Below are 72089 nucleotides of genomic sequence, written 5' to 3' on the forward strand. Positions count from 1 at the left end.
AATAATTAGAACTGAATCTATTTTTGAGCGAAGAGAAAGCCAAAATGCATTATCTTCTAACTATAAATTTATGTAAAAAATGTTCAATTTTTTATGGATAAAAAAGTGTCAAGAATTTATCATAAAAAAAAATTCTTTTAGATGATATAAGCTTGATCATGTTTTACGATTGGCTTACATATAAAATAAATATTTTAGCTTAAAAAAAGATTGTTTGCGATTAGTTCATTAGTTTGTGTTATTATGGTTATTTGAAGCCACAATGGTAGTGATTTTATTTAGTATTTAGAGCAATTTATAATTATATGGAAAGATAGTATATTTTACATTTGAAACAAAATTGATCGGAAATTGCCGATAAATTTTTATAAGATTTCAAAAACCCAACAAGCGATCATTTCAAATTTTAGATACTCTTATGTGTGAATTGCATACATTTTATCATAATCATCTGTTTAAAAAATCTTTTATCCGTGAACTGGTATTAATCACGCAATAAAAAGTATAATTCCAAGGCAGTATTTTACTAATCGCAATTCATATCCGCCTACTGCCAGATCATCTGTGAAGTATATTTATCGCAGCAAAAAATAAAAAATGTTTTTTTAGCCTTTTAAATTTGTTTTTACGGTCAAAAATTATCCTAAAATATGTGTTTTGCATTTTTATACATATTAATCCTGCTCTGGGTTATTTACGAATAGTTGTTATATTTTTTGAATATTTTTTTCTATTAATAAATCGTTTTTATTGAAAATATTTGAACCTAACAGTATATTTGTACTTTTTGAATTATTTTACAATAGATATTTATTTTATTTGTGTATATTTTTTTGTTATAAAATATTTGATAGACAAATATTGAAATCCTTCGTGCATATCTTTTCTTGTATTTTTTAGTCAATTCATTTTGTAATTAAAGTATATTCTTGCGCTTATAAATTATTCGAAAATAATTGTTTGAGGTTCTAGCAAAGTTTTTGGGATTATCTATGCTTGGATTCTGAAAAAACATATTATTCATATTCTATTTTCAAATATCATCATCTTTTTAATCTATTTTCATTATTTCTAACAAAAAAAAATTTCGAAAATAATAAGATCATAAATTGTCATCTTATCAAACACCCTTATGTTTAATATTGAGTAAATACCTTCAATAAATCCCATGTAATTGTATTTCTTCAACTAAAACCAATTTTATCTTGTATTTACTAATATTAGAGGTAGTTATATCTGGATAAATTACCTTTCCAATATTTTTATGATCATAAATTTTTTTCAGTGATCCGAAATATTTTAAAAATTTTAATATTGCATATTTATTAATAAGCATTAAAACATGTTTATACTTCATATTATTATTTTCTATAAAAGTTGATTATAATTGTTTTTTCGATTTTTATATTCTAACAACCAAGAAATGCAGCATCAGACGATCATAAGGTACCATAATGCATAAAACTACTAGCTGTGTGGTAAATTGTAAAAAAAATTACGAGATAAGTGTTCATAAAGATAAACTTGAGCTAAAGCATTGTTTTTAATGATACAAATGTCACTTTTATTTTATTCTGATGTATATAGTATAAAGTATGCATATAAACGCCAAATAATATAATTTAACCTTGGAAAAATTCAATATTGAACAATTAAAAGATATAAATGTAATAAACTGTAATTTTGTATTAAATCTTAACAATTTTGTAATTTTTTTAATTAAGACATATATTTGACTCAAAATCATTAATAAATAAAACCTAGTTAAATAAAGATGATCTTTTTCTTAATAAATTTTTTTATTTTTTAGTACCGAATATTAAAAAGCCAGTATGACTATAATCATTTCGAGAACCCACAAGACCCTTTGAGTCTCTACCCAATTTATGATATTCTCTTTTTATATGCTCAAACATTTTAATCTCAAAAAATATCAAATTCATTTCGTTTCTAACCGCAATTGCTTGCTCTACATTTGGAATAAAAACACACAATTTTCTATTACTATTTAATTTATCATAACATTTTCTAATAACTGATTCTGGCCCGGGTATATCAAGAAAAATAGCATCAAACAGAGTTTCATCAGTTTTACAGAGAAAATTAGAAATACAATCATTTATTAGTACTGTATTTTTAGATATCCACGCTGCTTTTTGCGAAGATTCATATCTTTGAATATTTTTTTCAACGCTGAAAACTTTACCGGTTTTGCCAGCGAATTTCTCAAAAAAATAAGTAAGCGTGCCACTTCCTGTTCCACTTTCGAGAACTTTGAATCCATTTTGGATGTTTAATCGAAATATAATGTCTGAAATATCAGATTCAAAAAGAATTTGCGTCTTCCTTGTTAGTGTTTCTATAAATAATGACGGGTGTAGTTTTAACATAACTACTGTTTTGTATTTCGTATTAAACGTCTTGCCAATAATTTCTCTGTGTGATATGTTGAATTGTTTGTTGAATTCACCAGGACACAACATTATTTTTTTATTTATTGCCACGTATAGTATTACTATATCATTTTCTTTTATGGTTGATTTGCAACTCATCATTTATATGGCCACTAAAAATAATTTTCGTTGGTCTAATTTCTCTTTAATAGAACAATAAATATAGTTCATTTTAATTAAACAAGGAATATTATGAAAACCAAAAAATGCGGCCATTAATTAAAAAAATTAGATTATATTTGGCATAAATTATCGAATCCGAACCAAGACATTAAAACATTAAAAACGTGCTTATTTCAGCGATAAAATACCAGTTCTATTATCCTTATATATAATTAAATAAATATTTTTATGTAATTAATTGCACAGAGTTGATATTTGATTTCATTTGGGGATAATATATGAAATTTTCGAGCTCTTAAAACTATGTTCATGAATTTTTGTTAAAAAATTCCAATAAGAATTTAATTAAATAATATTAAAGAAAATATTCTCTTTTTAAAATACAATAAATTTACTATTTATAGGTATGAAATCCGGTGAAATAAGTTTGTTTAAAAATTTTGATTCGATTTCCATTAAAGGCACAAATTTAAATACCTGCATCATATGTATAATATAAAATTCAATGAAAATAAAATAACTTTTACTGTTAAAAACAAAAATAATCATAATTTAGACTTTAGAAACCAATGTAAAATTATACAATAAAAATGAATTAAAACAAAGATGCAACTCTTGAATTAAACATACAGACAAAATTCAAATATTTATTTTATTTAGGTTTAAAAACCAAAATAGTTAAAATAAAATACATTATATTTTAATATCATATAAAAATATACACAGGATTATTTATTTTATTTTATTTATGATTACAAACTGAACCAACTGAAATGCTATAAAATTATGTGACATGGGATGATCGGAAAACCAATTAATATAAAAGCTACCTGAAATAACACAGATTCTAAATCAAATCGAAGCATATATTTATTTCATAGGATTAAGAAAACCCCTTGAACTAATATGTCTTGAAAATAGGTGATGTAATAAAGAGATGTAAGATAAGAAGGTATAACCAGTATTATATATATGATTTTCTGACTGTAAATAATTTCTTTTATGCTTAGTGAGATAATATAAATTTATTATCAAAATGAACCCATAAATAATAAGATCAGTTGCATATAAACAAAAATTTAGCCTTTATAAGCTTTAGTTTATTAAAATAAAAAAAACATATGCTTTTATTTATTTGAATTAATTTTACCCAGCATATACTTAATTTTCTCTCTATACTCTTTCTTATCTTGAATAACTTTGCCAATTTTTGCCTTGGCACCAATCTTGCCTTCTCGCCTAATTGTTTTCTTCTCCAAATTATCCTTTCGCTTTCTAGGCTTTGGCGCAATGAATACAGGATCAAGTATTTTTATTTCTTTGACCTCTTCAAGCTTTTTATATGGTTTTCTATTAGTGCTCTTTATTTCACCATTAAAAGCTTCATTCACACCAGGATTTGCTTGAAATAAACTTCTATATTTTAAATACAGATCAACATCATTTTCTTTCAAAAATGATTTTATTTCATATAAGTAAATTGGTTGGTGCCCGCTAGAAATCAATATTCTAATTATTGGAACAAAACGTGGATCTTCAAGTTTCTGTAATGATAAAAGATTGTTTATATGTTGATATTCACGGTTTCTGAATGCTTCTTTTCGTTTTGATAATATTTCAATCATATCCTCTGTTATTTTTTTTGAATTTAATATTCTATCCATTTTGAAAGAAGGCTATAGTAAATCCATTTCGTATTGAAACCAAATAAATCTTAACAAATATTCTATTGAAAAGAAATAAATTTTGTTTTAACTACGGATATATGATTTTTTTGGTTTTTTTTTATAAAAATATTTGGAATTGAATGGTTCTATTTCTTAAAAATAGATTCCCATATCTTCATTTCTAAATGTATTGGTGTTTTTAGTTATCTATAAAATTTATGATGTTCGAATACGACGCATGTTCTAATCATAATGTGTTTTTTTAAATCAATTTTAGAACAACACGATGTTGATCGAATTTTTTACAATTAGATCATAAAAGAAAAAATTTCGTAGTGATCCGAGTGAATTATTAAGATATCATTGTCTGAAAAATAATATAAGAAATACAAAATGCTTCTCATAACTTCTTTTTTTGAATTTTCAAACGATTCACAATTTATTTAAGATTTGAAATCGGCAAATTTATTGGTTTTCCAAATTTGATTGCAAAACCATGCGAAAATCGACCGATTCTAGATCTATTTCGATTATAATTGGAAAAATATATTTTTTCAAAATTTAGGGTAAAACAACACAGAATTTAAATTAATAATGTGGTCGGAGTAATTCATTAATTCATCCCCCTGATCGAAAGTAATAAATTTGTATTTTTTTAAACCCTTATAAAATTGTGGCTGCTTAAGAAACCAAATTTAAGAAAACAACAATTTTAATATAAATTCAACCCCTTCGTGCGTTTTATGATGCATCACAACAAAAATAGGTCAATTCTTTCCTTTGTTCTGTTTTCGATATGTTTGTATAACTTGATTTATTCCGGCCTGTTTCCATTTAATCGTATTTGTATGAACTTCTATTATGTAATCAAATAGAGAAAGTATGTGATTTATGGTAGTATGATCTGTAAAGTCATTTTCAGTCAAACTAAATCCTTTCCAACAGTTGAAAAGATTACGAAGTCACAGTGTACATATTTCTCCGAAATCTCGATTAAATACTAGAATTTCTATCTAGAATGACAATAGCGATCATTTTTCTTGCCATCGATCTTTCAACCATACCAAGAATCCAAAACCATATACACGATGTCCCCTATGATATTTGCGTTTTCCGAAATTTGTCACATCCTCTTTTATTGTAATTCGAGCTCCTCCTATTTTCTCTAACATATTAAAATATCTACTCTTTTATGCTATAATAATACCATATGTAGTGACTTGGGATGGAGTGGTTACAAAATTTCATAAACATATGTTAAGAAATTATATATCTCGGACGAAGTAGAAGCATATATGCAAGCTCTCACACTCCGCAAGACACTTGAACACATCTCATTTGAGAGAAGAAGAGCAGTTAAGAAGACAGTTCAGGGGAAGGTTTCAAAAGATGCTTCAAAGATTTGTACAATATTCCCAATATGCCGACCACGTCTAAATAGATAAAATATATTAAAAAAAAATTAATCCATAAATAAAAAACCTTTATGCTATCACATTTATTATTAAGAATATTGGCAATATAATTTTAAGAAACACCTTAATACTCACCATCGAAGAGTTTCTGACAGATTACAATTCATGTATATATTTTTGAAACACACTTGTGATATAACTGAATCGATTAGCAATTGTACTCTTAAACGGATTTTTTACGTGCTTGTATTGTGACCATTTGCATTTATATAATATCTACAAAGTTTTAATTGGATAGAAAGATTTTTCTACAACGATTACCTAGTCCATTTCATTCATTGTTTATATTTATAAGACTTATTATTTCTTCTTCATCTTTCAGCATCTTGCACACACGTATTTTTAAGCGTTAACAAATATAAATTTGCTAATATTGATTACGGGCACGTATTAGTTGATTTAGTCAGTGTGGTCTTCCGTTTAGATTCAAAATATTTTCTTTCTTGATGAATAATTATATTTTAATCTGCTAACATGCTAGAGAATATTATAATCTGAGTAGAATTTGATACACACCGCGGGAAATGTGAAATTTAGAATTTTAATGTGCATACTACCACACATTTGAATAAACCTTCTAATTTAGTTTGTTTTTTTCCAAAACAAATAAATTATAAATAAATACAACTTTAATTGGTATAGAGAGACCGTTTGATTTGTTTCAGAAAAAAAAAGAAAGCGAAACAAATATACTTATATTAAAAGACAAGAAGGAATATTTACGATAATTTTATCCCGCAATTCACAAATATGAAGTGCTTACTTATTTGATTATTTCTTATAATAACACCCAAAAGGTCTATATTTGACATTTATACGTAATTTTTTAGTTTAAATTCATAACATCCCTTACTAATTTTTGCTCTTTTTTTTCAACTCTAAAATAAATCTGTGTTTTTAAAATCTTCTTTATTTCATAAAACATCCATATAGAAAAATTAGGACCTTGATTGTGTGAGAGTCAGACCCGATTATATAGAAAAAAATCACAAATCCCAAGTACTAAAGCAGCTTTATTTACATAATTAAGACATTTTATATCGAGTTTTATATATAAATTTTTATTTATTGTGTTTTTAAAATATAAACATCGCATAAAAGAACTATTTTTGTTTGTATTTTTATATTCCACTAAAGATTTTATTACTATTATACCCATATATTTAGGTTTTAACATGTAAATAAAGCTTCAGTTAGCATTATTTTTATAAATTTTTACTTCTAAAAAGCTACAATGTCTACAGATTTATAAATTACAATATAGATTGAATGATGCATTTTCAAAACATTATAAAATAATTTAATGACAATGTGGGAATCTTATAGATTATAATAAAATGTTGTAAATTTTTAAATTGTGTACTAATATAATTTAACAAATTTTGTATATAAATTTAGAACATAAATTTGTCTTATTAAAACGAGCTAAGATAACGTTTTCAAAGAATTTATGCTAAATAATACAAAATACGGCTATATAATACACGATTTTTCGTTATTTCTAATTTCAGAATTATTGAATGAAATATAAATATATATTCAGAGGTTTTTGGATAAATATTTGCAGTCAGAATCAACAGATTCAAAATATAATTATAAGTTTATTATATAAATGTCTTCTGAATTATTTTTGATTCTGAATCAAAGTTAGTCAGAAATCGCATAGGAAATTATAGCGGAAAATAATTAGAATACCAATTTGTTCTATTTATAAACATCAAATCTATTTTAATAGTCTTTTATGAATTTATTAATGATGATCAATTGATTTTTGCGACTTGGAATATTTCTGTAGCAAAGAAGATATGCATCTCAGATAAAGGAAGTAATTATAAAAAAAAACTATTCTGGAAAAATTTAGATGTTATTCTCAATAAAAACATAATAATTGATGCTTTACTAGCTTGAAAACGATTTTATGCAACTAAGTCAAAGGATGTCTTTAAATGTATCTAATACTCGTTCAAAATTATATTTTTCTAAAAAAAGTGATTAAATATCGAGAAACAAATATTTTAAGCATGTATAACACAATTTTTTCTTCTTTTATAATTCTTAAATAATACATGTTTATGTTACCTCAGCAATAAACAAAATGATTTTATTTTATTTTTTATTTTTTTTTGAAAAAAATATATAGCCGAGAAATGGAAAAAGTAGATATTGTAATTTTATATCTAAAATAACATTTTTAAATCTAATTATTGCCTAAACATATATAAGTCTCATATTCCTTCCCCATGAAAGTCTTTTTACAATAGTAATTTTAATTATCCTTTGTTTTATACATTACAAACATTGAAATTTTGTAACAAGTAAAGATAATGTGCACATAGTTAGGAATGAGAAACAAAGAAAATATGTGTTTCTAGTATATTAGATATCATTAAACACAAGTTAAGAAATTATACCTTATTTCGTAGAAAAGAACATTGCACAACATCGCAAAGATATTTAAAAGAACATGATGTTTCAAAGAAAATAGAGGCATATATTCAAACTATGGAACAAATGAAACTCTTTAATATATTATTTTTAAAAAGAGGTGAGGTACAGAAGCGACTATAAAAATACAGCCAAAAAATAGATATGAATGTGTTCATGAAAACTTATAAAATCAAGCTTGAAGAAAAAAAATATAAAGTTTAAACACAAAAATCAATTCATTAATTAAATTTAGTGATTTTAATAAATAAAATCACTTAAATTAAGAATCAATAGCTTTAAACATAATTTTATGCGTTTTACGTGTATCTATGGTTTCTAGAAATAAATGGAAAGTGAAAAGATCCACTGCTATCATCAATTTATTACCGACCGAAACCTGGGCTATACTTACAGTCTATCTTTTTGCTTCGTGTACTATCATATATTAAAAAATAATTTACAGTCACGATGGTTGTCTGTTCCAATATTCAGCTCAATCGAAGCTTAAATGACTGCAGGTTCGAATCTTATAAACAGGATTTTCGAAATCACAAGAAAATTCTGCCGATTGGTTGCGGGGCATGCAACAAAGAATTTTTGTTCCGAAGAATTAAAGATATTTTTTGAATTTTTACTTGTTTTTTTGTGATGTCAATGCAAGTTGAATCGATTATCGTGCCCATGTGCTTATATTTCAAGGATTAACTGGATATAGTAAGATGCTTGCTAAGAACGGTGACACAGAATGTGCTATCATTAAGTTCGATGTCTTTTTTATATATATCTTTGTATACATACTTTTTATAGCCCGATTCATTCGTTTCACAAAACATTTGTTTTGGTTAATTGCTTTTAAATATACCATTATACCTTACGGCTTTTTACATTGCTTCATAGATATATAATTGTACATGTGTCAAATAAAATATCATTTCATTAATTTATTTACTGGATATAATATTTTAAGCTGTGATAAATCTTAATGCTTTATTTTATGACATCCTTTTAGAATTAAAAAATAAATTTTAGTTATCATATAAATACTATGTGGTTAATTTCTATGGATTTTATTTATACGTAAATTTTGGTATTGTAATTTCAAATTTTTCTTCAAGCTTAACTTGATCGGTTTTCGTTCACTCATCATGTCTAGACTCTTGGCTATATCCTCTTCTCTTACATATTTTTCAGCACATATACTCGCTTCAAACCTATTGGTTGTTAATTTATAACTACAAACTTAATATAGGTAAGTTTAAATTAAAATTATAATAATCCGTGCAGTGAAAATGTCGATATAAGCCATAAATTAAAAAGGCAAATCGCTGTTTAAACATATGTTTTTGTGTAGCTAAGTTATTCTGGCATTAAATAGAATAAAATTAAATAAAATAAAATAAATAATATAATATTGACATTTGCAATTCGGACTTTAATAGGCAGATATATATTTTATATCGATATACTTTTAACAACTTCATTCTAATAAACCAATGCCTTTACTCTACACTATCTATAGGTAAACCATGTGTTTCTGTTATATTAATAATTACATCATTACTAGGATCATTTTCTAGGGCGCTATAGGATGGAATATCTATATCCTCATTTACTACTACTTGATTATGGTTTACAAACAGATCAAATACCTCCTTATTATTTTGAAAAAATCCGATAGGATTGTTGGCAAACATAAACAAGCAAGTATTGCAGCACGAATAAATAAATTCGAAGAAAACTAAGTACAAAGAGACAAATGTATACAGTGAAACGTTTCCACATGCAATGACAGCAGGATTTCCATTGGTAATAGACCATCCAACATAGTTGAGAACACAATACATTGGTAAAAATGATATCAAAAATACATTCATATGCCCTAAATCCTGCATCTTTTTGCTGTTCATTAGTTGATCAGACTTTCTTGCCCCCTTCATATAAGAAACATTATCTGCATAGGAACTGTGAATTGCAAATTTGCTGTTCAATTTTCCGAATCCGTGAGTCAAAACGTCATATATCCTAAAAATAAAATTCATCACATTTGCAAAATACCTTGAAAAAATACCACTTTCTGGTTTAATTTCAATGTGAACAAACAGCCCTGATAAGAAACGTATAGGTAGTAACAATCCAGCAAAATATATTGTGCCTGAATATAGCAATACATCATCTAATGATTTTTCATAGGAAGCATTTCGACCCAACTTTCCGTGCATAAGGGATATGGCATATAGCTTTACTGTGTATAGGAGGGCGGAAATAGACCACCATTTGATGATAAAACTCAAAATCTTTCCCGTGTTTGTAGCTGTTAAACACATTAAAGACATTTCATTCGTAAATAAAATCACTGTAAATATCATAATAGAAAAGATTACACCCACTAAAATTAATTTTCTGGTATCTTGTTTAAATAGATTTAAAACCAAACACATCCATCTTTTAAAATATCGCATCCTTTTTCTAATATAAAATATGTACACCACAATCAAGCTTATAGCCATAAAACATGTAGTTGCAGGTAGCACATAATAATCATAGGTATTTTTTTTAAATGTCGTCTGAGTCGATCGTGCAGCATTTAGAATTATGTAAGTGGTAAAAACTGGAAATGCAACAAAACACATAAATGTCGTACATCGAACTGAAGTGGTGTAAAGTATCAATATTACCGCCACAGAAGTAAAGGCAATCGAAAATGTAATCCAAAAGGTCTTTAAGTAATCTACAATCTTCGTAAACTCAATTCGTGTTTCTCCTATACTTTTAAAATATTCCATGTATACCAATACGAAAAGAATTAGAAACCCAATGAGCCCCCATATGTCGTGTACTCTTTTTGCTCTGTTAGTTTGTCGCTCTTTATTCATCATCTATATAACCCTGTAAAATTAAATTATATTTATACAATTCTTGGAATATTAATCATGATCTACTTTAAAAAGATTTTTGATGAAAAGGAGGAATAATCAATGCGAAAATTATTTGTATTATATCACAATTTCAAATTATTTTTATCAAAGGCGACATTTATAAATAAATTGATGGAATTTGAATTTTTAATAATTTATCGTTTTAGATCATTTACAATAATCTACGTATTATTAAATTCATCGTAGTTTTATAATTTGGATATAATACATCAATAAAATCACATAATTTTTATTTATGATTTGCCCCAATAGATATGAGATGGTTTATAAAAAAATTGATTCATCAATCAAGAACATAAATCACACTTATTTTCATTAGAAAATTAATTTTTTTTTGGAAGCGCAAGTTATATTTATAATTACTATAATTAGAAATGATGAATTTATTGGTTGTTCTTTTATCTCATTAAAGGGGACAACCAAACTTAAAGAAGATAAATTATAAAATTAAAATTTATTGCTATATTATGTTAATAATTTCTTTGATTACCATCATTAAAATTATTGATACAGGCAATAAAAGCTCGAAGGGTGCATATGAAATTATAATTTAAATATTTCATCTAAAAAATGCTATAAATTACCCTTTCGGACATATTTTAAGTTTTTACGGGTATATTTATAGTTCAGAATTTCATTTTTTTACTTCATCTTTGTCGAATTACTTATTTTATTGATTATATAATTAGATAATCATCATTATAAAAGAATTTTTAGGGCTTGAATATAATATTTGCTTTTATAACTATGAATATAAAAAAATATATAAAATGTTGTTTTTGTTAATATTTGAGATAATAATTAATAGGGTAATTACTTTTTGTTGTGAGTTCTTTGTATACGAGTCGTTATTTTAATATTATCCCTATACACATCCCCACAATCAAAAATAATGCAGTTGATATATAAATATTAGGCAAAATAGCATTCTTTTCAATTAAATAGATAAAACTATATAAATTTACATGAATCCTTGGAATTTTGATAATGATCATCTTTTGTCTCAAAAATCAATGATAATTATTTCAAAAAAATAATGGATCGGATTAAATATAAGTAAAATATAGTAAATTAAAATATATTACCTAGTTTTTTGTTATTGTATTCTTAATTTTGTTTATACGTGAAATAATGTAGTGTGTTAAAATCGAGAAAACCATTAAAGTATTACTATTTCCAATAAAACATCAGATTTTGTTTTTATATTACACATTCAAATTTTTTAATGAATAGATGTGACAATGTGCATTAAAAAAGAAATTTCACAAATAATGAAGGTGTGACTATATATAATTCATTATTTTCATGCATTTTAAATTTACAAATGCAAAACAAGAATAATGCCATATGTGATTACTTGGGATGGTGTGGTCACAAAATATCATAAAAAATATGTTGAGGAGTTAAAAATACCGGACGAAGTAGAAGCATACATGCAAGCTTTCACACTCCGCAAGACACTTGAACTCATCTCATTTTAGAGAAGAAGAGCAATTGATGAAGATAGATCAGAGGAAGGTGTCTAAAGATGCATCAAGAAGCTGTTCAATATTCCCAACACGCTGAACACGTCTAAATAGATAAAAAGAAAATTAACCCATAAATAAATAAATTCATGGATTTTAAATAATCCCAGCCCCAATTTACAGTGTAAATTTATAATTTATAGATGCATTATAAAGCAATATATTTCAAATTATCACCATTACTAATTTAAAAAGAGGATTTTCATTATTAGAGACCACAATAAATGGTAATATGTATTGTTAGCCGAGTATTTTATAAACACCGGCCCTATTTTACGATAAGAAGATATCATTTTAAATTAATAAAATCCAACATAGTAAATTTTAATAAAATATAATTTAAATATACTATTTACAAATATTATTAGGTTCTATATTTTAAAATATTTTGATGTTTGCGCTAAGTAATAAATTGGGACAATGGGGTTAAAACATCAAAAGTCATATTTTAAGGTGTTAAGAATACCGAACTAAGCAGAAGCATGCGCACAAACAATATAATTGAGGACAAAAATCGAAATAATAAGCTTTTAAGAAGAAAGAAATATTTAGTAAATTGTGATGATGACTATGTGGGGAAAAGAAATACCCGAATCGTTTTGAAAGAACATTCTAAGGTTTCGATTGAACAAGATTAAATAGCTAAGAATTCAACCAAAATAAACCACAAATAACACTAGTCTAAATGTTTTTTGATTGAAATAAAAGTCAAAAATTTTGTTTTATTAATTAATTTAACTAAATAATGGTTTTAAATAATAAAGATAACAAAAGAAGGTGATATAAATATTATTTTTCCATAAATTTTTAAATTATTCTTAAGCTTAAAGCTGGGAGCAGGTGGTTATTTTTGCAAGCCTGTTTTTCCTTATGGAAGACAAAGTCAAAGGTAAAAGATAAAGTTTTTAATAAAAAAACAATATTTATTTTATTTCATATTCTATACAAATAAAGAGCTTTGATTCATGGAAAATGTAAGCATAAATTCCCAAGTTTAATTTAAATACTATCTAACTGAATTTTTCAGTAAAATAAATAAGTATACCTTATTTATACTTGTATTTTCTATGTTTAATACCCTTCAATCTCCTATAGATACAAATTTCACGCCAAATGTTATTTAACACAAGAGTTCGTCTAAAATCTTTATATATACTTCGCGAAAAAATACAATGATGTGTAAAATTAATGTTTTCCCCTTTGCGTATTCATACAAGATTTGTTTAAAGCTTTTATAATATAAAAGAACGTATGTATTCAATTTTATTTAGAGCCTTAAAAAGCATTTCTTCTTTCTATTTATCATCCATCATAAAGCAAAAATGTGTATTTACTTCTGCTAGACTAATTAGAATAAAGCAGTAAATTTGTAAACTATATATTAAGTTTTAATATACTTAAAGGATTGCAATTATTGTTTTTCATTTCCTTTAATTATAATTTTATTATGTAAATATGTAAAATAATCGTTTTTCCAATATTGAAAAGGGTACCATTTGAACAAGGAAAAAATTCCCTCTAAATATACTATTGCCTCAAGAGAAAAAAAGTAAAAATAAATCACTTTAGTTTGTATGAAATAGCCACGAAAGACAAGAAATACATGTTACATTAGGTCCAATATTTACCACCACAATTTTATTAATTTACATTTGAATATTTACAAATATATATCTCTTATAAAATTTAATAAAGGTTTGGCTTGTTCTTATACTTTAGGCTCCGCATCATGAAAAGTATTTTTGAATTAGACTTAGGGATAAAAGGCATTAGTTTAATATATCGATATTATTTAGAGCCTAAAAACTTACTTCATTCGATCTTATCAGTTCGTAAAGAGATTTTATACGAAATTTCATATTAAGGCTCTTTAATTTTAAAATTAAATAAATAAAGTGAAATAGTTAAGCGAAAAATCATTAGCGATGACGATTTGATTTTTCTTTCTTTATTCTGAAGTCTCAGTTATTTTAAAAATATCAGTTTAGAACCTTAAAGGGTTTAAATTTTTGTTTTTAAGAAAGCATTATTTTAAGTTTGTGGTCCCAATTAATCTGTGAGATAAAAAAATTGTTTTAGGTTACTAAATGTGATCTATCATAAATTAATAAAACATAGAATGTTAATATATTTATTCGAGGGGTAAAGATATAATGTTTGATCTGGTTTTATTTATAGGTGCTGTAAAAGGAGGACAGACATGCGACTTTATTCGTTTAAAAAATATGCCTGGTAAAAATCAACACAATTATTTTAATTAAAATGCTAAAAGATCATCTATATCTGTTTTTTTCTTGCATTATAACTTGTCAAAAACAAAAATGATTTTAAATACATTTTATAATCAATGAAACAAAGTCTATAAAACCAATAAGTAAACCATATAAAATAAAAGTTAATTTTATCACATTAACAACAAAATTGTTTAAGTTGCATCATTGATTATATATTGTACATTATATTATCTTTTGAATGTATAAAATCAACATAATGTATAGCTAGTCTTGTAATAAATAATGATAAACCATTTTGTTCTCTTTATATTCTTAAATTATTTCAAAAGATTTCAAAAGAGAATCCTCATGCTAGATTCAACAATTTTTTTAAAGAATGAAAATATTTACAATTACTAAAAGAATTTCGATCGATTAGTAAATATTTATTTGATTAATTTCAGTTATTATTTTTTCTAGTATTACTTAATGGAATTAAAAAACCAGAAAAGTAAGTACAATTAGATATAAGGAAAAGAGCTTCACAGCCATAGATATTTCATCTGTTCAGAAAAATACGCCTCTAAAATCCAACTTTATTTCGTTTGTTTTTGAGATCTTATTTCTTATAAATAAGAAAATTGCCAATTAGAACTCTGCACAGATAAAATATTCTTTTTTCTATGGAGGGTTTTTATTTATATATATATATAGAAAAAACACAATGTTAAATCGTGTATGCACACCAAAAAAAATCCAAAAATCGAATTTATCATGTATAAGAATCCCAAAAGGAGCTTTTAAATTGTTTAAGATACATGGTTTCGCATGTTCTATGTTTTTTAAATAAAAATATGCGATATAAAATGCAGAAAAAAAGCGTAAATCATCAACTATGAAATTCAACATGTTGTCTCGTTTATGATATAACTTGTCATTTTATTAATATTTATGAGTTCACCACATCCATTAACGATTTACCAACTATCTAAATCCAAATAGAAATTTAAAGACCCGCAATAATAAATTTTAAAAGACGTTTAATAAGCAAAATATGAAAATTTAATGTGTTTTTACTACTATATAACAATTAAGTCATCATACAGGGAATAAGCAGGATACTAAAGGTGATGTAATATATTTTTTATGTTTTCTAAAGGTCTTAAAATTGAACACACCGCACATTTAGAAATATTAATAGATAACCTAAATACAGTAACACAATTTAATTTCAATATCTTTATATGCCAGAGTTTTTTAAATCCAAAAATAGTACATGCAACCCTAGATGACAAATTAATATACATTCATAAATATTAACAACAAAATTTATTATAGAAAACAAGCCTTAACCTAAAAAATGTAACTAATTAAGAATTTTAAGAAAGGTATTCAAGTTTTTTTAAAGGATGCTTACATTTTAAGGAAAACAAATTTTGCGATGTGGCTTAGAAAAAAAAGTATTTCGTATAGTTTAAAAAAAATTAAATAATCGAGTATTTGCTTTGAACATACATTTTTGAGGCCATATATTTGCAAAATTCTATACACTAGCTTAAACTTGATAAAAAACCAAAAAAATACGTAAAAATAAATTATTTTTACATTTAAATAAAGAAAGACAGAAAAATTGCAGTTTAAAATGTAAAAGAATCAAGAACACAATAATATATCGACATCATATACAAATGCTTGTGATCATGCGATATAAGTTCAGATTTCTAAGAAAAAACAATTTGCAATTTTATAAATTTTTGAAACTAGTATGTTTAAATCTAGTTAAACATAATCATGATTTTCATTCAACCATCAAAGCCATCAATAAGTGATATCTAAAAGTTAGTCTTATCAAAATTTTCAATTTGTTTACAACATACTAATGCGATTTCTATAATACAAAATAAGTAGTCTTCAGTTTTTTTGAATAGGTTCATATATAGAATTGGGTATACATTACTCTAGAGACAAAGTAATTTAGCGCTTATGATTCAGATTTCGTATAATGTTTATTATAGCATCTTATTAATATAATGTAGATTAAATTAAATTAAAGATATTTCAAGAGTAGAATTTTATTTAAAAATATTATGTCAATTTAAAATTTCAAAAAACATTTGTACATGCATAATTAAATATAACACGGTTTAAAGCATATAATATAGAAGATATTGTTCAATTGATTCGGTATTTACGCGTTAAAAAATTCAGTAGTATGTTGGAAATATAAAACAATGATATTCAGTAGCACTGAGCGATAATAAAAATTATAATATGCTACATATATAATATTTTCATGATTATTTGTGTTTTTTTGATAAGCTTGTTTAAACTACTCGAATTATTTAATAATGATGTATAAGTAACATAATTTGCACAAAACTATCTAAGAGAAATTGAATACTTAAATAGATTCATTAAAATTGGCAAACAATATTATTATAGTTTTTTAAAAAAAATTATAGTGCATAAAATAAAGATGTGATATATATAAGAACTATACTTAAAGTTTTTTTATTTGATTAGATAATCGGTGCCTTTAATTAATTTATATGGTATAGTAAGAGTTTTATACTTGAATTCATCAATATAACATGGTAATTTAAAATGAAATGTAAAACTGGTGCCATTTATTTCATATAAATTCCCAAATGGTATTATTATATTCCTAAATGGCAATAAAACGCATTATTTCTCTAAAATACCCCATAATTTCGATATTCGTCTGTATTATGTTTATGATCATATATTTATATAGAAAAGACATCACGATGGTTTCTTTCAATAAAAAAATATAGGTCCAATACAAAAAACAAAAAATGATGTTAACTATGAACCTTGAATTTTTTATTATATGTTAGTTTCTGCCATAATAGTCTTCAAAGGACTTATGATTATTTTAATTATCATAAATTCAGCAATACTAAAATTAAGATTTTTTGTATTTTGTTTTTATGATCTTATATCAATTGACGTATTTAAAAAATTCATTTCATGAATCACACCTTTTTTATGCTGATATGATTTATCATGACAATATAGTATAGTTTCATGTGTTTGCTGCCTACTTTATAGTCAATTTTATATTCAGCCATAATAATTTTAAAAAACCTTCCATCATTTGTATATTTTTTAGTAATATTTATATGCCCTATATTAGAAGTTCTTATTTCAAGTTACATATGATCAAGATTTATGTATTTTTAAGTTCGACATAATTTTTTTTCATTTGAGTTCAACAATTCATTCTTTCATATATTTCTATCCCTGTTACTTTCTTTTTCAGAGACCTTTAATATGTAGTGTTTTTTTTTATAAAGTCTGACGTGTGCTAAATTTTTTTGTAACCTAGGAAATTCCGAAAAGTTTTAATTGTATTATAATTTTACCTCATCTCTTTTTAAAATATGGTTTTATCCCCTTATGCATTTATTTATTTCTGTATCCCTCATGACGAGGAATATTTATTTAATTCTTGCAGATAATGCATATTTTTAGATGTATTTCACCCAAATTTTGATATCAGCAAAAATGCTTCAATTTGTTTTCTAAGTATATTTAAACTCTTTAATCTAATTTTTTTAATTACAATTATGTGTTTTCTTTTATAAATACAATTTGATAATCTGATTGAGTATAACTTGGGGAAATTTCACAAACTTTTGATAACAGTAACTTTTACAAAATTTTTAACTAAAAAATGTAGCCAATAAAACCGTCAAGAAAAACCAAGATGCAATTGTAAAATTTCTTATATCATTTCTAATATAATATACGTTGATAGTTTAATAAATTTTTCATTTATTGGGCTAAATACCGATTGCACCATATTACTATCTTTCTTATTTTTTTTATAGCTATTAATTTGATGATGAATTCGGCTGACATATTATAGCAATCTATTATTGTGGAATTAGACACTTATTATTCAGTGAAGAATGTTGTATTTAAATTCCCATATATTTATTGTGCGATTGATAGCTGAATCTTGATATTCTAAACCTTCAAAAATGGTATATGAACAACAATCATATAAAATTTTGCCATAAAACAATAATATGGCCCATAAGCTTGTAATTTATAAGATCAGTAGAGCCAAGTTGATATTTTGAGCAATAAACAAGCCACCCCGGCTTCATAGATTCTTTTTCGAATTTCGAAAAATTGTTTTACAAGCTAATATTTCGTGATTATATCGGTCAATGTGTTTGTATTTATTATATGAGGGTCTAACATAAATGGAATTATATATTAGTATATATATTAGAGCATTAATTCGAGAATTGTATAAGAAATTTATAGCATTATGTAAAACAATTTCTTTATTTACTGTTGTATATTTATTTTCAGTCTTTATTTTTATCACCACGAATTCAACAATAAAGCAACCATTTATAAAATAAGATAAACGTTTTTTACTTTCATACATTAATTTTAGATGAAAACAGACTTTTTTAATGTTTAAAGCAGATTTCAAAGCTTCATTTATAAAGCTGTCTATATACTGTTAAAACCGATGAATACATCTTAATTCCATACAGCACCTTTATATGAAGGCAACCATAACTTTTTATTTTGATCTGACCAGATGTATATCTTAAAACTTTTTTATGACGCATTTCTTATTTCGATCGAGATCATAACAGCATTAGATTCCATTTTTTCAATAAAAGCACCTAAAATATGTTTTATTGCTGTAATTTCTTCCAATAAAGAAGATAAATTTCTTAAAATATCTATCTGTAGATGGCTGCTTTATCTATCTAGATAACTTACAAATAACAGCATATATTTTGTAATTCAATTAGTTAAATCTTGCTGAAGGGAATTTCTTTGGCTTTATATACTTATTAAATCCAAAATTGGCATACAACCAAAGATAGATGATATAATCTCTCCAATCACATATATAATATTTTTAAGTAATCAGATATTGAAAACTATGGTTTATAGTTCTTAGTATTGTTAAAAACACTTCGCTCTTCAGCAATTAAATTATTTTACCAATTAATTCCTTTATATTTGTTGATTGATATGAGGTCAATATATTACTGATTCGACAAACTCGATCTTTATGAAGATAAATGTTATAAGCTACATTTGATTGCTTTAAATTTTTTACTAAAACCACATTCGACAAATATATTATTTATGGATAAAAAATCGCGGACATTTATAATTCGCAATTTTTATTCCATAGAAACCATCAAATACACACAATGTATAAAATTTAAGTGCAAAAAATTAGTAAATTAAATTTTGTAGATTGCTCTTTTTGAGAAAAATTACCTAGTGTTTTCTTTGTAAATATTTTCGTTATTTATGCAATAAACTAATTTTACATCTTATATATACGAATAAAATCCATTTTTTGATCTGTAAATATATAATTGTGTATATTATTGATTTTCACAAGTTTGGTTAGCTTGTGCATCCTAATTTTTTTTATGTTATATTTAGATTTTATTCAAAACCTTATAACATAATTTTTTTCTAATGTTTTTAATGCGTTATTACTTCTTTACAAGTTTTGCAAGATTATTGTTGTATAAAGGTTTTGTGTTTTTTTGGCTCTTCAATTGATATAAATACGCGCATCATTTTTTGTTTTTTTACCTGGTTTTACCAAGTCTTTTTTAGGTCAAATATCTTTGTAAAATTTGAACAAGCCTTTCAATAAAATTTATTTTTGCAAATGTTCTTACGATTTTCATGGTTTTTATAGTTTGATCTCTGTGTTGACTTAAAAAGTAACGGATTATTATTTTATGAATACCATCTTAGTTCGCTCGCGCCATTATATGCAATCGTGAAATATTATATCGCTCCAATGATATTTTTTTTTAAAAAACTCATTGTTCTCAGAACAGATATAATAATACCATCTAATTCTTATTGTCTTTATGCTCATTAGCAAAAAAATCTGTTATTAACATTCTATTAATTCAATATCTAATCATAATTCTATTGTTTGTGCGTATTTTTCTGCGGAAGTTGGAATCCATATGCACTTCATATACGGCCATCTTCAAGCTGAGTAAAAATATTTTTTTTTGTTGGTTAACTATATTTTCGGTCATTTTATTTTTTTCAAGCAAACATACTATTACTTTTTAGAGTAGATTTGCGCTATATTCCTGTTAGTCTCACCATTTTTTTATTCTATATGAATATAAATGCTTCTTTCAAGACTTATTGATTTTCTTTCCCCTCTATCACTTTATTTGTGCGTAGATATAATATATACGCTGTCATATTGAGCTTCTAAATGTACGATCTTAATATTTAATAGCTAAAACATACCATGCATTGCCTCATGGTGCTGTTAATACTCCACATTTTAATATATGTGAGATTTTATTTTCAAATAAAACATATGTTCTCGGTTTCGCATTCTTCAGTATTGATGATCTGATCAATACTTGTTATTCTTATTTATATTAGTGGTACTTGATTTTTCATTTCATTATGCAGAAAGTTTCTATTATGCGAAAAATTATGTCATTCTTATTATAGTGTTAATTATATCACCGCTAATTTGTTTTATTATTTCGCGAACTGAGTGCTCTCATTATATTCTTTGATTTTTGTGGGTCTAATTTGATTTTATAACAAGAATGTATGCACATTACGAATTAGGTATGTCTAAACGTGTCTAAAAGATCAAAGATTTTTTTTACCACCCTGCTAGGCTATCTTCTGTTTTATATGACACTCTACAATGTTTCTATTCTTTCTTCAAACGATAACATCTTAATATATTGCATGAAACAAAATAAAGCCCTTCCTTTGATTTTATGTTACCTATTTTTAACAATCAAAACTTTTCAGCTAGTACAAGTGACAAGGTCGATTGGATTTTAAAAGATTTTAAATCGATTTTTTATCTTCTATTTTGCCTATTTATTTTTTTCTTTAGCTAAATCGTTTCAAAATTTATTTTTTGTGTTATATATCGAAAAGGGTTATCTTTTTTACTTACAGGCGGGGTTTTATCACTTTTTCTATTTTCCATATTAGATCCATTATTTGTGATACTGCTTTACCCATGATAAATATCTTATTTAGCAGAAAAAGCTTTTTTTACTTCAGAAATTCATTAATTGTTGATTTATTTCCTGATTCACATTAGTTTGCATACATTTTCCATTATTAGTTGGCTGTAGAAGTATAAATTCTTTTATCCAAACATTCCTTATGCGATCATCTATTTCTGAAGAATTAGAAAGCTAAGATTAAGAAAGAACGCCTTTATAATAGTTTACAGCCGATAATAAATGCTCTTAAAATGATTAAATAGTATTTACCGCCAATATTGGTTTGATTTAATTAAATAATTTCGTAATTTTTGGTTACAAATTTAGTTAAATGTTTCAGATTTATTCCTGGTGCACTAGTTTTAAAATATAATGTTATTTTAATATATCTTTTTATAAAAACATGTGCAATATTGGCTCGTGCAACATGATTTTTTTGCATAGTTAGATCAATGTACGTCGGATATTATGCATTCTAAGAAAAAAATAGTTTCTCGACTATGATTTTCGTATTTTTCCGGCCCTTCGGATAAATTATTTTTATATCAGTATATAGTAAGTGAGTTCTTTACATAAGATTTATATGGTGTCATGTTTATACCAGAATTTCCCATTATGCAATTTGTTTATGGGATCCATATATAAAACAAATAGAAATTATATTTACATCTTCCCGTCTTGATGTATTTATTTTTAATTCTTTGCTATTCTAGCGTTCATAAATTTTTAATTTACTTGTTATCTCGTCTAAAAAATTTACACATACACCGAGATATCAAGTTATCATAACATCACGGCAATATAATCATAGTCTATTATGTCATCTGTCACAGAAAAATCCTAATGTTCCGTAAACAGTTTATTGATATATTCCCTTAAAGTGCATATATTTATTAGGGTTTTACATGGCTACTTGCACCCGGCTTACAGTACCGAGTTGATTTTCAGATAAGTGTTTGCGCCATTTTGCCTTCACTTGCATCTTTATGCCTAAAAAATACCAAAAAATTTATGATTATTATTCAGATAGTTTATAGGCACATTTAAGCGTTCAATTAACATCATCTTTTGGATGTGGTATAAAGTACCTTGGAAAAAACATCATTATTATCTTTTCTTCTTATTCATATTTCGAAATGTTATCGTATTTACTGTTAAAAACACAGCATGAATAGAGTAACTAATATTATCGAGGCAGGATTTAATATTAAGGTAAGTATAAGAAACAAGGAAAAATTAAATTAAGAAGAAATATCTAATAAATTCAAAAGTAAAAGACAAATATTATATATAGAATTCTAGATATTTCATATTTTTTTAGATATAATTTTTTTAATTATTTTTTGCTTTTACCAAAATGAATCGAAACTCTGAGTATACACAAAATTTACAGATATATGAAATATATAATAATTCATAAAAAAGGATTGCATTTTTCACTTGTTTAAAATTGATACATGAAAACACTAGATATCAGAATGTGTATTGTTCAATACAATTTTTTGTATTACTTTCGTAAGCACATTTCCTGTTAACTATTAAAATTCTTAAAATAAAGTTTTAGTATCAATTATAATGCATCCAAAACCATGTATTACACTTTATTTTTCTATGGTATATTTTCGTATAGAGACTATTATAAAAACGATTTTTCATCATTTTTGACCCACGAATAAAATTGTGCAATCTGTTAACAATTGTCTTCGTTTTTTTTACAAATAGGTGATTGCGGTAAGAATATGCCTATATTTATATGATATTTTAGATTTCGTAAATTTTTACAACAGCACATTTTAATTACAAAAGCCTAGTAAACAGAGATTCTCGAGCCTTATGCATGAATTTAAAATTGCAAATAAATGTTTATTTTTCATACTTATAACATCCGCATGTAAAAAGTCTATTTATATCTTTAAATAGTTTTTTAACATGCAAGAGTTATTTCTTTCACAAATTTCGTCCGTTTTGAAAACACCGATCGTTTTTAAAAACTCTTTAAATAAAACATCGTCCTAATTTATATTATTATTTTCAGCTTTTATAACTATTCGATTTTTAATTCCCAATATAATCATATAAAAGAATAAATATTCGTCACCATCGGCCATATAAGTAATAATAGCCGAAAACATTTTTTTTAATCAAGGGTTATATATTTCATCTGAAAGCAGATTTACAGTTAGGAAATAAAATATATTTTTTTTCATATTCATATCATTAAAAAAAAATTCTGCTACTTTTTCATTAAATGACACATATTGAAAATTGTCAATGGAATTTTCATATGTTACTCGAACATTTTGATATTCATCTGATTACATTTTTAAGTTTAACTTGTTTTTAACGAAGTAAAAAATTAATTTATACATTATTCTACTGGATTTTTCGATTTTTAAAAATTCATCATTAAAATGTTGCTATATTCGCTATATTTTGCTCCTTATTGTTTCATCGTTACAGTTTACCCAATCGAATACACCATTATTTGTATCAAAATTTTATTTGGATTGTCTCCCTTTTTCGAAGTTCATTAATTTTTTCTCTTCGTTTCTGCCTCTTAAATGCATTTAGCAGAAAATTCACTTTTATTTCAGGCAGAATTTGGTATTTCTGGTTTCACTATGATTTAATTGTTTTTTTTTGGATACTCTGTTTTCTGGGAGCTCTTCAAGTGAAATTAATTTTTTTAAATGATTTTGACGATTTCAATTATATTTTAGATAGTTGTACTGTATTTGTCTTGCAACATTATATAGATCCTCAAGGATTGTTTTACACTTTTATAGAATGCCATTTTCATCTTATAAAATTATTTATCTCCTATTTTCCACGTTCCTCGCCGTTTTATTGATAAAACGAATTATATTTTATAAAAATTTTCTTATTCACTAATTGTTTGTTGTGGTTGGATTTTTGTCGTTTTTTTATCAAGCTAAATATATTTAATTATTTGGAATTTGGTGTTAAATAAAAAACAATGTTGCTTTATAATCCTCTCAATTCATAAAACATATCGTTTTTTATGATATTGAGCACCGATATATGTTAAATCATCATCGATTGAATTTTTCTAATAAAAGAAAACCTTGAAAGTCGAAATATAATTAAAAATATTTCTTGCAATATGCTAGTGATGGTTCTTATAAATATAAAGGTATTTACAGATTTAAGATGGTCAAAAATAAATTATTACATAACATTTTTTCTCCATAATATATTATTATTATTCGTATCTTTGACTTTGTGTTTTAAGATTTATGAATTTATATTCTATACTAGCTATGTATCCAATTTTATTTATCTGTATTTATAGTCTTATTTACTAACGTTATTTTTTTATGATCAAGAATCCAAAATTCATTTTAGGCTCATTATGTATCACTTTTTTTTGGATATTTATTTTTGGGGTATTTTTCTTTTTATCGATTTTTTCTATTATGACGTGTTCAGCGTGTTGGGAATATTGCACAACTCCTTGATGCATCTTTTAACACCTTCCATTGATCTATCTTCATCAACTGCTCTTATTCTTTCAAATGAGATGAGTTCAAGTGTCTTGCGGAGTGTGAGAGCTTGCATGCATGCTTGTACTTTGTCCGGGATTTTTAACACCTTAACATGTTTTTGAAAAATATAAATTGTAAAGCTTAATTTATAATTAAGCTTGATATTGATTTACTTCTAAATATACACTAATTTTTAAATAAATATCAGCGAATTCATAATTTTTACGAATATTAAAGTGAGATTAATTTAAATTTTATTGATATCTATCTACCCATTGATATGCAGTATTTCATAAGTTCTTTCAAAAACGATACGCCAATAACTAAATTCCAAGCTCAAATGAACTCCCCAGTGGACGTCTATATAATGAATCACGAAGAAAACTACTATCTTATTGAACCAGTGAATGACCACACGCTTCAAAATGACAGAATCAGAATCGGTTCATTTTATAAAACATTTTACAAATTGCAGAATAATTCAAAAGTCAGTTTAAAGGAATATAAATGTGCTGTCAAGGAAGCAGGAATTGTTGTAATACATGGTGATCCACCACAAAATATTTTCAAGATATTGAAAGGAATAAAATACATTAAGCTTGGTTTAAAATTAGAAAACTGTGAGATTACAAAGGTGGATGATTTATCGATTGATGATCAAGAGTTAGATTCTGATGAAGACCCGTTATTTTTTAAATTCACCAGCAAAACTAGGATTTATTGTGCTAAAAGAAAAATAGATTTATATGGTTTAGAAAGGCACGAAACAGAATTTGAAAAGCTTTTGTTTGTGCCTTTGCTAAAAAAGAGCCAACTAAAGAGATTTGATTTGTGGGTTAACACACTTTTTATTCTTGAAGGTGATATTGGTATGAAAAAAGATGAATTTATCAAGAAGATATGCCAGAGAATGTGTTTGAACCACATGGAATATGATTTTTTAAAGAATGGTGATGATATGACAACTTTTAATACAACAATGAAGATGGTCGACGAAATAAAACCTTGTATTGTGACTTTAAAGAATTATATAACCAAATCTGTTGATTTTATTTCGACTATAGAAAATCTTTGTGATAAGAATAGGGCAGAAGAAAATGACTATGGTGCCGTTTTTATTTTCTTAGTCGACAAAAAAGAGCAATTTGAGTTTATAACTAAGCGATATAATGTAGATGTTATTTTCAAGCTTGAAAATCCGGGAAAGGAAGAAAGAAAAGCTATAATTCAAAATATACTTGAAAAAATTCCAAATAAAATAACCATTGATGAAATTGAAAGGTTAAGCGAATCTATAAATTTCAAATCCATTAAAGAAATAGAAAATATTTTTGGAAGCATAATTGAAGGGAAAATTTATGAAATTGAAAAGAGAAAAAATGAAACTAAAAATCATAAACCATGCTGTAATAACAATTATTCGACTGAAAATGGAAATAATATGGGTGATAAAAATGAATATATCAGAGAAACGAGTTTTTATTCCCAGTTTCTGAAAAAAGAGAGTTTAAAACCCCTGGATCAATTAGCAGAATCTTTCGAAAATATTCGAATAACGGATATAATATCAGAAGAAAGATTTTGTCTCATTTTTGATGACTTTAAATTTTTATTAGATAAAAAAATCATCAGACCAAACGATGAAATTTGCAACAAAACAAACATTTTATTTGATAATATCGGTGGTTACGATGACGTGAAGCAAATTTTAACGGAAACTGTTATATGGCCTTTAAAATTTAAAGATTATTTTAAGAAATTGAATATTAAATCCTCTAAAGGAATCCTTTTTTATGGACCTCCCGGATGCTCAAAAACTCTTCTTGCAAAAGCTATATCAAATGAAAGTAAAATGTCGTTTATAAGTGTGAAGGGTTCGGAATTGGAGAACAAATATGTTGGAGAAACCGACAATGCTATAAGGAATCTTTTCCAAAAAGCGCGTAAAAATGCACCTTGCATTATTTTTATTGATGAAATTGATAGTATTTCTAGAAAAATCAATGAATCATCACATGATCATCATTCAAAGACTTTAGCTGCCTTCTTAACCGAAATGGACGGTATGGATGAACTTAGTGACGTAATAGTAATGGGGGCTACAAATAGGATAGAAAGTATAGATTCAGCGTTCATGAGACCAGGTCGAATTGATAAAGTTATTCATATAGGACTTCCAGATGATGAAGCCCGGAAAAAAATATTTAAAATAAAACTTGGGGTTAATACTACAGAAAAAATCGACTACGATATTTTGGTTGAGAAAACTAAAGGAATGAGTGGCGCTGACATAACACTTGCTTGTCAAGAAGCATTGATGATTATTCTTCGTGAAAAAATAGCAAACAATAGAGAACTAAAAATATCAACTGAAATTCTAATTGAGGCACTAAAAAACATAGAGCGAAAAGAATTCTAACTGTTTTTTTATTGTGTTTCAAAATATTCTTTTTAGATAACTATGATCTAAAACCCCAAAATATATAATTAAACTCCGTGATAAAATTTTAAAATATTTTTCTTGTGTTGCGAAATGATCGTTTTAGAGAATTATGATTTAAAATCCCTAAAATATATAATTAAACTCCGTGATAAAATTTTAAAATATTTTTCTTGTGTTGCGAAATAATCTTTATAGAGAATTATGATCTAAAACTCCTAAAATATATAATTAAACTCCGTATAAAATTTTAAAATTTTTTTATTGTGTTGCGAAACGATTTTTTTAGAGAATTATGATCTTAACTACAAAAAAAAATATTAAAAAATTCAACATATAAATTTTTTATGCCATATTTTATATGTTTTACGACAAAATTTAGGCGCTGTAATGCATTGTTTCGGTTGCAAACATAATCAATCACAACAGATTAATGTATATGCCTCCATTTTCGGTTCTAATGGTAATATTGATGTGTGTAAACCATTAAGGGGCTCGAAGAAACCAATTCGGTGATAATTTATTTGCTTTCTGCATATATTTAATGAGGCCTGTATAAAGAAGAATAAGTTGAAAATCATTCTTCTTTAGCCACATTATTTATTTTATTAGCTTGTTATTTCATATTCACATATTTATTTAGAGTGTGTTTTGAACTTACTATTACTGTTAAAGGTACATAATTGAAGATTGTTGTCTCACCTCTATTTTTCAGGCACTAGAAATTGAAAATATTCCATGATCCTAATAAATCAATATTTCACAATTTTTACAGTATATTTAGATATCGTATACTAGGATACTGTTTATGAAGAATTCTATTTTATATATTTGTTTGCTTGCGATATATATAAAACGGCATGCTGAGATTACACCATAAACCAACTTTGTCGGATATTTGATCCAAAAAAAGTATATCACTATTAGTGAAAATTTTTATATGTATCATTGATATATCAGGGCATATTTATCCGATAGATATGTAGGGATGAAAACTGTATAAAAATATTATTCGTTAAAAATCATCCTTAGCTTAATTTAAAACCCGAATACTTTTATTGATAAGAAAAAATTATACGGGTAATTTTCTATCAATCATTATATTTTTCTGCGTGATGTTAATATAGACAACCAAAAATTTAATGTTTAAAATTACCAATATTAAGCATAAAATTTTTTTAGCACAAAAAATCAGCACAAAAATAGTTTCGTAATTCCTGATATCATCACAGTATAGAAAATTGAAAGCAAATTAAATTTAAAAACGTTAAAGAGCCACCGCCTTTTGAGAAACATGAATTAATACTATAGTAGCTTTAATTATAAACACCCGCGTTTCGAAATATGGTTCATCTGTTTTTGTGTTCATGCTCAAAAGCTTTTTTTGATGTGAGCCAGCCTAAGTTTGTGAAGTGTATACCATGCGGTTATGCTGCAACTATTGCATGTTTGTTGAAAAATGATTTGTTTAAGCAGATTCGAACATTGAATTTTTATATCAAATATTTGCACTGGTCAAGATGTGGACACAAAGGCTAAATTAACACAATTATATATTTTCAAAAACAATAAAAATATTTTTTCTGTGTAACATAAGATGAAAAACATACGTTTCATCACGTTGATATATATTAACCAAAACGCTTCCCATGTTAAAATTGGGTTTATAAAAAATATGATTGAAAAACGTCGTATAAAAGCTAATTTTTTGGCTTTTATATATCATCGCATATATTAATATACATAGGATGACAATATTATATATTTTTTTTGGAAGCTATTTATAATTAAGAAGATATATATGAAAATATAAATTTCAAATAGTTTTCAAGCATATCGCAGTTTAAATCTAGTCCAAACAGGTCTTCCTAATGTCAAATTATATAAATTAATTTCTTTGGATTGATATAACAAACAGTGGTATTTGAAACTTATTTTATTCGTTGCTTTTTTTTGTATTTTAATTAAATACTAATAATAGGCGTTGAGCTCCTGTTTATTTGATTTTATTAATATATTATATTTTTTATTTATGGGTTAAGTTTATTTTTAACAATTTTATCTATTTAGGCGTGGCCAACCCATTTAAAATACTGCACAACTCATTGATGCATCTTTTGAAACCTTCCCCTGATTTATCTTAATCAACTACTCTTCTTCTCTCAAATGAGATGAATTCGAGTGTCTTGCGGTTAAACATATTAAATAATTTATTGTATAAATTTTAGTGCAAATAAGAACGCTCTATTAGTTTATGAAGCATTTTTATGTTTTTCTATTTGAAGTCAGCAATTTGCATCTTTTTAAACATTTAATTTCTTTATAGATTATTGTATAAATAATTTTACTTTTCAATGAAATTTTGCAATTTCTGGCTTAATTTGATTTTAGCTATATAAATATGTTCAAGAAAATTTTAAATGGCCTTATTGAACTAAATTGCTTAATACATCATTCGGTTTGATACCCTTTAGGATTTTATTGGATTTCTTTTTTTTTTAAATCTCCAAATCTAAGTAGTTCTTACGGATCATATTGTTATAGACATTCTTCTGCTTCTGCTGGCATTCCTAACTCATTGATATCAGACTTACTGTATTTTATGACCCCGTATAGCACCATTTAATGTTATATATTTAAATATTAAAGACATGAATTTCTAAGCGAATCATATTGTTATATTATCTTTTTTAATATCCATCGGATTATCAAATATTTTTTATTTATTGGCTACATTTATAGTCGTAATTTTAGTTTTTGTTCTCAGGGACAGGCTTGCTTGATTCTCTGTACGCACAGTGTATTTATACTTTCGGCTATCTTCTCCTCTCCAAAGTCTTCTTCAATACCCCTCCTTCTTTCGAGGCCTATTAATTCAAGGGTTTTTCTCAATCCCAAGGTTTGAATATATGGCTCAACCTGGTTCGTGACATCTAGTTCCTTCTGATACCTTCTATGATATCGTGACACCACACCGTACCATGTTATAACATATGGGATAATTTTTGTCTTGCATTTTTAACTCTATCGGATCATCAATATTCCTATTTAATTATGTGATCATATTTTTTTTAGTTAATATGCAATAAAATTGACTTGTTCACATGATATATAGATGCAGATTATTATACCAGCTTCTTCTTTTATTTATGCTAGCATATTTTCTTTTTTTCTTGAGTTGTGTGTGTTTTCTGATTTTTTTTTGTTCTTTATAATTTATATTTTCTTGTGGGCGAAAAATCGATGAATCTTATCCCTTTGTTATGTGTTAAGCTAAGCCATGGTCAAGCGCTCTTTCGCATTTACTTGCCAAATGTTATATTTTTTTTATAGAGTTCCTTCAACTGTCGGCTGTATACCTTTTCCTGATAAAATTGTGTTCTAGTTTGCATAGAGTTTAATACGTGTTCTTGTCTTAGATTTATGCTTCCCATTTATAACCATCTTGAATATCTGGGGCTAAGCCAGCATTTTAGTTGCTTTGAATTTTAAAGAGTTTGGACGCAATTTTGCATCTTTATAAATATAAATTGAACTAATTTTTGTTTCTGTTTTTTTAATATGTGCATAGCTTTTCTCATTTATATTGGGTCAAAATGTACTCTTTTACTGTGAAAAGGTGTGTTTTGTTTTCCTTTTAGATTTCATATATCGATGCTCTCATTTATATTGTTTCTTCGTTTGTTAAAAGTATTTTATTTATGCACAATCTCTGGCTGTTGAATATAATAAAAATATATGATCATTATTTTTGTAGCTCTTCTCTTTTATAATATAATGTTTCTTTGTCGGTTTGCTGTAAATAAATTGATTATTTTACCATAACTTCTCTCATATAACCATATATAATAATTATGTCTCTTATTTCTAGTTCAAGAGCCCATATATAGTAGTTTGCAAGCAAAATTGTAATTTCTTTAATTTTTTTATATGGAATTTACCCGATAAGACAAGATCTTTTTTAAGAATATTGGAAATTATTGCAGTAATCTAAATATAAAATTTGAACAATACTATATCCTAAATACAAATAAACTATTTATTCGGATTTAAATAAATATGTATCAACATCTACAATATATAAGAAGTTTATTTTATGCTAAATTCAATCTTCTAGGAAATTAAAATTTATTCGTTCATATTCGTTTGCAAATAAGAAATAATATTTAATCATTCTTAAGTTTTCTGAATCTTTAGATATACGCTTAAAGATAATCAATAATATAAATTGATTGATTTTATAAGAAGAATCTTCATGTCTTATGTATAAAGAGGGAATTTTTTGTTGCGTAATTGACCAAATAAGTATGTGCGTTAACCAAAGATAAGTTAAATCATTGCACAATAATATCCCTTTTATTACGTTATGTTAAAATCTCAAAAATGTTGTCTGCATCCAAATCACTTTTAAATAATTATTACTACTATAAAATCATGAGCCCACATTGGAGGATGGTGTTTCCACACAATAAAATTATATAGACATTATTTTCCGTTTTATGCACTTCTTAAGGTTAATCTACATGATAAGCAGTTTTTTCATCCCATTAATTATAAACATACGTATTCTTAATATATTTTCGAGATTATTAGCGCTTGTTCTCTAACTTTTCTATCCCTCATACAGTACGAAATAATTTTTCGATATAAATTTGAACTTTCAATGTCTACTTTGATCTAGTTGTTTTGTTATTGTCTATACTATAGCTTGAAATTTATAAATATTATTTATATACCTTACGGGCTTATGTCAACTTTCCTTAATAAAAACATCCTATGAAATATAGAGTAAAGATCATTCTTAAACCATATCATTCAAAAAATTTCTTCTTAAGCATATATCGATATAATTTTGTCTGATTGAGGTGTAGAAGACATCACTTTAGTTCAAACTATAATTTTTAACAGACCCATTCGTTTCCTAGGTAGAAAATATGAATTGTTTTTATAAATATAGAATGAAAATCTTCACATTCCGCTTTTTATTCTCCGATAGACCTTTAATATATTTTACAAACGAATGATCCGACTCGGTTCCCTAAATTAGTACGAAAATGCTACCGATACACTTTCTGTTTGATTTATAATTATACCATATTTTATATATATGTAAACCATATTCTGTTATATTCGAGCACATTTTCTGCACGTTGGAACCACAGATATTACATTCTTTTGAAGTACATGATTTTTTTTCATGGAGATAATTGATAACTTCGAGAAAATCCGATTTTCTTCTTGAAGTACATTGTTCAGCAAAATTATTTTTTGAAGCTCTTCAAACATTATTTATGGTGCACTTCTATTAAACTTGTAATAGATACCTATATCCGTGTTCTTTTTTGAAATATATATCATTTTCTATATTTTTTACCATAGTTCTTAAATTTTTATTTAAAAAGCACTTCTTCTTAAGTTGTAAGAGAGATCATATTCTGTTTTTATCACAAGAAAACATATTTTTCTGGCTCTTTTTCTACCAGTTCTATAATTTTATTGCATCGAGCACTTGCTTCTTGAGTTGGAATAAATATCTAAAAAGGTGATAATTCCGAGATTTTTCTTCTTTCACTTGAAATGTAATAATTTTTTGAATTATTATTCTTTTTTTGTAGGTTCTTGATAATTAAGTTTGATACTCTGTAGAGTTCTAAAAATTACAGTAATATTTTTAGTGGAGTTAGATTTGCTATCTGTCTTTACAACATTGTTGTATCTTTAGTATTTTATCGTTTACTTTGTGAAATTATACTTTCTTTGTTCTGATAACACCTTCATATCTCGATTAATAAGTTCTATGTACATTTTATGAAAAATTTACTTGAATTCACAAAAAAATTATTCCTCCAACTAATTGCTCTGGTATATAATTTTTATGGAATATGTCTTTTATAAGATACAAACTTAATCTTAGAACTATAGATCTTTTGACTAGTGTTTTTTATGCAATAATTTTGTAACCTTGTTCTTTTAATATAATAAGAAGGTTTTTCTTTAAATCTATCACTGTGTGACGTACTAGTTTTAGCTAAATAAGCGCAAGACATACACTTTGAACAATAAAGATTGATTCAAAACATTCTTGAAGGCATGAAGGACTAGAAAAGGTAGATTTTGTTTGAGACTACAAAAATCATTAGAATGTTTGGAGCATTATCTGTCATTTATCTGAATTCTCTTTTTTATATTACTTTTATTGTTTTGACAGGATCAACTAAGATGCAGTTTGTATTGTTGATACTATCATAATTATTTAATTTTGTATATAAAGTTTTTGGAGTGCGCTCAATGTGTCAATTATTTGTGATTATTTATTTTCTACCTTAAATAAAGTTTAAAGTTTTTGAATTTTTATGTATCTATTTTTAGTATTTTTATAGCGTTTTTTATTTATATTAAAAAAATTAATTATGGGCTGATTTTGTAAAATTGCCTTTTGCTTCTTTTAAACAAGCAAAACTACAGACATCTCTGCAGAACAGCCCTTTTCTATGTATTTATGAAATATACAATCAATTGAAAATTATTCATGGTTGGCTTTATATCTTTACATCTTTAAACCAAGCGAAAATTTAATTATTCTTTGTGGAAATTAATATTGTTAGTTTTTTAATAATTCACATAATTTGTTAATGATGGGTAGTTGAATGGATTACAATTTTGAATCTTTTCAACCATTTAAAACTTTAGATGGGTCTATAAAGGGGCGATATTTATATTTCTGGGATCTAATTATCTTCTCAACTTTCCCCATATCATCGCCCATCAAAATGGTCGATTTGGGTGTCTATCACAACCCCGGATATTTATGGACTTTCTTCAAATACCTTCGAATTTCAAAGTGCCTTATAAAAAACTTATTTTATTTTGTGATCACATTATGCCACTCGATAGGGTTAATCAATTTGCTAATTTGTGCATGATTACTATAAAAAACAGGCAAATTTTTTTGTTATCAAGAAGGTTAAGTCACTAATATATTATAAAACAAAGAAGGCTGAATTAAAAAAACAACATCGTTGAGATATATTGTGATTAATTGTTAAGGACCCACAATTTTCGAGATCCATCATTGAATCTCGTTATGATTTATAATACTTTAATTTTAGGTAGAATTAAACTAAATAATTAAAAAAAAATCCAAATATCTATTGAAAATGAAAACAAAGAAAATAATACTTGATTGCTTTTTTAATTGAAAATTTATGGATATTATTTTTTTGAATTTGAAATTCATCCTATGAAAAATCTAAACCAAGCTAGATCTCAGAGACAGGGCATTTAAAAATATCGTGTTTTAAAACATAGTATTGATTGTGTATTTTTGTTCCTAATGATCATGACTAAATTTCTAAAAATCATCTTCAGCTGCATAATGCAGGAAATAGAAAAGCATGAAAGCAGAGAATAAAATATATAAAATAGGAAATAATACTTTTTAGGAATTGAAAGCTTATATAGATAACAAAACCCATAAATAAACATTTTTCTATAAACATTATTTATCTAAAAATGACCTAAAACATATATATTTACAATATAATCTTTTTAATAGATAAAATTAATATTTATTTTATTTTTAATCATTTCGAGCAAGATATTCTGATAATTTAGTCGCCACCTCCAAAATATCTTCATATTTATTTATAAACTCCACAAGATCATCATAATGTTTCAGAAGTTTAGATTGGTCCTGTGCCAATAAAACAAAATTGGATGGTTCACGAATTGAGTCTCTAACTTGAATATACAAAAATCTTTCTATGATCAAATTGATAAAAACACCGTAGAAAATTTCCTGGTCATTGCTAACCGGGTTATGTATATAATTTATACAATCAATTGTTAATGATTTGATTGATTCTAGGAATTTAATACATCCGAAATCCATATTAATGATAGGATCCCTTTCCCATGGATTTTGAATGTTATATATCAATGATAGGACATATATTTTTATTGAATTTAGGGGTTCTGTGATGTTGCATAAACCCCAATATCCGTTTGTTTTGTAATCTTCACGATCACCGGGTAATTTCGCAAGAAAATTTTGTATTGAAGCCCTCATTTGACAATTTTTTAAGGTCGAATTCCATTGAAGATTTTCAATATTCCTATAATAGTTAAAATAAAGGGAAATTTTAGAGTAAAACTCAAACATTATTTGGCATGTTTTCTCATTTGATTCGGAAGTGGTTTTATTTTCGATTGTTTCAGAATTCATATGTTTGTTTATTTTCGAAGCAAACTGATATTTTTTAGAATCAGGGGTTTCAAGGAAGTAATGCATCACTTTTAAAGCTTTACTGGTGTAATTTTTATATTCATATAGATATACCTTGTTCATTGGATTTGTTATATACTTAAACCAGCTTAACAAAACATCATTGAGTGTCTCTATCATTTTATAAAAACTTGGCTCTAAAATTCCTATGCTTTGATGTGGTTGTGATAAAAATGGATGAATACTTAGATAGAACAGGCTTAGAACTTGTTTAAATAATTCGTCTGAAAGAATTTTTTTCGCACTATTATTTAAATGATCAAGAAACAATTGTATTTTTTCATGTAAAACTTTGGTTGATAGAAGTATGTTTCCTGTATTTTCGTAAAAAATAAAATTTTACATGAAGAAACGAAATTACTAATACATATAATGCTTATAAAATTATTTTCAGCATTATTTAGTTGTTTCATTAGGTGATAAAAGTTATTTGAGGCTCATTTAGTTGATGATCTAGAAATATATTTATAGATTCAATCATTTGAAAAAAATGTGAAAATAAGACTGAATCTCTATCTTGCAACAATATCGACGAGCCTAAATAAGTTCTTATTGATTCAAGTATATTTAAAAAAAGATAATCTGGATCAAAGTGAAATAATCCATCTTCATTTCCATTATTTGAAAATTCACAGCATAAATATGCAAACGATCCTATCGATTCCAAAATACCATGAAAAGATTTCAAAATATGATTAGAATCAAGTTTGAACCCATAGTTTCTGAAAATGATTAAATCACAAGAATTTATTAATTCACCAAAGAGATTATTGTCCACATACATGCGTTTATACATATGCAACCATTTATTTACCCTAAATATTCTTTTTTCAATGTAAGATACCTCTAAAAGAATGAATTTTTCGATTTCGGCTTCTAAATTTTTTTGATGATTATGTTCTGAAATAATGGCTTCTCTTTCATGATATTGTTCATTGTTTCCAATATTTCCAAAAGCTTGCTCACCAGTACAGCAGAGTCGAATCCATAGCAAGCAAAAAATTAAATAAACAACCAAATTCATCTCCGTAAAGATAATTTTATCGATGTATTTATAGAAATCATCATTTTTACCATATTTGGCAGTTTGCATATCTTGTATTTCTTGGTATATGAACTAAGAAAAGAAAAAATTCAATTATATTTTGGCCATTAATTTTTATATTGATTTTTTTATGTTAATTTCGCTAATTGAATATTTTACAAAATATTTTTTATTTGTTTATCGCGCCCACAACAAGATTATATTTTATTTCCATCATCAATTACTTTTCATGTTTCGATTTAATAAAATTGCAGATAATTTTTAAAATACTTACATCTATAGATCATAGTCCATTATGATTTTCGTGATCAATGGATTTAGTGGCAAATATATTGATTGGCCAACAAAATTATATTTTTACGCGAACTTAAAGTCTCTTCTTATTTATCTAAAAAATGACACTGTACTCCAATAAAAATTTATCCAAATTGATCAACAAACTGATCAAAAACATCTTCAAAAATACATATGTCTCCGATTTTTATGTGGACATTTCAGATTTAAAATTTATACATAGGTTTAGAACAATTTGCAAATATCATAAGATTATTTATATTATGCATGATGAATATTTATAAGTTATCTATGTATTTGTGGTTAATTTGCTTTTTATTGATTTAAATAAAGCTTTATTTGGCTTCTTAGAGAGGATTTGGACCCTACTTCTTATGATCTTTAAAATTTAGCATTTAATCTATGCCCTTTCATCCTATATGACTTATATAGTTCAAGCGTTTTGCTAAATACTATTTTCCGTGCGTATCATCTGCTTCTGATGGTATTCCTAGTTCATTAAAATAAATAGTTTATGATAAATCTTTAATTTATGCGGAATTAAACAATGTAATTTTCGGATCAAATTTTTATCAAAGACATTATAAAATAGGATTTAATATCGGCTTGCCTAACTATCCATAAAAATAAATTTGATTGAACGCATTTATTGAAACTAGGATAATAAAGTAATGCTTTATGTTTTTTTTAAATCTATATAACTACTTTAGCGACTATTTTTCTAATAATTAAATATTCTCCCAAGTCATAATAAAAGCACCAACATATTTTTTTATGATTAATCCCCCTGTTTCAATATTTTTAAAATTACATGGTGTTGAATATTTTTTTTTACTATTAACTATGTTTTATACCTAAATTATTTTTTAAACAAATAAATTTTGAATCATATGTAATATCAAATTATGTAATGTAAGAATCATCTCACAATGAAAAAAATCTTCTCAAAATCTTACCCTTTTGAATGGATCTGAACATTTGAATTGTATACGATTTTTTAGTTGCATTAATTAAATATTCCAACTAATCACTTATATGAATATAAAAAAGAAAATCAATAATTTTTATTTCATATTTTTAAATGGTTAATTAATTTAAACGATGTATTTTCAGGGGTGAAATCTTATAATAGACTATTTAATTCGAATGTTGCTTGAGACGGCTACAGTATTCTCACATTTTGGAATTTCGTAAATGTTTATACATACAATTTTTACGTGTGAGACTCAAAATAACGAAGAAACTAAATATACATTTTAGAACATGAACAAATTTTTCGATTGTCTCTAGTGTATAATGTTTGGAAAATTAAATCTTTCCCCTTTTAATAATTTGTGAAATACCCTTTATGTTTGCAATCGAAGCTCTATTTTCATCTTTCTGTCAAAACTCTTGGTTAAGAAACTATAGAATTCCCGAGTGCTTATATTTTTTTGTTCATTCATACAGAAATATATAATTGCCGTTTTTTTATACATAAACTTATCAAAAAAGGCAATAATTCCCTTAAAACACAGGAATGCAATTGTTTTATATTAAAATATACTTCCAATAAAATTTTTAATACAAATAGCTCAGTTAGAATTTAAAATATACGAAATTATTACCTGTGTCACTCCATAAAGAATTTGAGGTGAAACTTTGAATAAAGAAAGGCAGTATATTTCAAACTGACACATTAAAGTAAAATTTTTATCTGTTTGAAATATATATTATGGCAAAAAAATCCTATAAAAGACGAAATGATTAAGTTATTTCAATGTCTAATGTTGATTTAAAAATTCATAGATGATAATTGATTGGTCCTAAGAAATGTAATAAAAATCAAAAATAGTTAAATATGCTTATGGATCGCGCAAATGAAATTTTTTTCATATTGTTTGCAAAATTTTTTTTCATATATTTTGCAAAATTATTTTGAATATATGACAAAATATAGCGATTCTCATACCCGAATACTATATTGTTTTGGAAAACAAAATTAATTCGGTATTTTGTCGAACTAGAACAGCACTTGAATATATGCTTTTACATTTATATCATAAGAACTATCAAAAATAAAATTTTATAGAATTATACATATTATTTATTTTTCAATTTATATTATGCAAAAAAAAATGAAAAATTCACATTTCGAATGGATTATAGGTTAAAATTTTATTATTATTTCCCGCTTTTAAGTTCAAGGTGATAAATAATCAATGTTTAAATCCCAGCTATACTGATCAAGTTTTTAAACTTATATTTTTTTTAAAATCAAAAGTTACACAATTTTGGATAATAATAAAAAGTCATTTATGATACATCTAAAATTATGCCTCTAATATGAACTAAAATAAGTTAATAAACTTAAATTCCAAGATCAAATATAATTTTTTTCTTTCAATCCTTCTCATTTTAAAAGTATTGAACGTAAAAAAAGACATATCTCTAGACGTATAGCTTAGTTACTGCAGTGCATTGATACAACAAGTATTAGCGATAAAATATTAGAGTGGTAAGTAAATTTAGAATGTAAGGCTGCACATTAGATTATAATATAGAGCCTAATATATTTTTTTAATTCCAGTTTAAATTTCAATCAAATAGGACGAAAGTTGTAAAAATATTGGCCGTGTCAATGACCAACACTGATCTAGAAAATGGAAAATATATGAAAATTCGGATGTTATATAGGATAGAAAATCATCATTAATATTGTAATATACACATATAAAGCCACAGAGTTTTTATCTAGATTGATTAATCATCAGGATGGCGCATTTTAATTACGACTTTTTTTAATATTTTAGACACAAATCCATGATTTATTGATCCTATTACAAGATAGCGTAAAGTATATAAAAAAATTGGTTACATAAATAAGTGAATAATACAAACAGTGGAACAAAACAATACTCGAGTAAACAATAATTATGTTTAATAAATGGTATAAAAATCAATAAAAAAAATATAGATAGAATATGAAGCAAAATAAGCATTAAAGAAAAATACAAAGACCATTTGAATATTTTGAATTTTTTAAAAGTTGATAGATAGTTTCGTGAAAGATTAAAACAGGATATAAAGAAAAATGTTCGAAAATCAATAGGTTCATATATAAAAAATTATATTGTTCGCTTTTAATTTTTTGAATGATTACCTTCTTTCATTTACATAACATAATCGAATTGGTATAACTGGCTTTTTTTAATCCGTGCAAATGCAACCCATAAATCACGATTTTGGTCATAAAATTTAAGCGATTTATTGGGAATAATATCAACACCCAGCCTATGTAAAAATATATGTTTCTATAAAATTGTTTCTTAAACTATATAATTATTACTGATTTTATTGTTATTTTTATATTCGACCCGAAATCGGGGCAATTATATATTGGTATTTTTATTGAAGAATATGTTTGCGTTTTGTCATTAATATTTACGCAATGACACCCTATTTCATTAAAATTGTTTGTTCTTATGTTTCCGTATTTTTAAACCATAGAAACAAAGACTTATTTATTCATATATTTCACTTGAATGTAATTCTGCCTGCAGGGCTAATTTGATATCATTTGAATAGATTATTATTAGATTTTTGTAATTAATGTGCAGATGCCGAGTTTCCAAAAAAAACGTATCTATTTATCTAAAAACGCATATTTACCACAGCAATAATGTAACCGTCTATTGTGTATGCTCTTCTCAACAAATATTTATCATAAAAATAAAAACTTATCAAATTAACATTTATTATCAATTTTAATACCTTGATAAAATATAATGAAGTATATTTTTTGATCATGGAATTATTGAAAATATTTTATATAATCAATTTTATTCAGATTAGATATAAGCAAAAATTAGACAATAATTTTTAAAAGGGTAGAAACAAAGATATGATCGAATAAAAGAAAAAGAAACAGCGAAAAGATAAAACAAATTTAATAAAAACAAAGAAAATATGTCTTTTTGGCAAATGAATTAATTCTAATTTATAGATAAAAAACAAGGACAATAGAACATTCCATTCCATAATATGATATATTAACAAAATACCACAAATTTAAATCATGAACTTGAGGATGCAACCGAATCTGAACAAAACCTAAAAACAGAGGATTAAAAAAGACACTTAAATGTATAAGTATTGAGCGGAGAGATTCATAGAAGATGATCGTAAATACTATTATATTAAAAGATGTATAAATCAAATATGTTTTCAAGAGTTATCTTAATTTTTACATAAGCAAAAAATAAACGAAGAAAGAAAAATTCAGAAGCTTTAATGAAACAAAATATAAGTTCTTTCTATCGGGGATGATATAAATCCAGCGGAATTAAATGATGTTTATAAATAAGGAGCTAAAACATATAAAGGTCTCATTATGAAGCATAGAAAACCATTAATTATTTATACAAAAAATTTTCATCTATAGATGTCAATATTTACATAATAAATAGCCGCATCTGATTGTTATTTTATACTTTCATAGGATACATAGACATCAAAATTGCTTCATGTAGATCAAATATAATTTATGAAGACATCAATTCAAATATGATTATTTTGTCTGATTTTATTGTGTAGAAAGTATTAAATGGTTTACATTCCTTTAAATAATTGTGAAATAATATTGTAAATTATGTTCTATACACGAGTGTTAACCCCGCTCGGACCACTTATTAACGAATTAGATAGAGGTTAACTAAAGGGGTGATATAATGGAGAAAAATTAGAATTAAGAAAAAAATTGCCGAGCGAATATTTTCACGTTTCATTTATACTTAATTGAACATAATTTATAGATTATATATTGTTTGAATTGTAATTCAATAGGTGAAAGGGCATAAATATAAATTATTTAAGATAAATTCATGCATCTAAGATTGGCATTCTATTGTTTTAAATCATGAAACTTAGTTTAGATAAAAGATGTGTTTATTCGGTCTGAATGTTTTATGTGGATTTATTGGTGGTGCTATATCCTAACCTTTCAATATTCAATTTCTTTTACAATTATTTACACTTTAAACTTATTATAATATGTTTTTTTCCAGACATGGTTATATATAATTGAATTTAGCTTTTCTAATTACTATAATATTAAAGAACTACTAATTTTTTTACTCTAAATTATATTTACATATAAAATTGTTTCAATTAATATTAGAATCAATGTCTTATCGGATTTATCTATGATATATATTTTATCATAGACTAACTAGATTTTTCTATGCCAAAAATTGTTCAAGTAAAATATTTCTAACGTTATGGGGCAAAGTCGAACTCTATCACATATAATCTGATCATCTAGACAAACTTATTTTATTAATTTTGTTGATCGACTTATTTATTCAATCATTTCATAAGTTTATTTTATGCAATATTTTGCCTCTGCCCAACTCCTTAGTACACAAAGTATGGGACTTTTTGTCAACAAAATCATATTTTATGGCGCATGAGATGATTCTTGTTTTTTATCAATATTTATTAAATCATTTTTGTCCGTAAAATCATTATTTATTTTTAAATGCTAAAATCAATTTAACTAGTATATTAGGGCAATTATATGATGATAAATTTATAGAATCCCACATTTTAGTGTGAGTTGAGCATGTTACGACATTTAAACTTCAATATATGTGATTCCTGTATATTTCTTTATTTATTAATCTGAAAGAGCAAAGAACTTCAATGTCTAAAAATACTCTGTTCATATCCTTCAATTAATTTAGTCAGATTTGGATAAAGCCTTTTTTTAAAATCCAAATTTTCATCCCTTAAATATCTACAGTCATAATGAATGGGCAATCTTGAAATACAAAAAAAAACTTTTCATATATGGGATCAAGAAATTTGAAAGAAGTTGTTTGACTGCCATCGTATTTTGAGAATTCTTATATTTCAACTGGTTTTTTAAGATAGATTCTACATCTTTCCCAGAAACAGCAAATGCCAAATCTACACATAAACAAGTTTATCTTCTCCATGTATTTTTCAAAGGACATATTAATGATAAAATATACATTTTTGAGGATTTAATAGATCTGAAAAAATCTTATACCTCTGATATATTACTATTTTTGTAAGTATTGATAAATTTAGTATTTCATTTAAATATTTTTTGTGTTATTCTTCCCACTGAATTGTATCTTGTAAAAGGATTCAAAATAGATTCAATAGCCTTGCGAGAATTGTAAATATAATGTTCAAAACAAGATCTAAACTCACTTAAAATTGCATGTATAGTACACAAATCTCCAGGTATCAGTGTTTCTTCATGGGATCCAAAGAATCTTTTCATTCCGCTCCAAACTTCCTTTGCACATTTTTTTTATTATCAGACAAGAATTTTCAATGGAATTAAATCCATACTAGAATAGACTCTAACCAATCCGCGTGATGTTTAACCATGTTATAAAATAGTTTATCCAATATATTTTTATCTTGCAGAAAAAAATTTTTTAAATGAATAAACACTGAGACAAACATGTCATACAAAAAACATAATAATTGTATATAATTCATTCAATTCTTACAAATTAATAATTCACCAACGAACTGTGATGTTAACATCCAATATTTCTTGTTGCGTAAAATAGTACATCTGGGTCATTTATGCATGCAAATCGCTTTTAATACTATGTTGACGTAATGTAAAACACAAAAAACGAAAGATAAAGGATATTTTATTGTTCCGCTAAAATATCTTTAAAATCTTATTTCTGTCCTCTTAATATAACAAAACACCATTGTAGCCTTTAAATTGCTGCTTGCTTAGAAATAATTTGTGTGGAGTAATAGTTTTATAAAAATTATATGTGAGCCAAAAAAATTTTATGGCCTTGTCAGTATTTATTTTCTGGTAGGATATTATCTCACTTAAATATACAGAAATATATTACGGTAGCCTTAAAAAACACACATCTGATCAAAATAAATTATTTTATGTGCGTTCTTTTCTGTTGGATGGTTTTGATTAAACACAAAAATTCTGCAATGGATTTTAAATTTTTAAGAAAACCTACTAAATGACTCTTAAAATCCCATTTATTCGTATATATTGTAGAGAAACTGAAATCACACGAATGCATTAACATATCTAAAGACTTTTTTTTTTGAGGAACTACTTTTTATTATTTTATGGCTTCATTTATTTCTGATCTTCTGCGTTCTTAGTAAGATTATGTAAATAAATAAATTGATTTCTGCTTCTTCTTCATCTAAATTTTCACTGTGATATAGAAGGATGCCATTCTTTCTATCTGGATATTAGTATTGGGACCCCAACTTGTTTAGAATTCTAAATATTCTTCATTATCACTGCATAATGCCGTAATAAATAATAATATATATGAGATTAAGATGAATTACTTAAAATATATTTCTTATTCATATTTCTAATTATTTTATTATCCTTTTGTCATTAATGCACCTTTTATTCTCTCGATTTCTTTGATTAAACCGCGATAACAAAATTTATGAATGAATAATTCGTCTCTTGTATCATTAAAAAAACAAGCAACTTTAATTTTTATAAATTATTTGAGAGAATTCGAATAATTAATATCTTTTTATATTGGGAACAAGTTATTCGATTTTATTGTCTAGTGCATGAATTATTATTATTGAATTGTGTAAAGAAGATTTTAATAAAATCAATTAAACTTATGATTCTTCTGCATATTCTAATTTTTCCAACTAAATTTTTGATTCTTACAAAAATATCAATTTCAAATAAGCAATATTGATTTTTTCGATATCTATACATATCTTGGATCTACTAAAAAAATATTTGCTGGTGTTTTAATTAATTTATGGTATAATAATTTTTTAAAAATCATGATATATACAAGATCATGCCTTATTTATATAATATTTACAACCTATTCATTGCGAAAGAAATTTATATAAGAAAAATACATATAAAAATAGAATTACTAGGAATATCTCTAAATTATGTTAAGGAGTTAAAAATTCCGGACGAAGTAGAAGCACACATGCAAGCCCTCATACTCCGCAAGACACTTGAACTCATCTCATTTGAGAGAAGAAGAGCAGTTGATGAAGATAGTTCAGAGGAAGGTGTCAAAAGATGCATCAAGGAGTTGTCCAATATTTCCAACACGCTGAACATGTCTAAATATATAAAATTGATAAAAAGAAAATTAACCATAAATAAATAAAATATAGGAATATCTCTAAACCATGTGTGTTCAAAGGATACAAGCGAAATAAATTTAAAAATACTTTTGTATTTTTGATTTTTAAAATAATTTTCAGAAATCATGAAATATTATATTTTATATTCAAATTGCTGTCACTAGAATAAGAGAAAGTTGATGAATAATACTACTATCATGATATAATTTATAAGGTGTAATCTATTCATAAAATACAGCAAATAAATATATTTTCGTCTTTTCCAAGATCGAAATATTAATATTGATTCTTATTAAAAAAATATTTCTTATTGCAAAAGATAGATAAAGTGTTTATATTGAAATTAACAGCAATTTATTTTTGGATATACCTTGGAGGGTATTCAACGAAAATAAAGTAAAATGAAAAAATTTATTATTATTTATTTATGGGTTAGTTTTCTTTTTATCGATAATATCTATTTAGACGTGTTCAGCGTGTTGGAAATATTGGACAACTCCTTGATGCATCTTTTGACACCTTCCTCTGATCTATCTTCATCAACTGCTCTTCTTCTCTCAAATGAGATGAGTTCAAGTGTCTTGCGGAGTATGAGGGCTTGCATGTGTGCTTCTACTTCGTCCGGTATTTTTAACTCCTTAACATATTTTTTATGATATTTTGTGACATTCCATCCCAAGTCATCACATATGGTATTATTCTTGTTTTACATTTGTAAATTAAACAAAATGAAAACATAATATTCTTTATAGAACTTTAATTTATTGCTTTAAAATGTATATATTGGATGCAATATTGCCAAAAATTTCTTTTTAAAGAATATACAAATATACTAGTTTTATGAACAATTAAAATAACATAAGAAAATATTAAAAACAATAAAAATAAAATTATGTAAATGCTTTAGTTTAAAAATTTTTTTATTTCATGATTTCGGGTATAAATCCTCCAAAATACCAAAAATTATTTAAATATATTAATGAGAGAATGATTTCATTTGAGAAAAAAAGTGAAAGAATCTGGTTAACAAAATACATATATATAATATGAACTTTTACATTAAAATTTGTTTTTTGTTGTAAAAGATATTCAATTTTCAATTTAAAACAAATACTGCGGATTTTCATCACAAATTGTACATATTATAAATTTCTTACAATAACTTTTACAGTTATTATATTTTTTCTCTTTTTTTTGATTCTACGATTCATTTATGTGGTATTTATCTCGAAACCGCCACCTAAAAAAACCTTTCTTATTAAAAACTCTTTAGAAGTCTTTTATTTTCTTTTTAATTTTAACATCTTAAATTTTTGTACAAAATAATTCGGCATGCACAGAAAAGAGATAGCCCATGCCCTTATATTTATTTCAATTAAAAGGTGATGAGTTATTAGTCAAAAAAATAAAAGTAACAAAAAGTATGTTCATGTAACTAATGTGTATGAACTTAAGTCTTGCTATCAAATAAGTATTTTTGGTGATTTATTCGGTCTATTTAAAAAAAACATCATTTTTATAATATTATACAATATTCCAACTTATAAATAATATAAAACATTTCAACTAAATTATTTATAGGGCAATTACTCTATTTTTTCGTAGTATAATATGAAAATAAATATTTTAGTATTCTGTGAAAAAATTTTTTTGTATTTAATCTAGACGAATACATTTATATATCATTTATAATGATTAAGCATATATAAACTGTTTTAGAAAAATCAAGTAATTTAAAAAAATAAATATGGTGGATTTTAAACTTTAGAAAAATCAAATAAATCAATTATTTATTGGAATTTAAGTGATAGGCTTCATCGGTACATTAAAGGATGTATGGTTTACGAATATATATAATGCATAATAAATATTTCAAGTCAAGTTTATATGTATACAGTATTTAAAGGAAAAAATTCACTGAATAAAGAATTTGGGTTGTGGGCATCTTTTAATTTTTCCTATAAAGATGAAAAAACGCCCTTCAGCTCATTTAAAGAACAAAAATGATGTTTTTTTATGCAATACTAAATATAAGATCCTCAAATACAACAATAAAAATCCATTTGAACTAGTAAACTATTTCTTATTTTAGCATATTTTTTTCCAATTATTATAGTAAAAACCATAATTGAAATTAAATATGGTATTATAATATATGAATTATATAGTTGTTTAAGATACAATTTTATTTTAATTAATTAATAACTTCTTATACAAAAAACACAAGAAATACATATAATTGTAATTAATAAAAATATTTTAGACAAGAAATTCTTGTTCATTAGTAGATTTTAGGACCAACAGATTATGCGTTAGGATTGACCAGGTTTTTATAAAATTTATGTGATTTTATAGGAAATATTTAACTGTCAGCTTCATAGCCTTCGGTCTTGATATTTTTGCATATTTAAAATTAGAACAGTGTCTATTTATTATAAAAATAACCAATCAATAAATTATCATTTTTTAATTAATGAATCAAAAACAGTTTTTTTGCAGTTGAGAAAATATAAGGGCAAAAGACAAGATTTCTATCCTTTCTATAGCTTTTTGTATGACAGAGATTACTGAGGTGTAATAAAATGAATTTCATGTATATATATTATATAGTTTATTACTATTTTATATTAAATATGATATTTTTATATACAGTCACTTCTTGGTTTATATATTCTATATCGATAATCAAATGTTCTTATACTTTTTTATGAAAACAATGCCCCCATTATTAAATAACCACTATATTAGTATCTTATCATTTTTTAAAATATTTTAATCATCGTAACTAGTTTGTTTCAATATAATAGCGTTAGATATCAAGCAATCATATTATCTATTTGTAGAATTAAATATGCATACAACAATATACCCATTAAGATTTTTAATTACACAATCTGATGAATATATTCATTATATTCTTATCTATGTATTTTATTCCAAAAAAATCAATAAAGTTTTATTCGAAGTAATCTTTGAGCATACTTTAATATTAACTTTTCTAAATTATTTTTTTTTGATTTTGATGATTCAAATTTCAATTATTTTATTTAAGTAGAATATTGAATTTAATTTTCTGTATTCTTGAATGTAAACGAATGGCTAAATCTAAAAAATTACCCCTAGCAACAAAAAAGATATTTTAAAAGGAATTAAAAGTCTAGTATATTGCATAAACGAGATAATTTTTCTTTTTTTATTATATTTAAAATAAAAAAGATAAAAATAGCACAATGGTCTTTTAAAAATGTTATAAGAAACATATCACACACCGTTTTTAAATTATGGAATACCACCAATACGTCAGCAAGATTATACAACCATTACTTTATTTTCTATAGAGCTACACGGGATAATTTCATTTATTCTTTATATATGGTATATTACCAGCGTGTTTTAATAATATCTTAATTTTTTTTAGAAAATTGCGAATCATTGTATCCTTTTGTATTTAAAGACAATATGAATCAGTAACTTGTTTCTGTTTTTTTTGACGATGATATTTTCGTGGCGTTCTGCAGTCTGCTTGGCCATTCTTATTCAGATGCAGCGGTTTCTGATAATGTAAAAATGCAGAGACTGCTACCTCATCAGGTATATATTTCCATTTTTATGATGTAAATCAATTTAAAATCATATAGTTCTTGCTGATGTGTGAAATTATGCGCATTTTAATTATTGATGAGCTAACCTTGGAAAGTACCGCATCAAATGGTAGTACTTTAGAGCATTATGTGGCCAAATTCAATGCTTAACAGAGGATTAAACTAAAAAATCGTTTTGGAATCAAAGAGAATCCAAATTTGATTCAAGATAAATAGAAACACATCGGTCTACTGACCTTATTTGCAAGAGATGGTTTAATAAACTAGTACACACAAATATATAGCAAGACAATTGCATTCAGAAAGATATTTCGGCAGATTTAAAATGATATTGGTATCGTTATATACAGGCAACATATAGTTGACCATCATATTTTTTGTGTTAAGAGTCAAAAGACTTTATGGGCTATTTTACCCTCATTCGTAATTTAATAAATATCAAGGCGAAATACAAAATGCAAAATCAATGATTTATTGATATTATTAATTTATTTCGACTTATATCAATCAAGTACACAATATATTATTTCATTAAAAATTTCGAGAAAATAATATAATATGATTATCTTTTTGACTATTTTATATATCACTTGAAAAATATCAACACAAATTTGTGCTATAATGTGTCAAACTGATATTTTATCCGATAAAGAAATAATATTAATCGATTTTAAACTGTATTTGCGGATGTTAGACAAAGCGTTGAAGAAAATAAAAAAGAATATATTCAGAATTAAAGCAAAAAAGTAAATTTAGGAATAATACAAAATTTTATGGTAAAAATAACACGAAGAGCAAAAAAAACATCAAAAACAAAAAATTCATAGAAAAATGCGTTTTTTATAGTTTAATTGTGTTCAAAATATAATAGCTTTTGAAATTATACAAAGATATTTTGAATGAAATTCGAAGAACATTGTAGAATATACAATAGTTTTTAACAACACTTTATTTTTAGAAATAAAGCCTTAGATTTTATCGGGAAATGATGTTGTGTACCACATATTCGGTAAACTTAAATAAAGGGAATTCTTGGAGGATGTACTATTTAAAAAATTCGAACTGACATGACTATATCGATACAAATTCGAAGTATTAAGATATAGGTATCTTTTAGAATCCAAAATAGTTTCTACACCTCGTTAAAAAAAATTTAAAATATTTTTGAGCTTGAAAATGTAAGATTTTGCATAATAACAGAGGAAAAGGGGGCTAAAATTTCATTTACATCAGAACATGGTAAATATAAATATTTAGTTGTTTCGAAACCTATCACGTGTAACAAAAACATTGTATCTACAATGTAGAAAATATAACGTCAAATCGTTAGCAGTTTTATGCGCATAAAAAAATCTTTTATGTTAGATGTGATTAACATTAAAGAAATAAAGAGAAACTTCACTATGAAAAAAACAACCTAAAAAACTACAAAACAAGTAATAGACATCAATAAAATTTGCCTTGCGATTATAGCATAAAATAATTTTTAAAGTGATTATAAACTTATTTACTATACATTTTATAAAAAAAAATTTAACGAAAACGATATCTTAAATAAGATGCAACAAATATTCACAAAAATATCTTAGTGTATTTTATATATTTAAATGATATATTCGTGTAACTAGTATCAGGGTTTAAGTCGCTATAATATTAGATTTTTCTAAAATTTTTCATTGAACACGCTAAAAAACTGTCTAATCTAATATAAATAGATTAGTTCACTTTAACAAAATGCGAAATGCATTAACATATTAAATCCATTTTTTGTTTTTTTTTCTTGCGCAATTGTGTAAATATGTTTGTTGGGCCTGTCAAAGTAAATGAAAAAGATTAAGCCGCGTCATCATAAACCATAAAACAAAAATTTCGATACATGACTTAAAGAAATATAATATATCTACTACAGATGTATCATAAGCGGTAAATAAAACAGAATAATGCCAATTGGATATATCAAGAAATAATGGCTTCACTAGCCCTATAAAGAAGCAGAAAATAGAGAAATTTTATAGAAGATGATATCAGCAATCTTAACCAAATATTTTTCATATGGAAATCAAATTTATATGAATTATAAAAGGAAAATTTGTGGTTAATAAATTTATTAATATAATTTAACAGATAAAACTATAAAAAAAATATATGTTTTCAGTCTAATATTGGTTGATATTTTTCAGCCATAATTTCGTTTAAGAATATGTCCTGATCAATAATATAAAATACATAATATTTCACATCAATGAAATAAAAAAATAAAGAATTAAACGCTATGAAAATTCATCTGATACAAGATTATCATAGTATCAACATTGAATAAGGACATTAAAATTCATTTTGGGAATTTGTATAATAATCTCTAAAAAAATTGAATTTTAGCCCTCGTAATTTGTGATCTGCATAATCCATAACGATTTACACTAGATTTTTTGTTGTCTTTTTTTATAAAAATATTTTAAAGTGATTTTTTCTTTTTGAATGAAGTGCTGATCATCAGTACTATAATGATACAAACTAATCAATGTTGAGATACTACAGTAATAGCATAATTACATCTGATAGATAGTTTTTGCATGATATAAATATCGTTTTAGTATTTGAGTATATGACAGAAGAAACAAAGAAAAAAATGTCGATTTTTTAATTAAATGTTACTTTACACAAGAAATCTATAAATATTTATAAAAATCTAAAAGAAGCGGCAGGATCTCTGGAAAGGATAATAAAGAAAAATATCGTTATTTGGAATATAAAAAAATGAATTTTTGATTGAAAAAATTAAGTAAATACGTTCATCAGTAAAATTGATGGTAACTATATTCAAAAAGAGGGGGTTTTAAAAATCTAACAGAAAAAATAATATATTAAGATTATGTTGGTGTAAGAAAGTGATTTCTGTATTTCCATTTCTAATGCCATGGAAAATGTTCATATACATTTGCAAAGAAATATGTTATTTTGTTTTTTTTTTATTTAGATGAACTATAATATTGTATCTCTTTTAGCTATAAACAATTGTTTTTTTTGTATATTACAATTGATGTTCGGATATACATGTCTTTTTTTATGATTAAATGTTACATAATGCAAGACTTTAGTACACTTTGAATATAAAATAATATAAATTAAAACAATTCCAGGTTGTAATCGGCTTCATATTTAGTAAAAAAAAATATATAGTTTACTGCGTAATCTTCTATATGTTTGCAAAATTTTTTTCATTTCTTTCGAAAATTTTAATTTGAAAAAAAATAAAATTGAACACACGAGTTAAAAGAAAATAAATAGTTAAAGGAATCTAAAAATGAAAAATGTGTATTTCTAAACCCATAAACTCACGTTTCTAAAATGATTCAAATGGTATCTTTTGTTAAAATTGAAACCATAGCTCGGTTAGAAATTGTGTACTAGTCTGTAGTTTGAAATCATGATATTTTTAAATCCTTTTCACAGCTGATGATGTCTATAAAAAAATTATACTTCGTGATAAACATGTTAGTATCTTGAAATTTTAATTAATCTTGGATAAATCGATTATATACATGTCTCTTCTGTACGATTTAAATTTATTGAATTTTCGCATATGTTCATAAAATAAAAGAATAATCGAATTTTTTTTTACAAAAATAAGAATTCACATTTAAAAATGGACAAGTTAAAATTATGGCCATAACTCAATCCAACCCAAATTTTAAAGGCAATATATTACTTTCAATCGTTGAAATAGATGCAAAACAACATAATACAAGTCTATGACATTTGTGCAAATTACTAAAATCATAGTAACATCAGCTTTTTGAAATTTTTTCTAAAAATTGTTCGATATAACGTTTCAATCTCTATAAAAACTTATAAGAAATCAAACAAACGATAAAAAAATAGGATTTGCATCATATGTATGCTCTTTTTGGAGAAAGATCAAGATGAAAAAAATATAAAATTTCAATCTAATTATTAAATTTTTTAGAAATTTTTAAATATGTATAAAGGTGAAGATACTATCAAAAATTTTAAAAGTTCAACTGAAATTATTTTTTCATTCTATTCTTAATTATTTTATGCAATAATCGAGGCAACAAAAAATAAAAAAATCGTTGAATAATTAAGCCGCGAGCAAAAGTAAATTTGAAAAGAATTTTTTTGTGTAGAATATGATACATATATAATAATGATAAATGTTTAAAAATATAGTAAAAAAATATATAGAATGAGTATGGTTATATTTTCTTTATTAAAAAGTAAAAACAGAAAAAGGCAAACTATATTGTTATCGTAAAAATAAGTTTTTTTGTGGGATATCATGATAACAAAGATTTGTCCATATTGTATTTTTAATTATCTTTTAATATATGGTTATAAAATTTATCTGGATAACAGTAAAATAACTTTGGGAAGTCATTTCATTGTTTATTTGTGTTATACGGCGTATTAAGAAAAACAAAGCCCCTATAAATAAGCTTATCGATGATTCACTGTGATGTTAAAAGTTTAAATAAATATTATTGGGTGTATATATGGTTTTTAACCAACTGGCTTGTATATATTCTTATATAAACCAATTCTCAAATTATTGAATACGGTATTTGTAATTTTTTTTATCGGAATGCAAATTATATTTTTTGTCCTTGAATTCTAAAAATTGTGTGTTTAATTAGTAGATAACTGTACAAATGTGGTTTAAATGTGAATAATACATAAATTAGCCTATATTTAAAATCTTTAGATTTTTTTGGTATTTTGAACAAAACTTTATTTAATCACACAAGGTTTAAAAAGTTTTGATAACCATATACATATATTTTATCCTGTCAAAACTCGGATTTAAAGATATTAATATTTCTTTAAAAAAGGACATTTAAAAGTAAACAGCTTGAAAATTGTAAAAAAACTTTGCATTGTTTCTGTAGAATATATTATATAGTTTTTCACGAATGCAAAAAATGCTAAATAATAGGCTAAAACTATAAAAGCTATTTTTCTTCACTTTTCTGAAAAATTGGATAGCCCAAATAAATTTATAGCATAAAAAATCAAATATATATTTTAAAATACAAAAATTACGGGATGAACGAAATTGTTTTATGATTGAATTTTTTAAATACAATAAATGGTTACAGTAATAAATATGCATCGTTTTCAACTTTTAACTACTATCTTTCGCTTGCTCTTTTATGTTTTTTTAAATAAAAATTATATATTGAGAGTTCAAATATAAAAAAAATTGAAACTCATATTTTGTTAAAATAATATTTTCAAACTGTGTAATTCAAATATAAATTACTTTTATATTCTAACTTTTATTTATAAGAAAATTGAATTTATCAATCAACTCATCCTCATTGGTTAAATAGTTGCAATCATTTATATTTATTACAGTTTCGTCTTCATTCAATTTATCCATATCCACAAAGAATTTTTTAAAAAATAGGAATTTATTTTTTAAAGTTTTATTCAATGCCAATAAAGCATCTTCTAAATTTTCTTCTGTCATGAAGGAAAGTTGTACTTTGTGTTCCCACCGTAAATAATATTTTAAAAGCAATTTTTTATCTTTCGTAATAAATCTAAAATGTGGAATGTCTAATATTTTGAGTCGTATTAAATTGTTATGCATCTTCCCAATAATATGATTTATTTTTATTTCAAATTCACTGAAGTCTATTTCCAGAGATTGATCTTGGTGTGAATAAAAATACATGTAGCACTCTTTTTTTATGGTTCCTGACTCAAATCTAGAATGTGTTATCGTTTGAGATAACTTAAACAATCTTTCATACTCTTTCGTTTGTTCTATTCTGTCTTCTTCTGTTAGAAGAATCGCTAATTTAAATATTTTACATGATAAATGTACTGTCATTGTATTTCATGCAAATTTTCTTAAATAAATTCAACTCACATTATAATAAACATTCTATATATATGCATATATGCGGATTATGGACATTATTGTACACAAATTTCATACATAATTTATACTTTATGAAAAATCGGAATGAAATAATCTTCAAGATTATAATAGCAAAATTATATGTGAATATACGGTTATAATTATACTACGTAGCTTGCAGCGATGGTTTAACAGAATTTCAGAATTCATGCGCTTTCAAGTATATAATTTCTACGAAGTGAATAAAACGAAATTCAAAAACAGCTTGAGTAAAGGACTTACATCGTTGCGTTTTAAATTATGATGTGTATCAGAACTTTTTTGATGAGGATTTTATATAAATAGTTTAAAATTAGCCTATCTCATGTACCCTCTAAAACAGTATTTTATTATAAGAAGATAAATGAAAAGAATAAAAAAACAACATAAATATATTTATCTTATCTTATCGTGCAAATATAAGCAATTAAAATATAATAGCTGCATTTTCAGCATAAAAAAAATACAGGAAAAACCGTGTGATAGCATCTATTTGGCAATATTTACGTGTCTAATTGTAAATAAAAAGTTGATACTGTTTCTTTTTATATTTTTGTAATTTTTAATCAACTAAATATCAGTCTAACGTTAAACCTTGAGTAAATGAAAAAATACATAATTTATTTTTTACGATTGAATGACCTATGCACGCAAAAGGTGAAAAATAGAAAATAATTGATTTTGCGAACGATCTAATACCTACTTTCAAAAGTAGGTATCCTAAATGGGATTTTATTTAGGCCCATAACTAGTCAGAATAATGTTTATAAATTTTTCACAATGAGGATAACAGAAATATTATAATTTAAAGTTATAGAGCGCAACCTCTTAGTATAAAACGATTTTCATTGTCACCATCCCCATGAAACCAAGGATCAACTCTAATAAAAACAGCCAAACAATATGGTATACCTCGATAAACTTGCGGTAAATCTATTGATTCTAGGTAAACGTATAATTCGAGTTTCATATTTTTATAACAGCAGTGCTGAAAAAATTTGTCATTCAGTGTGAGGATATAATTTGCAGGCGAGATAACTAGTAAATGTAACATTTTGGTGGTATAAAACCAATGGAAAAACAAAAAAAAACGTATAGACGGGTGGGCTGGCTGATAGTTTACCATTATTTCTATTTGTTTTGTGTATGAATAAATTAGGTGAAATGCACACAGAAAAATGACCGATTGTAAATTTAGCTATATATGAATCTGCTTATAAGAGGAACCACTTCTATGTATTGATAGCCTTTATGCTTGTCTCTAAAAATTCAAAAAAATTAAGAATGATTAGAGAAGAAGCAATTAGTTCCTTTAATTTAATAAATCTAGAAATGAATGAATTTTAATCTGCTACAAATTATATCGTGCCTAGCGCACTTTTAACATTTATGGAAGAACTGAATGGATTTAAATATACAGTAATCTTATAAGATAGTAAATCAAAGATAAAATTATAAAATCTGTAAATAATTACGAAAGAATATCGAATTCAATCGAAACTTTTCTAGCTACAAAAAAATTATTCAAATTATTTTACGTGAACGAAATTGCACTGCTAAACTTCAACAAAGACGTTCTTAAATTAGAACCAAAACATTTTTATAAAATAGATGAACTTAGATAGAAATAGCATGAAAGAGAATTTACACACTTACGGCTAAAATAAAAAATGATTTTATTTATAGGGAGAGAAATTAGGGAGTAAACTATTTATTATTTTATTCAAAAAATGATATTTGTGCAAAAAAAGACCCCTACCACGGATAAAGGAAAATCACTAAGAAGGGCAGAAATGTAAAAATGTAAGAATCATTAAAAGGGACCATTGAAAAATAAAATAATGTGTAAAATAAACACAAAAAAAAATTCAGCGCTCACAAAAACCCAACGATTGGCATAGCTGGGTATTTAAGATTTTCAAAAAATAAAAACGTAAAGCCTAAAGAAAAATAGATTTTGTTTCATTGTACATGAATATTTTCTTTGAGGAAAATTCAAAATACTAAAACTTTGATGAAGGATGTAAACAGTAGACCACTTAGAAAGTATATGTTAAGAGTTATTAGCCATGAATAAACACGAATACATAACATAGCTGTAATGTATAGGCTTCGATCTTCAAAGGAATCAAATAAAAAATATCAAGGAAAATCTGAAGACATTAAATAATAAAATATTATAAAATCTGTTAACTGTGATAAAGATAAAAACTAATATATAATCAGAAATAAAGTAATCATAACATGATTGAACATATTTTTTGTTTATCATAAAAAGAAAAACTTGATCGTATTTATGGAAATGAAAATGCTGATTACATATATATGTTGATTAATTTTCGAAATGGGAAGCTAAGAAAATATTATTTTCTATCATTTGAACTCATTCCAATTTCTTAAATTTGACTACAATTAGATTATATGTCATAATATTCTTTGTTATAGTTATAAATACCAAAAATCGTATATCAGGAAGCTGTAAATACTTGCAGAAACATACACACAAAAAACTTGTGAATAAAACGCTTTAATTTTAGAATATTTAAAAAAGAAGACACATGAGGAAGTTTTTAGACTTTAGGAGAAATAAAGCAGATCTTTTATATAGAATAATCATAAGCTTTATATAAAAAATTTTAAATTTTAAATTTCCAATTATCAAATCATTGATAAATATATCGTACGGCCATGCGTATGTAACGCAAAAAAATTCAAATAGTTTAAAGTGAAAAGCTACACTTTGATAAAATATTAATAAATTTACCTTATATATTAGAAAAATTTAAGTATTGATAGATAGAAACCAATAATCGTATATAATTAAATATAAAATCGATTTTATGAAAAATTATAGATTGATTATATGTCCGAAAATCATCATACAAATATTGTTAGATGTTTCCGTTTTGTTTACTATTTAGAGGGTTTTTTAAAAGATACGTGCTCTTGCCAACTTGGAATGTGGTTACACACTTAAAATATTTTTTCATTGTAATTGGTTGTTTTAATTTTATAAAAACAACCAAGTGAATTTTCCGTTTTTTTTACCTTAACATCCTCATCAATAAATGTGGCTGCATATTTTATAGAATTAAAGGTTATTTCAGAATGCTGGTATTTTGATAAATTACTCAAATATTAATTTAGTAATTAATTATAAGAAAATCATCAATATAAAAAATCTGAAGTAATTTACATATCATATAATCTTTTATAATTTGTTTTATTTGTTTTATTTTTTATTTGACTATAATGAATAATTTTTGCATTAAACATGGATTAAATGAATAAGTCGATCTATAAATAATAATATTTATTTCAAAATGCATTTTCCCTTGGGTATTACATATATAATCACACATAATTTATTCTATATATTATCTCTGTGATCGTGTTCATTCGTTATTTTATAGAAAGTATGATAGCAGAATCATTTTTTATTTTGACTAAACAGTTTCAAACAATTTTTTTATTTCCTTCTCAAAAATTTCATTTAGAAGATATGTATATTTCTGAAGTTCCGTGTAAAACTCAAAGGTGTTTTGATTTTGTTTTTTTTTCATTCAATTTTTCTATAGAAAAAGAGTTCATCTTATCACTTCCTATTTTTCCAAAAACACACTTTTCTAGACTATTTGTCATTTTTATACTGTGCTTGTGAAGGTAATTGGTATAAAGAGATTCACAAGGTAAAATAGCATTTTCTTTTGATAAATAAATTACAAATTCAAACAAAAACTCCAAACCATCAAATAATATACTACGGTTATATTGATCTAAAAATATATTGGCTGTATGTAGGAAATTGAACACGGGTGCAACCGTTTCATTATAAAGTTTGTCTTGAATCTGATCATACCGCTTTAATGCTATGCTCTCACAAATTAATAATAGATCAGTGTAAATCTTATGATTTGTGATATCATAAAGGTGGGTACCCATATTATTTTTATGTTTTCTGATAATAAGTCGGGCACAAAATCTGGATTTATGTCTTTTTTCAGTTTCTTCCTTGATTTTATCCGGGTATAAATTACTTTTAAGCGAATACAATACATTTTTAGTCGATTTATATATATCCAAAAGAAATCTTCCACATTCTGAAACGCAAAAAAGTCGACTTTCTGGCAACCTCTTATTTACAAAGGCGTGTATAAAGCATAAACCAGACAAAGGAATTTTGTTTCGCGAATGAGAGCCAACTTCGCATATTTTACTCATAAATTCATCTTTATTTGTAAAAATAGACTTGCACTGCAGTTTGTAAGTATCGAAGAATTCGTTATTGTAAAAAAATGCCTCTACGAAGACCCTAAAGTTTTTTTTTGTTATTGACAACAGGGAAATATCATTATTAAACATTTCACTTTTAACATTTATACAAGAATTTATATGATCGAGCAATTTAATCATTGGTATTTTTTTTGAATCATCAAAGACTGGTCTGTTGGTTTCTCCATCAATATTATTTTCTTTTGATTTATTGGTCGTTATAATGGTAGTAGAATGACAAAATATGGTTTTTTCCCAACAGCTTTTTATAGATTCCATGAATCCACAATATCTACATAAAATTCGGCAATGTAATCTTATGTTAATTTCAAACTTATAAGCTTTTAGGTTGCTTTTGTAATTTATAGGCTTACTTTAAAGAAATTTATTTTTCAGACCCTTAGAAATATCTTTTGTTTGAACCTTTTTTTTCGTTTTGCTGCCTACCTTGATACGACAAATTTGTCGAATTTTAACTGAATTCGTCATATTATGTCCTTCATCATTCCTAGCCATCGAATACTCTGTTTCAGATGAATCCTCTGTATAGTATGTCCCAACAAAACGCCGTTTTCTATGATTTTTTACTGGTGTAGTTATTTTATTTTCTTTATGAGTCGACTCAAATTGTTGAATATTGGGGCAGCCTTTTAAAGTCTCAATGCTCTTTAAAGAAAATGATTTATTTTCACAGTTAGTTTTTGAATCTTCATGTTGCATATCATCCGAATTCTGAACAAATGTGTCTGTTTTTCTATCTCTAAGTGAAAATTTAGCAGGTCTTGCTAAAGGTATTGTATCTTGTAAAATATGAGCTGTGGATTTATCATCCGGTTTTAAATTATTTTTGGTAATGAGATCAGGGTGTTTCAGATAAATTTTAGTCTTTGGATGGACACTAAATGTAGACTTGGTTTCTATTTGGTCTTTTATGGTAGAATTTTGCCCACAGTTAAGTTGTATAGGTTCTTTTGTCTCTACCAATATTATTTCCCCGTGGATTTTATCATATGAAGACACATTCTCAATAAAGAATGAAGAATTCTTTTTGCTTGATTTGGCCTCAAAAATCCATACTATAAATACCAGGTAAAAATTCATCATAATTTTCAATAATTTTTTTTATTAAATAGATATTTGCAAAATATCAATCTTTTTTGATTGATCAAAGTTTAAAATCACATTAAAATTAATTAAATTTTAAAATGTATAAGTAGTTTGTTCATGGGATATTTATTATAAGAAATTATAAAAGATATAATTTTTATAAAAAAATTTGTTATTAACTAACGAAATAAAATGTAAGGAATTCCACTCAATATTTTCTAAACACTTCTTTTTCTGTGGTCTATATTATAATCGTATAAAAAGAATTATATTCAATAATAACTATAGTAATTTATGCAAATGAAAGTGTAAATTTTTATTGGTACAATCATTGTGTTTTGTCTGATGTAATCATAATGAATTATATCAAAATCATACATATAAAAGATTGAAAAATTTGTAAAAAAATTTAATATTATAAAAACCAAAACTTGCCTATAAAATTTATAAGTGTATATTTCAAATAAAATTTAGTTTTAGGTCAAATTTTATTACGATTTACTATACTTACATTTCCAACAAACTCCAAGCTCTAATCTAAATTAAAAAAAAATTATAGAACCAAGACCTGATTATTAAAATTAAGATAAGTTACCATTTTATAGTGTTTTTCATTGATTCTTGAAATGTATTTGCGTGCTATATAGAATCTTATATTCTAGAAGTTGGATTGAAACGTATGTATTCATCAAGTGTTCAAAATATACAAAGCAAAGAGATGATAAAAATATAGTAGAAATATTCTAGTACTTCTAATAATTTTGCTATATTTAACGTGAATACTCCAAAATATAGTTTAAAAAATTGAATGGTGTGTTTTAAATAATACATATTTTTCGTTTATTGACCAGTATAAATATAAAGAAAGTATCCTAAAATTAATATAATTTATATTGTCACGGTTATGTAGATTTCACTATTTTACAATTTCTTGTGTTATATTTCATTATTTATGAATTTTCACATTAAAAACTTAAATATGCTTAAATATACGATCAGTACATCACATTTCTTGGTATTAAAATATTATTTCTGATAGAAAAAAAAGAATAATTAATTTAATTGCAATTGGGCATATATTTATTAATTAATAAGTTATTTATAAAATGTTTAATAAATCTCTTCTTGATCGTAAATTTAAGCATAAGCTAATTTTTTTTAATTTTCTAAAATATTATTGTTTTGGATTATAAATTATAAAAAACTTGCAACTGTGCAATTTAACTCATATTGATGAAAGTTTTGAATGTAAAAGGCATTTTTATAGTCCCGAATTAGATATTAATGAGGTTATACTCAACATTTTTTTTACCTATTATATCATTAAAACTAACTTGTCGAAATTTTCTTATTATCGATGAGTGCTCTAAATGTAAAAAGATTAATTTATAAAAATAATCATTATAATATTTTAGTATATTAATCTAATCAGTCTTTTCGCCATTAAAAGAAATTATAAATGAATTACTCTAGAAATTTATTGAATATTCAATAAAAAAATTCAAATCCGAAATTTCGCATTATTTAAATGACAAAATACAATGAAGAAATACTCAAAAGGCGAAAAAACATTTTATTTTGCCAATTAATTCAATAAAGAGCGTAAGCTATCTCTGGTTGTTCTTAATTCTTTCCTTGGGAAAACTTAGCCAAAATCTTAAGAAAGTATTTCCTTTCTTCTAAAAATATAAATATTTATTTGCCTCTTTTAAAATTAAAATCAACTGCGAAAATTATATAAATAAAAACCAGATGTATATTTTAAAATCAAAACATTAATTGAGAAAATACGTGCTGTATAATGTTATAGCCTTACAAATCTTGTGATTCATATTATTTGAAAACAGAATGTGCCACAAAAAAAAAGTATTTAAATTTTTTTTGTGGTAGTTTACACACATTTAAAAAATGACTTTTATTAATACATTAAAAATAATTTCTAACTATAAAAAAGAGTCCATTGAAAGAAAATAAAATATCATATAACAGTGTTTGATATTTTGACCCAATCGAGGCGCAAATCGAAAAAATTTAAAACGTTACGTATTGTTTAAAAATACAAGACCTTGTAAACATAATTAATATCCTCTGAATAAGTTTTAAAGCAATAATAAAAAATCAATCAAGATTTTATGTGCTGGTGACAGAAATATTAAAACCCATTCATATTTGTATTCTTTCACATAAAAAATATAAAAGAATTATCATAAAAAATCTGGATTCACTATTAAGTTAAATACATATGCAAAAAATAATAGATATAAAACGGTTTTAAAAGCTTTTGCTGATAAGCACCCGTTTTCAGAAAAAGTTTAAACATTCAATTTATGATCAGAACAGAACATTGATTATATTAGAATATTAGCGCTATAATGCTCCCTCGTTTGATTAAATCATAATTTTATTTACTTACAGAATGAAGAAGCTGCATTTGAAATAGACTTATAAAAATTTCTTAGTTCTATACAAAAAAATTTGCGCGGAAAATGCAATATCAGCACACGCCTAGATCTCATAATATATGCTTTACCCTAGTCTAATATAATACCAGAATTATATATTCAAATAAACAAAAGGTTTTCAGATATCAATATATAGACACAATATATCTACATAAAAATAAGATTGGGTTTTAGGGGGTATCATGCACCCATCCAAAAGAAATAAAAGCTAACTGAAGCATAGAAAAAATATATTAAGATGAGAAACTTATTCAGAAATTTAAGTTCATTTATTTAGATTAATTAACGTGACATAAATTAGTTAGTATGATCTTGATGGTATAATATTTCATATAGGAGTGTAATTACCCTAAATTCTGTTCAAATCTTTTATAAAAAAGGGAGAGAATACATCGGGCAAGCAAGCGACATCTTCTAGGAAATAGCACGAATTTCTTCGAAAAAGAAATCTGCAACCCAATTCATACTTTTTCGAGGCAATGAATTAATACATCATAAATTTGCAAATCATTAAGGCTTGGTATATTAGGTCCTTATCAAGGATTCCGATGTTACTGCTATGATAAATCACATATTACTCATTCTGTAGAATAACTATCGCCAATAAATATGCGATGATATTTATATGATCCTATAAAAATCTCTGGTTAGTAATGGAATCCCGATTTTTTTTATATTCATAATAGTAATACTAACAGCACGTAAATTATATTTATCTATAGAATGGTCAAATATATTTCAAAAAATAAATTTTAAAGTCAAAATTTATGATGTATATAAATGCCTTGCACAAATATATGAACTCAAATGCGATTCTCGGTCAAATAAAGTGTTTAATATATATGACAGGATTCAAAGACATAGTATACCTTATTTATAACACTATTGGGTTTTATTAACAATTTTAAGATAATTTAATTGCAAAAATAAATAAAGAACTTCTTCTGAAATACCGGATTTGATTATCCTTTCTGTATAAAATAGTGGCTAACCACGTGATCCATATATCATGTGATGTATTAATATCAACTCATCATGCATAAAAAATTCGTTTTTCAACAAAATATTATTCAAATAAATAAAAAATAAGCTTTAAAGAAAATCGATGATTCTATCGTGAGCCTAGAAGAAGTATAAAGAATATTTATGCGTAAAAAATAACAAGTTAATTGGTAGAAATGTATTATTATATAATGAAAATAATATATTCCGAATATAATGATTTATTAATGTTAAATTATACATGTCGATACAAATCAATATAGAATATTTACAAATATATAAAGGCATAAATTTATAAGAATTAAAATTGTTTAAAGTTGTGAATTATATTAATACAAGATATATGAGCCCCTGAAGCTCCGTTGTGTATTTTCAATTATAATATTTATGATAAATTCCAATCAGATGTATCTTAGCCTGTTTTTCTTCATACTTGTCAACCATAATGCATGAGTAAGAAAAGAGTAGCTTGAATTATAAAATCCAAATATGGATACCATGCTTTTGACCTGATTTTAACTTATCAAAGAGAATGAAGAGGCAATAAGGTTCATCATACATAGATAATATTATATTTTTTCTCAAAAGAAAATCTTTGGGGAAAAAAACAAATATTTATTCCAGATAATATACAATATCTTCGAAGTAAAAAGCGCTTTATTCTGAATACATTGATTATATTTCAAGCATTAAACTTTTAAAAAAATATATAAAATGTTGATGGTGTTTATATCCTAACATTAAAGAAACATTAAAACCATAATTCTTCTACAAAAATAAATCAAAATAAAATATTTTGTCAAACAGTTTCTATTTTGATGTATTCTAAAAATTTTAAGATGAACGCATAAATTTGTGTGTATTATCGACCATAAAAATTTTATAGAGTGATACTAGAGGATAAGAATTTCGTATTGCACATTAGAAGAGATAAATATAAATTTTCATGGTAATTTGTAAAATAATCTGCCGAAAACATGTTTAATTGTTCGGAATGGAACTATAAAAAGGCAGAAAGACATTTTATTCGTGATATTAAATCTAATTAAAAATATAAAAAAATATGAATAAAAAGAATGTAGCTCAATAAGAGCAAAAATATGCCTTTTATTATACCACTAATTACGTGCAAGGGTTTTTTCATTCATTATTCGTGGAGAGTTCACTGATTTTAAATAAATATGTAATACGAAACTTGTATTTTCTATTATAAAGGTTTCAAGATCGATCTTTATCTTTTGAAAACAAAAAATTTAGCCGTAAATCTTTTAAATGGTGTATTAAATATACACAAGCGATATAAACTTACCTGACTTTTGCATGTGCGCACTGTACTAGAATATATGTTTATTCGCCGATTGAGTTAAGATAAAAAAAATTCTAAGCTTATATTAATAGATATAAACCTAAGTATTAAAAATCATGACAGAAGTAATTGGTGAAGGTTTAAAAGAAATTGTAGAAAACTATTGCAAGGTTGGTGCAAAAATGTTTTACAGGTTGTGATTTAAAAGAGGTATAATATGGTTTCAAGTGACAATAAAAGCAATATTTTGTACATACAGTATGAAACTCAAAAATCATGAAAATGTCTAATTTAATACCTAATGAAAAGTTAAGATCAAGAAAAAAAGCATCAGTTAAACAGTTAGCTTAATACCATTAAAATATTCAAGAAAAAATATGATGATTTATTATACATACAAGAAAATCACAGAATACATGAATATATATTTGATGATGTGCAGAAATGTTTTGGATATAAATAAATATAAAAATCGAAATGAAAAATGATATCAAAAACTAAAAAGATACTTCAAAGTGGATCAATGAAAAAAATATTAAGAATAAATGGTAGGAAGAAAATGTACTATACCTCAACACTATTGTGCTTAAATATAAGGACAACAAAAATAATTTTGGAATAGAGTTTATCAAAGGGAAAAGGCCTCTGAGATGCCTAGATGTAAACTAATTCTTAAAGTTTGTGCTATTTTGATGTGATAAGAAAAATATTTTCACAAAGAGGCTAAATAAATGGCAAAACAGTTATTTTTAAAATGCTGCATGTACATTATAATTTTTTTGGGTATTTAGTTGCAGTAAAAATAGAAAAATTATACCACTTTTGGGTTATATTTCGCTCTTATAGAAACAAGCTCCCTTTTATTTACAAAGAAGATATTATAAGATGATATTTGCCTTCGCAATGATCATTCATGAATCCCAGAGGCAATCGTTTGAAAATATTGATATTTTCTAGACTAAGTTTTTATTCATAAACAACGATATGGTGCTAATTCGAAACAATAAATTGAGTAAGCATAAAATACATTGGAAAAAACATAAAAATTACCTCCAGGAATATTTTATATAAGTAAAAGATAAATAAATAGGCATCTTTGAATTAAATATTCGATTTTATCGTTTCATAATGTTATAAAACAATATTTTACAATACTAAGGGGATAATATCATTATATTTATTGCATATATGATTTTTTTTGTATAAATACGCTTGATCAAAAAAATTTGTTCAAAGGATTATTTAGAAGAATTGTAGATATTTGGATGTCTATATTAAAGTCATATATTAAAAAATTAGAAATATTAATATTATTTCTATAAAAAATAATAGAATAATTTCTATAAATATCAAAACTTGTATTTGAAATAAGTATATCCAGAAAATAATTATTAAATAAATTTTCTTACTTTCCGAGTTTTTTTAAAAATAGGAGAATAATGATAAAACAAGCATATATTGATGTGTAAAACATTTATTTTATTATTATAAAATATTGAATTTTAAATAAGATGTTTGGAGTGGTCAATAAAGAAAAAATAAGATGATTTTTATTCTTTTATTTATCTTTCGATTTTACATTGCAAAACGAGCCCTTTAGCTGGCATATATAAGTAACTTAAAATATAATTGTTTTTTTAATTCTCTATATATCATATCCAAAATTATTGATTGGTAGATCTATAAATTTATAATGTCATATTTTCAACGAAGCCACCTGTGATCGTAGTAGACATGCAACATTGCCCTTCAGGGAAATATAGTATAAATTATAAATCATAAATTAAAATATGAAATATATACAGATGCTTAAAAAGAAATTTACACATATATGTATTTAAAATAGATAATAGCTAGTCACATATCGAATGCTTATATAATATGCGATATTATATAAAAAGTAGCCTGTGCACAATTTAAATCAATAATATATAAATTTTTAAAATGTAATCTTTATAAATAAATTAACTGGTAAAATTTGTTAATATATCAGGTGATATAATGTACTGCCGCTTAAAGGATAAATTATTTATCAGATTTCAAATAAAAAGTAGTTAAAAATATAGTTCTGGCGTGATTCATAAAAAATGGAATATTTAATTTATATATTTTTTTTGAAGTTCGACTCAAATGATATATGAAACTTTTAAATATAAGGATTGCATTCTTTTCCATCTAATTTTTTAATTATATAAATTAAATAGAGCAAGTTACAGCATTTACGTATAAGTATAATATACGTGGGTTTTATGACAAATTTAACCAATGTTTACTATTTCACAAAGTCAAAGTGTGTTATTGTCTATATTCATTCAAATAGTATTTTCTTTAAGCTTTTTTATTTAGTTATTTGAAATTCTCTTTCTTTATATGGTTATTCCAAATAAAATAAAAGTTCCTTAATAAAATTTACCTTACATTTTAAGCATCTTAGAGATTGCTGAAAAGTGAAAAAATCATTACCTGCAATATTTTTTTTCATATAACACCTAGATTTTACGCTACTATGGTATCTGCATCTAGGTTTAGGGTCTATTCTATTTTTATAAAACTTAAAGTTTTAATGTTGAGAAGAATACAAAAATTCGTTTTTGTCACGTGTCTTTAATAAAGCCAGAAAACATCATATGCGTGATAAACAGATAGTTTTGCACGTTTGTTTCCTTTTTATTATTTTCTATATCATTATACTTGCGGTCATCTTCGATTCAATTTCAAATTATACAAGTTCAAGAAGCGAAGTAGTATTAACTTAAGTAAAAAAAATATAAGTTAAATTCAAATGAACTAATGCATATATGCGTATTTGGCACCAAAAAATAAGATTTAAATAAGCAGAATTTGAAATTATGACTATAAAAACAACATAAATATCATTTAAAGTCCAAAAAAATGGGTGAAACAGAAAAATAAGAAGCAGAGCACTATAAAGACAAATCATGCGAAACTGCGGCTGTAACCGGGTAAAAAGATGTGTTTGCATTGAAACATGCGCAAACCTCCTTTAAAACACAAACAAGGCATCAGGCGTTAGAATCGATCTTTACGTCAACAGAATCTTCTTTGGATGAATGGGTTCAAGATGCCTATGCGGCAATACTAATACGCTTCCATCGTATGCCACGCTTCGGATGGGAGAAACTTCAAAAATAATACAACGGAAAATTCCAATGTAATTTGTCCCGACAAGAACTCAAAAGAAGAGCGATTGGAATATTAATAAACAAAAATGTAAGGAAGTCGGTTATCAAAAGATTTGATGCCAAAAAGTCAAAAAGAGCAAAATTAAGTGATTCATCCTATTTTGGAATTGAAGTGTATAGAAGAGTCGACTTGTGTAGAAGGGAATTCAATGAAATATACGAAAGCTTAAAAAAGGCAAATATCGTTGAATTTGAAAGGACAAGAAAAATTCCATACTACAAAGTTGACCCTAATATTCTCGAAACTATTAATATGATAATAGGGACAATTAAATCCATCCAGAATCCCAAGAATATGTCCGATGTTGCAGTATTGCTACAAACCGCACAACAGACTTACAAACGCCTCACAAAAAATCGAAAAGGGACAATCAATATATTTTAGAAAAAATTGAGCTTTTGGAAAGAATAAGAGATGTACTAGAATTTTATAAAAATAAACGCAGGGAAGTTAAAGAAGAGGAAGTAAAAAAATTAAGAAATTAATGCTATCAAGAAACATGATCCTAGACATAGATGATACTTTGAAAACAATGTTTAATGTTTATACGGAAAAGCTCAGAAACTTTAAGAAAAAGATGAAGCAGTACAAAAAAATATGTGACTTTACCAGAGAAAATAACTGCTTTGAGCTTAATAGAAGACTTTTTTTACAGGGAATTGATTAAAACAAAAATTATACAATTGAAGCGACAAATAAACAAATCAAAAAATTATAGATGAAAATGTGGGAAAAAGGTACGGAAAATCACAACGAAAATAATTATAACGATTACCTATTCCCATTCTTACCAATACAAAAACAGGAAAAAAAGCTTTAATATAAAGGTTGTATTTGATAATATAATAAAATCACAGTCAAACTGGAAAGCTGCTGGACCAGATGAAATCTTTAATTTCTTCATTAAAAAAATGACGAGCCTGCATAAATTCATATATCAGATTATATCGGAGGAATTTTTGGAAAATAAAAATCAGGAAGAAAAGTTTTAAACAGGTACACATATCTTATACTAAAAGAAGATGTCAAGATAGGAAATGAATTCAGACCAATCACATGTATGTCTAATTTATAGAAGTTAACGACAAAAACGTTTATGAAATCATTTAGTATGAAATTAAGACTTAGGAATTAATTGTAGAAAATCAGTTAGGAACAATAAGGCGCGTTCAAGCAGCAAAAGAACAAGCTCTTATTAATATTGCGATAAATAAAGAGCAAGACAATAATCTATATACGACGTGTATTGATGTAAAAAAAGCGTTTGACTCAATAGAACATAACTGCTTACATGCATGTATTATAAATTTGTATATACAAACATGGAATACGTCTTTTATAAAAAAAAACAAGTAAGTGAAGTATATCTTTAAGGTTGAATGGAGAAGAAATCATGTATTTAAAAATAAATAAGGGAATACTACTGGGAGACGGTCTGTAACTTTTTTTATTCGTTCTATGTATTGATCCCCAGAGAAGATAATAAAATGAACGCTTTCCAGGGGTGAGTATACTGAACGATGATAACTCATATACAACAAATCACCTACTCTTCATAGATGACCTCAAATTAATATCAAAAACACCAGAAACACTATAACTCATGACGGACGAAACACTAATCTTCTTTAATGCAGTAGGCCTTGAAACAAACAAAAACAAGTCAGCCACTAACCATGAAATATGTGCAGATGTAGCAACATTTATAGAAGGCCCGGCAGCCTACAAATATCTTGGGGTAATTGAGAATAGCAAATCAGAGCTAAAGCAAGAAACTATAGATATAATTGCAGAACAAATATTTAATCGAATAAGAAATTTATGTAAGACTAAACTTAATGCCGGGAATTTATTTAAAGTCATTAATGAACATGCAACGTCACTCATAAATTATCACATAGGCGTATTAAAATTAGAACCAGAAGAATACATCAAACTTGATGATAAGATAAGCGTCATTTTAAACGAATTTTCCATTCACCTCCAGCCTAGTAATAAACAAAGATTATATATAAAGAGAAATGAACTAGGACGTGGGCTATGTAATATAGAATTTAAAGCTGAGAAGATGTACCAGCTAAAAAAATCTGCTTGAAAACTGTAAAAACAGCTCACCGAGGAGGGCCGCGATTCTAAAAGTAGAAAAAGATAACAAGACACATCTCTAATTAATGTAAGAATATCTTAAAAATAAATATCATACTAATATCACCGACTCCGAAACACTGGCGAAAAAGCAGCAAGAAAGTCTATTGTGTAAAATAAAAGAAAAACCATTACACCAAAAACTTTTTGAAGCTAAGAATAATGATATGGTTGATATTGTTGGATCATCGAGATGGATAAAAGATGGCAACATTAAACCAAGTGAAGAAGGAAAATTCTGTTTTATTCAAGACAGAAATGTGTTTTTCGGTAAGAGGATTAAATGCACACATTTTAAAGAACCCATGAAAACAATTGATAACCTTGCAAAAAGATGCAAAAAAATAATAGGGCATGATATCACGCGAAGACACAATAAATCGTAAGATGTCTTCATTTCCTCCTATCAAGACGATACAACTCCAAGAAAACCAATAAGATCAGAACTACTCAGTACAAGAGATCTGCGAAAACGAAAATGCAGAAATAAAAGTTGATACCCGAATTAAAACAGATATTTTAATCAAACAAAATAGAACTGTTATTTTTCTATACGATAAAAAAGAAAATATGATTACGCTGATTGAAATATGTATAACTAGCCTTGATAACTTAACCGAAGTTAAGAATTTAAAATATAGGAAGTATGACATCTTGGCGAGATAACTTGGTTTAGTTTACAAATGTAAAACAAGAATAATACCATATGTGATGACTTGGAATGGGGTGGTTACGAAATACCATAAAAAATATCATAAGGAGTTAAAAATCCCGGACAAAGTACAAGCATGCATGCAAGCTCTCACACTCCGCAAGACACTTGAACTCATCTCATTTGAAAGAATAAGAGCAGTTGATGAAGATAGATCAATGGAAGGTGTTAAAAGATGCATCAAGGAGTTGTGCAATATTCCCAACACGCTGAACACGTCATAATAGAAAAAATCGATAAAAAGAAAAATACCCCAAAAATAAATATCCAAAAAAAAGTGATACATAATGAGCCTAAAATGAATTTCGGATTCTTGATCATAAAAAAATAACGTTAGTAAATAAGACTATAAATACAGATAAATAAAATTGGATACATAGCTAGTATAGAATATAAATTCATAAATCTTAAAACACAAAGTCAAAGATACGAATAATAATAATATATTATGGAGAAAAAATGTTATGTAATAATTTATTTTTGACCATCTTAAATCTGTAAATACCTTTATATTTATAAGAACCATCACTAGCATATTGCAAGAAATATTTTTAATTATATTTCGACTTTCAAGGTTTTCTTTTATTAGAAAAATTCAATCGATGATGATTTAACATATATAGGTGCTCAATATCATAAAAAACGATATGTTTTATGAATTGAGAGGATTATAAAGCAACATTGTTTTTTATTTAACACCAAATTCCAAATAATTAAATATATTTAGCTTGATAAAAAAACGACAAAAATCCAACCACAACAAACAATTAGTGAATA

Source organism: Rhyacophila brunnea, unplaced genomic scaffold (genome assembly GCF_057557595.1).
Source record: "Rhyacophila brunnea isolate RB1 unplaced genomic scaffold, BYU_Rbru_1.0 scaffold_72, whole genome shotgun sequence".
Taxonomy (NCBI): Eukaryota; Metazoa; Arthropoda; class Insecta; order Trichoptera; family Rhyacophilidae; genus Rhyacophila; species Rhyacophila brunnea.